Source organism: Salvelinus fontinalis, chromosome 33, assembly GCF_029448725.1.
Source record: "Salvelinus fontinalis isolate EN_2023a chromosome 33, ASM2944872v1, whole genome shotgun sequence".
NCBI lineage: Eukaryota > Metazoa > Chordata > Actinopteri > Salmoniformes > Salmonidae > Salvelinus > Salvelinus fontinalis.
This window is the reverse complement of record NC_074697.1, coordinates 40,202,829-40,273,587: the sequence shown is the minus strand read 5'-3', so window position 1 is coordinate 40,273,587 and position 70,759 is coordinate 40,202,829. Positions and strand designations below refer to the sequence as shown.

The 70,759-nt window shown below is 42.8% G+C and overlaps 4 protein-coding genes and 1 long non-coding RNA gene across 8 annotated transcripts in view; 2 read left to right on the top strand and 3 right to left on the bottom strand.

Annotated features, from left to right (window-relative positions):
• The window catches only part of zgc:162698 (Transmembrane protein 87A-like), an 11,789-nt gene extending 496 nt beyond the window's left edge, over positions 1-11,293 (top strand). The window contains exons 2-21 of one of the 3 annotated variants that reach the window (XM_055896145.1): positions 314-386; positions 709-800; positions 1,061-1,180; positions 1,736-1,792; positions 1,910-1,966; positions 2,140-2,226; positions 4,084-4,222; positions 4,322-4,383; positions 4,562-4,745; positions 5,031-5,130; positions 5,291-5,384; positions 5,635-5,708; positions 6,929-7,035; positions 7,173-7,231; positions 7,685-7,788; positions 8,217-8,290; positions 8,576-8,634; positions 8,756-8,808; positions 9,059-9,089; positions 9,427-11,293. In XM_055896145.1, coding sequence (XP_055752120.1) covers positions 314-386; positions 709-800; positions 1,061-1,180; positions 1,736-1,792; positions 1,910-1,966; positions 2,140-2,226; positions 4,084-4,222; positions 4,322-4,383; positions 4,562-4,745; positions 5,031-5,130; positions 5,291-5,384; positions 5,635-5,708; positions 6,929-7,035; positions 7,173-7,231; positions 7,685-7,788; positions 8,217-8,290; positions 8,576-8,634; positions 8,756-8,808; positions 9,059-9,089; positions 9,427-9,468 — 1,668 coding nt within the window. In that variant the 3' untranslated portion in view covers positions 9,469-11,293. Of the gene's footprint in view, positions 1-313; positions 387-708; positions 801-1,060; positions 1,181-1,735; positions 1,793-1,909; positions 1,967-2,139; positions 2,227-4,080; positions 4,223-4,321; positions 4,384-4,561; positions 4,746-5,030; positions 5,131-5,290; positions 5,385-5,634; positions 5,709-6,090; positions 6,162-6,928; positions 7,036-7,172; positions 7,232-7,684; positions 7,789-8,216; positions 8,291-8,575; positions 8,635-8,755; positions 8,809-9,058; positions 9,090-9,426 lie in introns of all 3 variants that reach the window. The other 2 variants (XM_055896144.1, XM_055896143.1) reach the window with 2 other exon arrangements.
• On the bottom strand, positions 11,106-21,244 carry LOC129832236 (A-kinase anchor protein 12-like). Its single transcript, XM_055896155.1, has 3 exons — positions 21,040-21,244; positions 12,665-14,584; positions 11,106-11,657 (listed from the first exon to the last, which is right to left on the bottom strand). Exons 2-3 carry the CDS (start codon positions 14,391-14,393, stop codon positions 11,635-11,637), a joined length of 1,752 nt encoding a protein of 583 aa, XP_055752130.1. The 5' UTR covers positions 14,394-14,584; positions 21,040-21,244; the 3' UTR covers positions 11,106-11,634.
• An 8,015-nt stretch (positions 21,245-29,259) lies between these two features.
• On the bottom strand, positions 29,260-44,124 carry LOC129832232 (uncharacterized). Its single transcript, XM_055896146.1, has 12 exons — positions 43,867-44,124; positions 36,504-36,814; positions 36,134-36,284; positions 35,746-35,928; positions 35,361-35,498; positions 34,912-35,106; positions 34,342-34,561; positions 34,060-34,160; positions 33,188-33,454; positions 31,751-31,894; positions 31,415-31,473; positions 29,260-30,953 (listed from the first exon to the last, which is right to left on the bottom strand). Exons 2-12 carry the CDS (start codon positions 36,779-36,781, stop codon positions 30,719-30,721), a joined length of 1,971 nt encoding a protein of 656 aa, XP_055752121.1. The 5' UTR covers positions 36,782-36,814; positions 43,867-44,124; the 3' UTR covers positions 29,260-30,718.
• A 1,043-nt stretch (positions 44,125-45,167) lies between these two features.
• On the top strand, positions 45,168-51,145 carry LOC129832258 (uncharacterized). Its single transcript, XR_008755894.1, has 3 exons — positions 45,168-45,570; positions 50,466-50,653; positions 50,753-51,145. It is a non-coding gene; the product is annotated as an uncharacterized LOC129832258 (long non-coding RNA).
• On the bottom strand, positions 51,139-70,156 carry LOC129832237 (CAP-Gly domain-containing linker protein 3-like). Of its 2 annotated transcripts, XM_055896156.1 has the most exons (15): positions 70,028-70,156; positions 66,886-67,038; positions 65,835-65,974; positions 60,682-60,775; positions 60,370-60,531; positions 59,688-59,806; positions 57,276-57,512; positions 56,935-56,994; positions 56,019-56,154; positions 55,682-55,831; positions 55,054-55,188; positions 54,811-54,934; positions 54,511-54,578; positions 54,315-54,387; positions 51,139-54,181 (listed from the first exon to the last, which is right to left on the bottom strand). In XM_055896156.1, exons 2-15 carry the CDS (start codon positions 67,016-67,018, stop codon positions 54,127-54,129), a joined length of 1,686 nt encoding a protein of 561 aa, XP_055752131.1. In that variant the 5' UTR covers positions 67,019-67,038; positions 70,028-70,156; the 3' UTR covers positions 51,139-54,126. The 2 variants fall into 2 exon arrangements, with proteins under 2 accessions (XP_055752131.1, XP_055752132.1); XM_055896157.1 differs by lacking the exon at positions 56,935-56,994 and having other exon boundaries at positions 70,028-70,155.
• Between the last annotated feature and the right edge of the window lie 603 nt (positions 70,157-70,759).

The following is a 70,759-nucleotide window of genomic DNA, read 5'->3' as shown; positions in this document are numbered from 1 at the left end:
CGATTAGGCCGGCCAAATTATCCGTATTATTTTACCTTATCGGTGTTAGTCAATATGGTGTTGTTTAGAACTAGTCAATACAAGTATTAATAAGTGATCCGATCCATTGATTCATAGACTACCTGCCCCTTGGCAAATATTACATATTGGCTCACCATCACGCCTACCTACATATCTTAATAAACTATTCAGCTATTTTGTTCAGATCATTTAAAACCCAACAGTTTTTTAAATCAGAATATTGACTATCTAAATGTTGTCAATCTATTGCAGTACTCAGATGTTTGACATTTTGTCACCGCTTGTGTTACAGGAAACTACAAAGAAGCAGAGCTTTTTCCTTTTCACCAAGACAATGTTTAACAATACTGGCATTCAGCTGAAATGTAAGTAGGCTATAACCTCTCTTATGTTCTGCAAGTTAGGATAAAACTCAGATATTTACTGAACCTTATAGAATATCATATTGCAGGAACATGATAGCCCTTCCTCTGACTAGTATTGTAGGATGGTATTCTGTCAATGCAGGATATTTGTATGATAGCATTACTGTATACAATACGCTACTTTGTTGTGTATACAGTAAGAGCATGGGAAAACCTGTCGGAGGAGGAAGTAATAGCCTCTGGCCATGACTCTGGCCCACAGACAGGAACAGATCTGGAGAGAGCTCCAAGTTGTTTTCATAAGATGTGTCTACTGTTTCAGGGTTGACGGAACACTGTGAACCTCCGGTAAAACTCAACATCTCCTGGTACCTAAGGAGCTCCCGCTGCTTCGACGAGGTGTTCGGTCTCGACGTGAGTTCCTCTCTCATTTAAAACTAACTGCACTCTGAATGGGCTATTTCAAGCTGGACTAACTGTACTTGTTGTATTCCATAAACTCTCCAGCTTTTCCTTTTTTCAGCTAGTTTCATGTTCTCAATTTAACAACCGGCAATAGTGTCTCGATAGGGGGGGCGCGGTGTCATTCATGTTTTATGATTTGTTTTATGACTGCATAGACAGTGTGGTTTGTGAAATACTTATTAAGTTTATCATACCTGTGTGATTTACAGCCTCTGAAGGCAGGTAGCTACTTCAGGACGACAGATGTGAAACAGGAAGGAGGAAGTGGGTTCTATGTGTTCCACCAGTACCCTGCCATTGAGTGCAAACAGACCATGACCCACATTGAGGTACAGTATGTGGCAATGGAGGGTCTCATAAGAAAGCATGGTGGCACTTTATTTTACAGTACCTTACAGAAATATCCTGGCAATTACATGGTAACATTTTATTTACACAGTAAAGGCAGACTCTACAGCAATGCCACATAATGCAATATTCAGAGCTACACGGCTGGTTTTGTGAGATTAATAACACATTCATGACCTATGCATTACTTCTTTGTTTCTAAATAAAATCACTTCGCTAGTAGCTAACTTCCTATTAAATGGCAGGTAGAACCAGTGGAATCAGTACAGTGAAATAAAGTGCGGGAAAAAGCATACTGCAAATACCACAACCTCATTATATGTTCCACCTCACTCTTTCATGTTGTCTTCCTGAGTTTGTTTGTTCACTAAAGTGTGACCTGAATATAGCAGCTTGTAACTGATCATTAGGAAGTGTTTGTAATTCTGAGTAAGTATGTTCGTACACAATGCAGCTCATGGCGAGGCTATATTATGGAGGTGTTCATGGCGTATCATTGTCTAATGGTTGCTACTCTGCTTTGTTTTCTGTAACAGTTCTCTCTCAACAAATTTGAGGAGCCGACTAGGCTTACTGAGCCAGTTCATGAACAGGTCAGTGGGCTAAAGCAAGACAGGTTTCGCATACAAATAGAGCATGCAGGTGCATATAGTAAGACAGTAATTCACCAAGGTGTCATTTGAATGACTCTCTGTATCCCCCTGTTTTAGCCTGTCACTGACAAGGACCAAGCGATGAGGAAAAGGAGCAATGAGGATCCAAAGGAGGTAAATCCACAATTCAAACACGATCTGATATCATAATCAAATAAATACAAAATGTATGAAAATGTACTGTAGATGCATTTGAATAAGGCAAGTGGGTGCTGTGATTCCTCAGCCAAGCAAAAGGCCTCCATATCGGGGAAATCAGGTGAACCACTATATTTGATCTCTTTTAGGCACTTGCTGAGAAAAATGCCCCAGTCAAAGCAGAGGCAACTGTGGCCACAGGGAAAGCCCCAGCCCCCGCTGCAAAGAAAGAAGTGGTGAGTGTTTCCTTGTCCCTTAAGAGCCATGCCAGAATTAAGATCTGTATGGCTTTCATACCTGTTGGCTAAACAAACAGTGTGCCTGGATATTGATACACTAACACACTTTATTTCAATGTCTTTCTTCATTTCTTGTACCGCTGGGAAAACATTTGTTCAGCTAGCCATTTCCTAATGTTCTTTGACTCATCTGCCTGTTTCTCCAAGACATAGAGATCCTATAATGTAACTCTATGCTCCTAAACTCCCCAGCACCACTTTCAGTGATGCAAACTAGTCACCTTTCGGCGAAATTCGCAGTTTTGAATCCAAAATATGTGATTTACGTGGTTCGTGTAGATCCGATGATAACATTTTGGGGGGGTTGGATCACTACTGGCTGTAAGAGAACGAGTGATGCTCGTTTGGAGCAATACTGGCTGTATCCAAGGCTCAGCCAATCGTTCACATAACAACAGAATGCAGCGCAGCACCCGACTGAAGAAAGAAGAGACAGCCAATTTGCTAGTTACAGCATCAGGGCACACTCTGGAAAGTCAGTTTGCAAGTTAGAGCAGCGCGTCCCCTGAACGATAACGAAGAGGTAACTTTAGGTGAGAAGCCTGGCCACGGAGACGGGGGTGAGAAGGTGATGAAGCGTACTTCATGAGCTGTAACTGAAACACAACTGGCATTTGGAAAGTTTGAGGTGAGGGAGAAAGTGTGGTGGAACAAGTATTAACTTTAGCATTGTTAAGTATCTTGCTAGCTGGATCGAATTCTCCGTTAGCTAGCCAGAGAAATGTTGAGCAACATTAGCCAACTTATCTGATCAAAATTGAGTTTATGGTGTGAAAATGTGCTTGCTAATCAAGTCAGACAACTAACGTTAGCTAGTTAACATTACAACATCAGACGAGCTAACATTAGTACCCTAACCAATTCGCTGTAGTATTAACTGGTATACGACTCCTTACCTTTCCTCAAGTTGTAACGCGTTAGTTGCTTACTGGACCCTGGCATATGTGTGAAATGTCAGCTAGTAACTAGCTAACGAACTAACCACTATCTATTAACTAATGTTTTACCTCTACAGAATGTGGATACTTTTCAGAATGAGAAAATTAGGTGTAAATGAGGCGTTGCTTGTTAGACAAGTGGATTCAGGGATCAAGTGTAGCTGGAGCTGGTCCTGGCTTAAGCTGGATGCCACTATATGTGAAAGGAACACCACACTCTTTCTCACTTTTGCTGGCACATTGTAGAACACATGTCCACAGGCAGAAAGTGTACAATGTAATAATATGCAGTGTAGCCCAAATATTTTGTTTTTGTTGTGTTGAACATGACAGTGTGTGTGTGTGTGTGAGTGGGAGGGGGGATTCAACTTTTTTTTTACTCAGTAAATCTCACTTTTGCACACATGTAGCCTTGTGCACTTGATCGATGTCTATAGTGGCCACTATAATAGAGCAAAAATAGAATGCCTGTTTGTTTCATTCTATTTCTACTTTAAGATGTTTTTTCCCCAAGTGTAATATTTAGATGTGTGGTCACAAGCGTTCTATTATAAAGGCTGTCATGGCTAACTGCAATATTAGTGTATTGTTTTTTCTCAAGACTTGAGTGTCATTTGCAGTAAAGTCTAGGCAACAAAATAACATTGGATTGCTTTCTTTACATTTTTTTAGCTGTGAGTTCGGTTCACATTAAAACCACTTAAAAAAAAAAAAATTACACACAGAGACTGATCATGTAGATCATATTCTTTGTTGTTTAATTAGTTAAATCCAGCATTTCCCCCGAGCAGGGATTTTTTTTTTGCATGTTTCAGTGCAAAAAAAAAAAAGTGTCACGTTTTTGGGCCCTCAGCAGTTTGCATCCCAGAACTTTGATGCAGTGGCCCAGACATGGGATGATGGCCCTTATATGTTCATCGTCCACATCCAAGAGATCAAGCAGAAGAGCAGCGCCACCACCGACTCTGTCCCAACACAGAACCGGAACATCCAACGTAAGGATCTCCACCACTCACATGAATCCTGAGTCCAATACATTAAAACTACATTAGCTAATAGGCTAATATTTCTGTTATGTTCTTCACCCCCTGCAGTGCAAGTCAGTATGAAAGGACCCCATGACTACATCTCAGCTTCGGAATGGCCTCTTATGATCGTAAGTCAATTCTGCCACGATAAGTTGTCTACATGGAAAACACTCTACATTACAGCTTCATTACATGTAGTATGATACATACACATAGCATCTAAGCTGTGTGCCTGTAGGACATAGCTTATCAGACAGTACAGACTCTCTAGTTCCTTGCCAGCTCAACTAACTGTCCCTTTTGCAGTTCTACATGGTGATGTGTGTCATCTATGTGTTGCTGGGCCTTCTGTGGTTGGGCCTGTCAGCCTGCTACTGGAGAGAGCTGCTCAGGATCCAGTTCTGGATCGGCGGGGTCATCTTCCTGGGCATGCTGGAGAAGGCCGTGTACTACGCCGAGTTCCAGAGCATCCGCTACGACGGCCTCTCAGGTCAGGAGGCGGAGAGACACACCCGTACAGAAAAACCCATGTGGTTTTTCTGTACGGGTAGAAAAAAAACATTTGTCTGTACTGGGCTTTTTAAGGGAGTCTATGTGTGGTTTAAGTGCACATTTTTCATGGACACACCTAAGCACACATCTATGGTTCTCTAGCTAAATCCTCCTGGTGGGCATGGTTGGAATTGGGTAAGACGCAGTAGATCCTAGTGTGTTGCTAAAAGTGCTGTTGTACTCTGTTAATAAGCATTATTTGTGTTCTGTGTCTTCCCAACAGTCCAGGGGGCAGTAGTGTTTGCGGAGGTCCTATCAGCAGTGAAGAGGACCCTGGCCCGTGTGCTCGTCATCATCGCCAGTCTTGGTTATGGAATTGTCAAGTGAGTCAGTCCCTTCATAACAGGTCAAGAAGACAATGGAGAGTGTTAAACTCTATTGCCAATTCTCTCTCCGTCTCTTTCTCTCTCGCTGTCTATGTCTGTCTGTCTCTCGCTCTCTCTCTCTGTCTGCCTGCCTGTCTCTCTCGTTCTCTCTCCCTAGGCCAAGGCTTGGTGCATTGTTACACAGGGTGGTTGGGGTGGGACTGCTCTACCTTATATTCTCCGTTGTCGAGGGAATCCTGAGGGTCAATTCGGTAAGTCTGGTCTCTCTACTTTCTGATCAATATGCTACCTCAGTATTCCCCCAAAATATATAGTCCACCTGCACTAGCTGTAACTAGACTCTTCAACCATGTTGGTAAGTTTTTGATATGGAGCTAAACCAAACAATGCCATGATTCCCTTTTGTTGAATATCTTCGTCTTTGGTCAAAGGATGCCAGGAATCTTGTGTGTGTAGTAGTATTGTCATTCCACAGTCAGTGTTTGCCTGTCTTTCTCACAGGGTCAAGTGGGCAGTAGCAGACTACTGTGTGACATTGTTCTGGCGTTCACTGACTCGTGCGTTGTGTGGTGGATATCCTTTTGGAGTGGTCAGCCATTACCGGAGGCCGTCAGTCTGCCTGTCTGCCAGTCAGCTAGTTAGTCTAGTAGTCACTGTATGTAGTTAGTCTGTCAGTATTTTAAGAGCTCTTTTTTTCACAGACTATTTTTCCCCCTCCTTTCTCTGGGCATGCTTGTATTGAGGTGTGTTTCTAAAGCTTACTCCGGTATCCGCCTCCCTTTTACCAGTGTCTCTCATAGTTGATCATACCAGTTTTATTCCAACCCTCTTTGAGCGGCAGTTTGGTTCTACACCTTTTGGTGTTTATCTATCTGCATGGCTGCCTGAAGAGTATGTGATGGTGATCCCTCCCTCTGTCACTCCCTCCTTTCCTGCTGCCCCGCTGTGTGTTTTCAGGCTGAAGATGATGTGGTGCTGCTGGCTGCCACTCCTTTGGCTGTGCTCGACACTACCCTCTGCTGGTGGATATCCTGTACTGTACCTCTCTGCACAACTCTCCCCCTCTGCCTTCCTCTCCCAGCACTCTCACTTCTTGTAATCCCTGTGTGTGCCAGTGCCTTGGTGGTAGTTGGTGTTAACCCTTTTCCTATTTTCGTCTGCCTTTTGTATCAAAGAAGGGGATAACCCAGAAGGGAATATTTCCAGAAAATATGCTCCGTCTCACAAAGACTAATTTAGACATCAGAGGGAGCCGTAGTCGCATGGATTAATTACATTTTTAATTACAGGGCCACTTATATCAAGGCTATCAATAACTTCATTTAGAAGAGCTCGGAGGCACTGCTGACTTTTGACAAAATGCATTATTTTATTCTCACCAACGATCATTTTCTCCTGCAGTTTGACAGAACAGTATTTTAGTGGATTCAGTTAGTTAGCCAGAAAACCAGTTAGTATAGTGATGACTAAGACCATACTATGTTTTCCAGCTGTGCTTAACCTGGCTATAGGGGGCAGAGGGGAGCTCAACTCCTCCTGAGTAATGAGATAATGGCTGACTACCCTCAGACACTTACACTCTTACAACCTGATTAGCTTGGGGTTACGTTAGGGTATATCAGCTCAGTTGACATGGTAGGCAAACTCTTCTGTGTTGGTTATGTTGACAGTCAATGGAAGAAGACTGGTATTATTGGGTAAACTGTTTCTGTTGAGAATTGTATTTCAAAGGTGGGCTGTTTGTTAGTGGGGTGTGTCCTGGGGTTATGTTGGAGTCCTTGACAGCCAATCACATCTTTATCAGCCTGGCCCAGACCATGAAGCTCCTTCGCCTTCGAAGAAATGTGGTCAAGCTCTCCTTGTATCGCCACTTTACCAACACCCTCATATTCGCCGTTATTGGTAAGGAGCTGTTTGCGGCTGTGCTACTGCAACCACTTAACAGAGACATTTCATGCATCATGTAATATACACCCTGGTGTGCCCACGATCACAAGCATTCACTAATATATTTGGCCTGTCACTGTTTTACTCTGCAGCCTCAGTCATTTTCATTATCTGGACGACAAAGACCTTCAAGTTTTCAAAGTGCCAGTCGGTGAGTAGTGTTTGTTTACTACGTTACTTAATAAGCCACGGGTGTCCGACCTACGGCCCGCATCCAGCCCGCGTAGTAATCAAACTAAATATACTTAAAAATGGCTAAAACCAAAATCGAAACTGGGTAGAAAGGATAATGACCTACATTCATAAAGTTTCTTGAGTTTGTCCAGCTCGCTAACAATCACTGAAATGAAAGCTAGACAGTCAGGGAGCATCGAAAAGGATATTTTCTCGCACATTTTGACGGCGAGGAAATGGAACCAATTTTCTGTGCGGCCCTCTGGACCTCGTTGGTAGACCAAATCCTGCCCCCTTTAGCGAGTTGATGGCAAATCCGAGAGGCTAGCGTACATACACACAGTTGACCTCTAGTGAACTGGTATTTGGCATTCGGAAGATCATCTTTCTCTTCCTGTCTCTTATTCACTCTCTCTGCTTATCTCTCTAGGACTGGAAGGAGCTGTGGATAGAAGATGCCTTCTGGCGGTTCCTCTTCTCCACCATCCTTCTGGTCATCATGTTCCTGTGGAGGCCTTCGGCCAACAACCAGAGGTTAGAGGTCACAGCTAAACAGTTCAACAAATCAACACACGGCCAAAACCCTCTCAACCCTGTCACAAACCAAAGTCGTGTTTGATTTCGAATCTAAGGATTGAGGCACTGGCTAGGATCCTTCAGTATGTCACCAGAGACATCTGTGGCAAAGTTAGGTTCGATTCAGGACATAAAATTGCACTCGTATGGAGAAATCCGATGTCCAAATCAACTGGAATGAATTGAGATGGAGTTGAGCCCAAGTGGACCATGTTGTCGAACGTTGCCAAATGGAATCCCATGAATAGAGCCAACGTGATTCCTCCTTCTGTATGTCCGAGAAGAATGTTTGTTCTACATAGAAATATGCTATCTGAACGTTCCAACAACGTTGTGTCCTGTTGATCATGCCCCTGATCTGTGATGTCATGTCCTGTTCCCCTTAGATATGCCTTCAGCCCCCTAGTGGACGATGAGAGTGACGACGAGGAAAAGGAACAGCTGATGACCGATACATTTGGTAAGGGTCACTGCTGTATTAGGCTGTTTTGGTATTTCACTCATAGGAACACGAGTTGATACTGCGTAGGGTTCATTGGAGGCGGAAATACAGTATCATACTCTATGGCTTGATACTTAGCTAGAGCTCTTTGGCCTAGTTGAGACACTTCCATAGTGTATTGATAGTCTATGGGATGAATGTACCTTGGTTCTCTCTCCCAGCAGCCATTTTGGATAGAACGCAATGTGACTCAGCAACAGTAATCTGGGATTCTGATCCTGTCCTAATTTTGTGTACTTCCAGAGGGGGTGAAGATGAGGGGTCTGAAGTCCGAGGCAAATGGAACAGCCAAGCCAAAAGTGGTAAGGGCCTTCTCCATACCACAGGGTACCACCCATGCTAAGAATATAGGATATAAACAACATTTTATGGCTCAGAGAAAGTTGTCTTGGTGATAGGAAATGCGTTTTTCCCCTCCCCCAGGATGAGGATCTGAAATGGGTCGAAGAGAATATCCCCTCTTCAATGGCAGATGTGTAAGTGCAAACAAATTGAGGTTGCAGAAATGTTAGTAACATTAACCATTATTGACAGTGATATTATAATCACTTTTGACTAGAAATGTATTACATGGTGGTTATTACATAGTAAGGACATTGGAACTCTCAAGTTCTGAAATCAGTTTACCTTCTATGACGACGTGTGAAACAAGCACCGAAAGGATAGTTGATTATCTGATGAGAAGACGTTGTAAATGAATCGAACGTGTTTTCCTTTCTGTCCCAGTGCACTCCCACCTCTACTGGACTCTGATGAGGTAAGACACAGTGTTATTCCTGGCGTGAACTGCAGGGGGTGCCAGCTCCATGCTTATTAAAGAGCAGTAGCTCGTCATGTTTACATCAGCCTGTTTATACCTCCACCCTGGTTTCTTTCTGGCTTGAACAATGAGAGGTTGCGGAAGGGTGGTGTTTTGGTGGAGCTTTTCCTGTCTTGCTTTTTCTTCACCCCCCACATCAAATAAAGCTAGTATTAGTGTCGATGCAAGGGATATTATCTGATTATTATTATTTCATATTTTAGAGAAGATGACAAGATAACACTCATGTCCCTTTTGGAAAGTCATTCCAACTATGCCGTTATTTCCCCCACAGGAGACCATAACAACCAAATTTGAGATGTCCAAAATGGAATAGACGCAAGGGAGACGATGCGTACTGCAGACAGAGACAGTGCAGCACGTTGGACAACCCTACGTCTGTGTATGAAGGATATTGTTATCCCTTCCTTATGAGCTTTGTAAGCAGCGGTTGTAAATACGATGGGATAAACTATGACGTAATGAGCAGACTACTTTTCTTTTTTTGTATGCCTTTTTATTTATATTTTCATGGATATGTGTTTGAATTATTTTTCCCCCCCCGAGATTCTTTACTACAAATGGTATCTTGCCTTTCACTGTTTACATAGCTAAAGTGCAGAATGTGATTTAAATGTGATTTCCGCAATGTTCTTTCTCCAATATGCAGCACAGTCATACACACACTCCCTTACAACTCTCCCCACACACACTCCTTCTTTTGATCTCTCTGACTGTCTGTCTATCTCTTTCTCTCTCTCTCTCTCACTGTTATACACACTCACTGCACTACAGTCCCCGGTTCACCCTTTTCTTTCGTTCTTCTACAAAAATGGCCAGTAGTGACATCTCACTGTTCTGTTTCTCACACAGCAGCCTTTTAGTGACTGTTATCTAAGCGGGTGTAATTCTCCAGACATAGTCAATACACAGTGACTTGCCTGAGGGCAGAGCAACATCACCGCAGGACTGTTTTATGGTGTCTGTTCCCACTGATAACAACCAACTATCTGGTCAACACATCCAATAATGATGGTGTTTTTCTTACAGCTGCCACTTTGTATTAGTTGTTATATTGCCAAAAATACCTTTAAGTCATATTGTGAGCTTTTGTTTGTTAATAAATGAACCGCTAACACGCATACGAAAACAACAATATCACCTTTATTTGTCCTGATTGATTGATTTGCCATTTGGCAGAACAGGAATGTAATGACTATGTAATGATCCATGTCATGAACACCTTTAGGTGAATGAGGTCTACATTCCTTGGATGGCTGTGGCTTGTGGGTAACATCTCAATGATGCCACCCTGTATTTTGTCTGTCACTGCAGGTTATCATTTTATGCACATTCCGTGTATGTTTAGCTAGCCAATAACGTGACATAACATGTAGCTATTATCTTGGATGAATATCTGTTTATAATATGCTCTGTCTGTCATCTCTCTAATAACTTAATCCCAGAGATGTAGTTTTGCCAGAACAGTATGGTGGTGATTTAAAGGGATAGTGCTGTATCGAGTGCATTTACAGAACGGTAACAGACATGTCCCTCAACTGCCAGGGCAGTGACAGACTATAGCAGACATGACTTTCTGAAACAAGTCATTTACTCTGAGGGAGCACATCACTTGACGCTATTCAATGTGAAATTGAAGTACTCCAGCTAATACATCATGTACAAATCTGCTATTAGGTAAAAGGATGTAGGATTATCATAGAGATGAATGACCAATAGCATTTCCATAATGCCTTCCTAAGTATATATAAGCAGCCATTTATTGTACATCAACATTCTATGCATAAATAGCCTCCACAATTAAGGTTCTTTAGTTGTTCGATTTTCATCTTTATTGTTCTAGTTTTTGACAATTTGCTAGCGAACATGTGACATCATTGATCAACGAAACATATCAATACGGCAGATCAATCTGCGTTACAGTGAGAAGATGTGTTTAGAAAAACAAAACAATATTTTATGGTGGTTTATTCATGTACACAACAGTCTAAAAACATTGACACAGAAAGAGATTAGAACACATTACTTCATTAATCCACATTGGGGGGCAGTCTGTAGGGCAATCATTTCAAATGTGTTCTCGGGTGCACTTTGAAATATCTATTGACAAAACTACAAATAAAATGGCAATTGATATAAAACTAAGTCTTTTTTTATTCTGGAATGAGAGATCATAGAGATTAACATTTGACAAGGATGTAACGTTTTCCTTTTTTTGACAATATAAAATCTCACTAGTAGAGGACAAGCAAAACATTTACATTGATAATGGAATGGTAAGCAAGAACTGCACTGATTGATGACTGAATTATTGCTTTGGAGTATTTTTTCATCTATATGGATAGCATCGCTCTCACCATGGTGAATTGTGGCGTAAACATGTGATTATTCCGGTTTTGGGGGGGGGGAGGGAGGGAGGGGGGGGGAATCAAAGCTCCTCGCTGAACGAATCCCATGCAGATCTAATCCTCTTTGTGTGTCGTCACACGTTTCCCGCCTTTTTTTCTGGTGAATGATAACAGAAAAGATTGAATATATTAAAATATATATTTAAATCATAACATTCAAAGAAAACGTTTAATTAGTAGCAGACAAGGTGCTGACAGATAATCTTAGGTTTTAAGTGTTAGCATTACTCAAGACTATTGGACACAGATTCACAGCATATTCTACTTACTCCATAGGGTAAATAACAATATTGTAGACATGGTCCCTGACTGAAAACTGTGAATCAAACATGTGAGGTAAAAACTACTTTCATTGATAAACTGGTACCTCAGGGAGAAAGGTGCTTAATCTTGTTCCTGGACAGCCCAAGTGACACTTTTTTTTTTACTACTAATCCTTTGATTGACAAAACATTATTGATGTCAGTTGACCCGCTTTCCCTACAATATTGAAGAGGCCTTGTTATACACAGTGACCGTTCTATTGTGTGCTGTGACATGGATACCTATGAGTAATCCTTAAGTTCAGTGGTTCTTTTGCTGACTATTTACATGCTTCATGTTACCTACTGCAGCGTTGAGTGTCCTTAAAGGGATTTCAGCGTGTTGCATCAAAGTAGGTGAATGGATTTCAGTATCACATAACTACACTACGCTTCCACCTAAAGCTTCACCCAGCACCATAACTGGGGGGGAACCCTGCTCAATGAGTAAAAGCTCAATGACGAAATCTGGGGTAATTCCCATTATTGGCAGAATGAGAACACGTTAGACCATTGTCCAGGAAGTTTGTCTCATTTTCTAACTGTTCAGTGGCCGCTGACATAACTGTCTGTATGATGGATGCAGCAGCCTCATAGAGCATCCTCTTCCGCGCTTCCTCTTGGTCATGTGGCTCAGCGTTGGTCTCCCCTGACTGAGAATGGGACCCTCCATTTTGAGAATGTCCCTCCCCCCCGGCCTCTAACTCAAAGCTAGTCCCTAGTTCTAATTTGCCCTCTGTCATCATGTTAGCTCCATTTTGCTGGAGATCATCACCACAGTCTATTTCTGCTGCAAACTCACCGCTTTGGGCTACTGCAATTCCTGTGCCGAGGTTCAGGATCTTGGTGTCCATCGACGAGTTGGTGTTTTCTTGTTTGGCCTCGTCTGTTGGTCCGTCCTTTTTCAGGGTCGTTTCATGATTGTGTGTGGCGTCTTCTTCGGGCGTGCCGTTCGAGCAACCATTCTCACCGTTGGTTTTCACTTCTGCCGCAGGCTCTGCCGGTGCTGCGGGCTCAGCTGAGTTGGCCTTCTCTGGCTCAGGACCAGACGGTGTGCTCGTTGCGGGCTCCTTTGCCTCTTCATCGGCGACTGTGTGCTCATTGGCCACCTGAGCCTCTCCTTTGTCGTTGCTCTCGCCCTGGGCAGCGTCAGCTTCTCCCTGCTGACTGTCAGACGTGCCAGCCGCGTCCTCTGTGTCTTTCGCCTCCCCGTCTGCCGCCTGCTGACTGTCACACGTGCCAGCTGGGGCAGCCGCGTCCTCTGTGTCCTTCGCCTCCCCATCTGCCGCCTCCTTACCCTCCTTCGGAGCGCCGTCTCCCTGGTCCACGCTGGTGCTCTTCCCCTTTCGCATGATGAAGTTTTTCAGCGAAACGGCGCGGTTGAAGTGTGTTCGCTTGGCCTTGGCCGACTTGGCCTGCTCTTTGCCTGCCTCTTCCGTCTGCTCGGCCGGTTCAGATGCGGCAGCACCTTCCTCCTCCCCGCTGGCAGCCACCGTGTCTGCTGACCGCTTGGACTTGGGGATCACACGTTTCTTGAAGGAGGTCCAAATCTCATCTGCGTGTTGGTTCATTGATTTGTGTGGGGCGGCGGTGGCTCCCTTTTCCTCCTCTCCATCTGTGTTTGTCTTTTCCTGTGTTTTTCCGTCTACCTGTGCCTTGGCTTCATCTGTTTCAGGCGCAGCCGCTTCATCGTTCTCTGTGGCATTTTCCTCACCTTCCGCCTTCTCACCCGTAGCGGCTGCTTTGCTGATGCCTACGACTGACGGGTCTCTTTTCAGCCCCTGGAATGTCCATGACCTTTTCAGTTTCCACCGTTTCTGGCCACTGGATTCTGAAGCCTTGGAGTCCAGTGTACTTGTGTCGCCAGGAGTGCCCCCAGACGCACCCTCGCTACCTTCAGCCTCCTTAGACTCTTCTGTGCTCTTCTTGTGACTCTTCTGGGCCATAAGCTTCTTAAAGGAATGCCAGCGTTTAATGTGTTTGGTCGTTGCACTGGAGGCAGGCTTCTCTGACCCTTCTGCTGCCGGGGCATCTTCCAGTTGATCCACTGTGGCATTGAGGGCCTCAGGGTCCTCTAACCTGTCCAAGGATTTGGATCGGACCTTCACCTGGTTCTCCGGAGCTTTCTCAATGGCCTGGTCCTCAGCCGCTGCCTCTGTGCCATTGGCTGCCGGCTCCTCTGCTTGGTCAGAGGCCTTTTTCTGCTCTGTGTTGCCCTCTCCATTAGCCTCCACAGCCTCTGTGCTCTGCTCCTTCTTCTTCTTCCCTCCCATGACTTTTCCCAGTCCACTCTTATTCAGGAAGGAAGAGAAAATATTCTCAGAGGCCTGTTTAGCTTTGCCATCGGCAGGCTGCTCTGTGCTCTGTTTGGTCTCTCCGGCAGGATGTGCCTCTTCGGGTGGAGACGTGACAGCCTCCGTGACAGCCTCCATGACAGTCTCTGAGTTTGTGGGCTCCACCTCTGTTTTAGACTTGGTGGTGGTGGTGCCATCTTCCTGTACAGGCGCTGAACATGCATCTGTCGCCGCCATATCCGCAAAAAGATGTCTGTGTTGTTATATCCCCTCTTTTTCTTCAGTAGTTCAGGTTAGTTCCTTTTGTGATTGAATGGACTGAGTTCATTGATCACGAGCTGACATGTATGGCAGTATTCCCATCCAACTTCCCTTTGGAGAGGAGGGCCTCTGCATCATATTCTGTAGTGAGAATGAGGGCCACGAACCTGGTGTAAATGAAATGAGAAGGGATTAAATGTATAAATCAACAACACAGACAGTCCATTACTAAGTCTTGGATACTCCAGACAGAGCTGATGTAATACACAGTGCATCTCTACAACAGCAAAGGCCTGCTCAAATGGTTTTAAAGCCAATGCATCCAAGCACAAACCAACATAATGTAACGTGACAAATGCTATGTGAGGGGTGATGGCCATTTTGAAGAATGAGGAAATGACATGTGTGGCCCAGTGCAGTCATAGGGAAATAAACACATGGCATAACATGCTCCAGATAATCTCATGTTGCCACAAGGGTCTGACTCCTGTCACCTAGATGCTAGAGAGCATTGCTGTTTAGAAAATAGGATCTGTGGTTATTTGAAGAGTTTATGTCTGGGCTTTAGTATCCAGGAAAAACAAGCGGACATCCTAGTAAGGTTGAACAATAATGTGCAATGACAGCAGAGGTGAGTGAAAAATAGAACATCTAAAGCAAATCTCCATAAAGGACAATGACAAAGAAAAAGAGCTTGGATTTCTTGTATTTTATTTTACAAAAATCTACACAATACTTTTAACATTTATAGACATAAAAAGCCACCGTGATAATGTTTATCAGGGAAATTGTTTATAATTGCATCACAACATCAGTAAAGGTTATAGGCAAAACAGAAAGTAAGAAATGCCCTATTTTCTCTGGCCATGATTTTCTATAGACTTGAGTCCCGTCCCGTCCCCCCTCCCCCCTTTCAACCACAGACAACCCCTTTATCTCCCATCATGTGCTGTGGTGTGCTGACCTTGTTTTCCAGTCGGCAGTGGGTTATTTTGTAACGTAGCTATGTCACCCATGGTTATACTATTTTTATAGATTAGTACAGATTTCTCTAAATCATCCAGCTGAGAATTTGAACGAATCTATTTAGTCTCCAATCTAAAACACCAGAGGGGCACCTTCTGATGTAAACTAGTCACATACTTTGGAATATTCGATTAATAAAACGGACCCTGTGGATGCATGTGACGTAAAATGAGTATAGTAACATACATTGTAATACAACTGTCTTGTATTTTGAGAGGAGCACGATGCCAATAACACATTTTAATCGGATTTCCGAGTTAGGATACTACTGCGTGAAAAAGAACGAGCGTCTGTGGAGGGAGTGGAGACCACGCTTACATGTCCTGCCACAAGGACAATCGCGCGCTTTAGCCTTTTTGTCCCGTTTTCATCTGAGCACTCTTCCCCCTTTGTTACGTTAAACCAGCAGTGAGCGCGAGGGGGTTTAGAAGCTGCGATTGAGTTTAGCTGTGAGCTCCAATCATGCGCTGCCGAAATAGAAGATCATTCTAATGAGGGATGGGGGTGCCACCAGTGTAACGTGAGCAACAATTGTGGCATCGGCGGTTACCATTCAAAATAAAAGTCCCCCATTGAAAATGAAGCAAAGGGATAAAAAAAACGTGGAACCATTCCACAGTTGGACTAGATAATGTTTTTATTTTTTAGGAATGTTGTTATACAAAGTAAACAAAAATGCAATTATTAATTTGCAGCCCCCCCCCCCCCCAAAAAAAAGAATATATATATTGAAATTGCACTGCATAGCCTACTTATAACAGTGGTGTAAAGTACGTAAGAAAAAAAATATTTGAACTACTACTTAAGTAATTTGGGGGGTATTTATACTTTACTTTACTATTTTACGTGTTGTCATCCATACTGCCTCCGATCTGGCGGACACACTAAATACAAATACTGTGATTGTAAATTATGTCTGGGTGTTTAAGCCCTTGTCTGTCCGTTAATTTAAAAAAAAATGTGCCGAATGGTTTCCTTAATATAAGGAATTTTACTCAAGTTTGACAACTGAGTACTTTTTCCACCTTAGAGGAGGAAGGGGAGAACCATCCTTCTCAGTACATTTCATTTTTTTTTTTATTGTGAAAAAAGTTAAGATTTTTAGATAAAACAACACTACATATATTCACGTCACCAAATAATTGACTAAAACACAATTTTACAATGAAGTTCCAAAGTAGAAAAGCAGCACTCTGTAGGGTAGTGCCATTGTGTAGCCGGAGGACAGCTAGCTTCTGTCCTCCACCTGGTACATTGACTTCAATACAAAACCTAGGAGGCTGACGGTTCTCACCCCCTTCCATAGACTTACACAGTAATTATGACAACTTCCGGAGGACGTCCTCTAACCTATCAGAGCTCTTGCAGCATGAACTGACATGTTGTCCACCTAATCAAAGGATCAGAGAATGAATCTAGTATTGGAAGCATAAGCTACAGCTAGCTAGCACTGCAGTGCATAAAATGTGGTGTGTAGTTGACTCAAAGGGAGAGAAAGACAATAATTGAATAGTTTTGAACAAATTAAATGATTCCAAAATTAAGGAGAAGCCAGTGAGAGAGAGAGAGAGAGCAAGAGAGGGAGCTAGCAAGCTACATTTGGTTGTAGTTTTTCAACTTTCACTTAGCTAGTGAATACAGCTAGCAAGTTTAACCTACTCAAAACCTGGCTCAAACAGAGAGGGATGCTATGTTAGCTAGCTGGCCATGGCTATCCAACACTGAAACTCTTCCAAGTCAAGGTAAGCTTTTGGTTTAATTAATTTATTGCCACCAGGCCCGCCGGTGTAACTGCTAAACTGCTTAATGACTGTACACTGTACTGCATGATTGTAGCAGGTTTACAAACACGTTAGTTCTCGTAGCTATGCTGACTACATGTTAGCTAATATGGTGACAACGATGTAGACTGTGTGTAGCGGTTAGCAGTCATGATATGAAGGTTTGGCTTGGAAAGGTTTTCTCGCCTGGTCAAAGACAGCTGATTTGTTGTGCACTGAAGTCTACAATTAAAGGAAAAGGTGAGGAGGAGAGTGTGTAGATAGTTGTCAGAAGGAACTATATACAGTGCATTGGGAAAGTATTCAGACCCCTTGACCTTTTCCACATTTGGTACATTACAGCCTTATTCTAAAATCTATTAAAAACTTTTTTCCCTCATCAATCTACACACAATACCCCATAACGACAAAGCAAAATCAGGCTTTTAGAAATTTTTGCAAATGTATAAAAAAAGAAATAAAAAAAAGAAATATCACATTAGTATTTAGACCCTTTACTCAGTACTTTGTTGAAGTATCTTTGGCAGCAATTACAGCCTTGAGTCTTCTTGGGTATGACGCTACAAGCTTGGCACACCTGTATTTGGGGAGTTTCTCCCATTCCTCTCTGCAGATCCTCTCAAGCTCTGTCAGGTTGGATCGGGATCATTGCTGCACAGCTATTTTCAGGTCTCTCCAGAGATGTTCGATCGGGTTCAAGTCTGGGCCCCTCAAGGACATTCAGACCTGTCCCGAAGCCACTCCTGCTTTGTCTTGGCTATGTGCTTAGGTTTGTTGTCCTGTTGGAAGGTGAACCTTCGCCCCAGTCTGAAGTCCTGAGTGCTCTGGAGCAGGTTTTCATCAAGGATCTCTCCTTACTTTGCTCCATTCATCTTTGACTCGATCCTGACTAGTCTCCCAGTTTCTGCCACTGAAAAACATCCCCACAGCAAGATGCTGCCACCACCATGCTTCACCGTAGGGATGGTGCCTGGTTTCCTCCAGACGTGACGCTTTGCATTCATGCCAAAGAGTTCAATCTCTGTTTCATCAGAGCATAAAATCTTGTTTCTCATGGTCTGAGTCTTTAGGTGCCTTTTGGCAAACTCCAAGTGGGCTGTCATGTACCTTTTACTGAGGAGTGGCTTCCGTCTGGTCACTCTACCATAAAGGCCTGATTGGTGGATTGCTGTAGAGCTCTGTCAGAGTGACCATTGGGTTCTTGGTCACCTTCCTGACCAAGGCCCTTCTCCCCCGATTGCTCAGTTTGGCCGGGCGGCCCGCTCCAGGAAGAGTCTTGGTAGTTCCAAGCTTCTTCCGTTTAAGAACGATGGAGGCCACTGTATTCTTGGGGACCTTCAAAGATGCATACTTTTTTTGGTACCCTTCCCCAGATCTGTGCCTCGACACAATCCTGTCTCGGAGCTCTACGGACAATCCCTTAGACCTCATGGCTTGGTTTTTGCTCTGACATGCACGGTCAACTGTGGGACCTTATATAGACAGGTGTGTGCCTTTCCAAATCATGTCCAATCAATTGAATTTACCACAGGTGGACTCCAATGAAGTTGTAGAAACATCTCAAGGATGATCAATGGAAACAACCTGAGATCAATTTCGAGTCTCATAGCAAAGGGTCTGAATACTTAAGTAAATAACGTATTTGTTTTTTATTTTTAATACATTTCCCAAAAAATCGTGTGTGCAGATTGCTGAAAAAAAATAATATTTAACCAATTTTAGAATAAGGCTGTAATGTAACCAAATGTGTAAAAAGTCAAGGGGTCTAAATACTTTCCGAAGGAACCGTATACAGCGAGCAAAGTAATCATGATGTTTTGATGTCGCTTCTCTGAAAGTGATCTGTGTTTGCGTGTGATCAAGGGTATATTCATTCTGCATTTTCTGTTGAAAAAATTTTCTTCAACAGAAGCAAATGGAAGGAAACCGGGAAAAACATATCTGAATTTGTCCAATAGAAACTAATTTGCAACTGTTGGACTATTGATTACACCCTAGATCAGCTAGATGTGCAACTACATTGTAAACTTTCATTCATAGGCTAGGTTGTAGCAACCTCATGATGGGTACATGGAAAAGTTGATCATGTAGTAGGCTAGACCTATCGATGTTACATTGAGCTAGCTGGGTGAATGGAATATGAATGACAGTTATCCAATATGCTGTAATATAAATAAGGCCATGCTACAAAAAAAAGCATCCTCCTTCATCTTAAATGGCACGACCGCCATATACACTGTACTGTACAACCTATGGATTGTGCATCCATGAAAAGGGGTATCTGCCTACTCAGTGACACCCACAGAACATAACTCTTGTAGAGTTTACATACATATTAGCATATTAGCTCTTATTGCGGGACTTTGACTGTGGAAAATCCCCTACTATTTAAAAAAAAAACGTTATTTAACTAGTTTATTATGCGTATTGAATATTCATAATGCACTCTACAGCCTAACATATGGATTGTGTACCCATGAAATGGGGTATCAGCCTACTCAGTGACACCCATGTAGAGTTCACACAAATATTAGCTCGTATTGCGCATAATAAACTAACTTGGGAGATGACTTTCCAAGTCTACTTCCCACGGCTATGTATGTAGTTGAACTGGAATACGTTTCAATTGGGGGACTTTTATTTTGAAGGCGAACCACCGATTCCACTATTGTTAATCACGCTAATGTTGTTCACGACCAACTGGTGAAAAAGCCAATGCAAATGCTCGAGACAGCAGGTGCCCGTCCTTTTCAAACGCTCATTTGCATTGCTAACGTGATTCACAAATCCCCCCACCCCCCATTTTGTGTAGGCTAGCCTAAAATAAGCGTCTATCGAAATGTTTTTACTGATAGTTTCCTCTCGAAATGTTTGAGCTATATAGCCTATGTAAGGGAATTCAACCTGTTAATTAAACCACAACAACATAAATGGTTTCCAAATTGCTGCCAAGACGCATTCCGAACAATAGATGGGCTTGCCTATTGAGAAAGCTGGGCCGCGTTATAACGCGTAAATCCATCATCATAGGCAAAAGTCATGTCGAGAAAGAAATGATTTATAGCCATCTTTTCGATGAATGAAGCGATATTACAATCAGAGAATTCTTGAAGAAACACAGACGTGATTAATATAATATGAAATCCTCAGAGGAAAACAACTCAAGCGCCAAATTCCCAACAAATGCAGCGCTTGTCTGTTGTGGTGAAGCTGATAGACTAGACTACACATTCTCGAAACCTCCATCCCAAGCGCCAGTTTTTCTCTCTCATGAGAGATTACATTTGTATGTTGGAATTGAGGTCTTACTTGGCCCCGTTTAAATTCACACTTGAATGCGTTTAATTATAATGTGTGAGGGGGCAGTCTGTCTTATAATGTGTGAGGGGGCAGTCTAGCGAATGGCGTGGAAGTTGATTGAATGAGGAGCCTCAGGGACTCAGGCACCAAATTACATTGTTTTTGAACGCACAATTGTCTTCCCAAACAAATGGTTATCGAAACAAAGCAATGCCAGAAAAAAAAACATTTAATTTATGTAGGCTATCGTATGTACCCAGAGTTGATATGCGTAGAGCGAGCACGTATCAGCCATCAACAGCCTGTTCACAGTCCCTTAACGTTGAGATCCTCCAACAAAAACCAAGATGAGCTCCCCATCCAAGAGTTTCATTAACAATAGCCATATTGTATGACTATAAAGGTTAATTAAACGGTAAATGGAAATTACAGGAGTTAATCATTATATGCATTTAATACCGCGTTTAACAAACAATATAATGGATACATGAAAAATACGAATAATATCTACAAACCTTGTTTCGTGTGTCTAAATCCGTTTCTGTGTGCGGGAGAAATGTAATAAACTGCTCCAGACGGTAAAAGACACTGAAACTAAATCCCCGCTCGCATCCTCATGCCTTGAAGCAGCCAACCCAGTGTTGAGAATTGCGCGGGGACGTGAGGGTCGCGTTGGTATTAACAGACGCGCAGCTGCGGCTCCGCAAATGCACACCATCTATCTCACCCCGTTGCCCTTAGCAACCATGGATATCACCCCACCCCCACCACTAAGAGGGTTAGAGTACGGGTCGGAAATTGTTTCCCTCAGTAATTTGCCCAGTCAGAGCTCAGAGCCACTTGCATTTGATTTGTGTAAAACGGTGCGATTTAAAGCCCGTTGCTTTGAATCGTTGTCTTGAACTCATGTGACTTGGCAACAATGACCTTTCAAGCACATGAAGAAGAATTGACACCAGGACTGTCCACCAATTGACTGTCCATTGAAATGCCAATGTATTTAATCTAACACAATGTCCGCCACCAATGAAATACATAGAGGAAAATCCCTTCTATTACAGCATCTTTTATTCTCTCCTGGAAACCACCTCTTGATTCCACACTATATGTGACAGCCTTCATCTCACCAAGCAGCATTATTCAGTGAGTCAGCCATGCTGGAGAGCCGAGTGGCCATGTGCTTGCCATACAGTGAGACTGCAAAACAGAAGACAAATGAAGGTGTATGGAGAGAAATAACCTATCACAAATATTCCATCAGTGGGCCTGGGTCACCAGAGCAGAGGGAGGATGCAGCGGAGCATTATGCTGTGTGCTCAGGCAGTCTGTATTTGTATTTATTATGGATCCCCATCAGCTACTCTTCCTGGGGTCCGGCAAAATTAAGGCAGTTATACAATTTAAAAAAAACATTACAATACATTCATTACAGAATTCACAACACACTAAGTGCGTGCCCTCAGGCCCATACGACATATCTACAATGCAAAATCCATATGTACGTGTGTGTATAATGCGTACGTTATCATGTGTGTATACATGTGTCTGTGCCTATGTTTTTGTTACTTCACAGTCCCCGCTGTTCCAGAAGGTGTATTTTTACCTGCTTTTTTAATCTGATTCTACTGCTTGCATCAGTTACCTGATGTGGAATAGAGTTCCATGTAGTCATGGCTCTATGTAGTACTTTGCGCCTCCCATAGTCTGTTCTGGACTTAGGGACTGTGAAGAGACCTCTGGTGGAATGTCTTGTGGGGTATGCATGGGTGTCCGAGCTGTGTGCTAGTATTTTAAACAGACCTTTCAGCTTATCAACACCTCTTACAAAAACAAGTAATGAGGAAGTCAATCTCTCCTCCACTTTGAGCCATGAGAGATTGACATGCATGTCATTAATGTTAGCTCTCCGTGTGTACTTTTAAGGGCCAGCCGTGCTGCCCTGTTCTGAGCCAACTGCAATTTTCCCAAGTCCATCTTTGTGGCACCTGACCACACGACTGAACAGTGGACCAGGTGCGACAAAACCAGGGCCTGTAGGACCTGCCTTGTTAATAGTGCTGTTCAGAAGGCAGAGCAGCGTTTTATTATGGACAGACTTCTCCCCATCTAAGCTACTGTTGTATCAATATGTTTTGACCATGACAGTTTACAATCCAGGATTACTCCAAGCAGTTTAGTCACATCAACTTGCTCAATTTCCACATTATGAGATGTAGTTGAGGTTTAGGGTTTAGTGAAGGATTTGTCCCAAATACAATGCTTTTCATTTAGGAACTATTTAGGACTAACTTATTCCTTGATACCCATTCCGAAACTAACTGCAGCTCTTTGTTAAGTGTTGCAGTCATTTCAGTCGCTGTAGTAGCTGACATGTATAGTGTTGAGTCATCCGCATACATAGACACACTGGCCTTACTCAAAGCCAGTGGCGTGTCGTTTGTAAAGATTGTTAAAAGCAAGGGGCCTAAACAGCTACCCTAGGGAATTCCTGCTTCTATCTGGATTATGTTTGAGAGGCTTCCATTAAAGAACACCCTCTGTTTTCTGTTAGACAAGTAACTCTATCCACGTTATAGAAGAGGGTGTAAAGCCATAACACATACATTTTTTCCAGCTGCAGACTATGATCGATAACGTCAAAAGCTGCACTGAATTCTAACAAAACAGGCCCCACAATCATATCATCAATTTCTCTCAGCCAATCATCAGTCATTTGTGTAAGTGCCGTGCTTGTTGAGTATCCTTCCCTACATGCGTGCTAAAAGTCTGTTGTCAATTTGTTTACTGTGAAATAGCATTGTATCTGGTCAAACACCATTTTTTCCAGAAGTTTACTAAGGGTTGGTAACAGGTTGATTGGTCGGCTATTTGAGCCAGTAAAGGAGGCTTTACTATTCTTGGGAAGCGGAATGACTTTAGCTTCCCTCCAGGCCTGAGGGAACACACTTTCTAGTAGGCTTAAATTGAAGATGTGGCAAATAGGAGTGGCTATATCGTCGACTATTATCCTCAGTAATCTTCCATCCAGATTGTCAGACCCCGGTGGCTTGTCATTGTTGTTAGACAACAATAATTTTTTCACCTCTTCCACACTGACTTCACGGAATTCAAAAGTACAATTCTTGTCTTTCATAATTTGGTCAGATATACTTGGATGTGTAGTGTCAGCGTTTGTTGCTGGCATGTTACCTAGCCAATGAAAAGTAAGTAAAGTAGTTGGCAATATCAGTGGGTTTTGTGATAAATGAACCATCTGATTCAATGAATGATGGAGCCGAGTTGGCTTTTTTCCCTAAAATTTAATTTAAGGTACCCCAAAGCTTTTTACCATCATTCTTTATATCATTTATCTTTGTTTCATAGTATATTACATTTTTATTTATCTTAGTCACACGATTTCTTAATTTGCAGTACGTTTGCCAATCAGATGGGCTGCCAGACTTATTTGCCATACCTTTTGTCTCATCCCTCTCAACCATACCATTTTTCACTTCCTCATCAATCCAAGGGGATTTAACTGTTTTTACAGTCATTTTCTTAATGTTTGTGTACTTATTAGTAACTGGAATAAGCAATTTCATAAATGTGTCAAGTGCAGTGTCTGGTTGCTCCTCATTACACACCACAGACCAGCAAATATTCTTTACATCCTCAACATATGGATGCCAACATCATATTTGTCTGTGCCTCTCAGTTTTAATATTGGACTAAGTGTGTCCCCTGGATAGAGTAAATTGTGTGCTGCACTGGAAAAGCATTGCTGCGTGATTAATATTTCATAAGACAGTGCATCTGCAAGGACTTGGTCTCTTTCGCTCCCTGAGCCTTCATTTCCTTGTGGAGGATGCCAGCGTGTCTGTCTGAGCAGGTTAGGCTACACTGCTGGCTTTGATTCAGCTAGGCATCCGTTTTATGGTTAAGGCCACAGTGCAGCTATGTCATGCATGGCTCCATGTGAAATCATCTCCTTATATGGAGGGGGAGGGTGTTGCATGGTGCATTAAGGGGTTTAAGAAAGGTGCATACATTAACTGAAGCAGGAATTCAGAAAGTCACCAAAGTTCTGCTCAATAAATCATTTGGTGGGCTTAGCTTGGGGGGGTGGATGGATGGCTCCTCTGTTACACTAGGTGGAGTTTCTACACTCTAATCTACCCAGACCATCCATGCTTCCTCAACAACAACACAGTAGGCTCTCCCCAGTAACCCTAAGTTAGCTGTTCTTTTGGGGTTGGCCAATTAACCTCAGAGTGGGGTGTTTGTATTTTGTGTGGGATCACCAGCTAGAACGGCTGGCTTTGCCATGCCTCTGACCAGTTTAGGCAGGCTGGAGCCAACGTGCCTGAAATATTTCATAATTCCTTCCCCTCCACCACTGGCTGATCCAATCAGAGAATACATTATTTTCACCTGCTATCTGAGTGAGTGAAGCCCAATGTCATTTGGATGTCACAGACAGGTAGAGGGAAAGCTGTCTGTGCCTGGAGAGGCTCTCTCCACCTCTGATGAAGTGTGTGTAGGGTAATGATATATTTGCCATTCAAGGGCTTGATCATAAATAACACCCATTCAGATACACCATTACATTTCAGTAATTTAGCAGACACTCTTATCCAGAATGACTTACAGGAGCAATAAGGGTTAAGTGCCTTGCTCAAGGGCCACATCGACAAATGTTTCATCTAGTCGGCTCAGGGATTCGAACCATTGACCTTTTGGTTACCGGCCCACCGCTATTAACCGCTAGGCTACCTGCCACCATCACAGACAGTTCGAATGAAGTGCCAACCTACAAGGGATGGGAGCTTTGAACAGTGTCATATTAATGGCTTTAGTTTTTGACATTCTGCATTGGATGTCTCTCTGCTCTCAGACCCAGACATCCCACAGCCAGCAGGCAGCAGAGTCCCTCTACAGGGACTGAAACATAAAATGGAATGTACCCCAAGCAGTGGAGGGATTTCAGTGTCAACACATTTAAGTGAAGCTGCGAAGGCGTTGTGAATGGCATAGGCAGAGCTCACAAGGTGTTTGTCTCTGCCTCCCTAACGCCTGGCAACAGCGTGTGCGTGTGTGTATTTGAGCATGCACGCCTGCTGTGCGCGTCAGGAAGCAAGTGTGTGTGTGGGGGTGTTGGGTTCCTCAGCTCTGGCAGGCTCAGCTGAAGGCCGTGTCTGGCTCACGACACTACCTGTCAACTCCAGTTCCCGCTTTCTTGTCCAGCGCGACAAGGTCTTATTTTAAGAAGCAGGTTTCTGCAGCCTGATGACCAGCACGTGCTCTGACACGCAGCCGTAAACACAGGCGCTGGCAACCAATCGAATTGCATCTGCAGCCACTTCATTTACTGCACATAGATTTACAATAGGCAGACGCTGTCTATAAATGTGTGGGGTTACAGAAGGATTAAGCCTTCCATTTAATCAATGTGGACTGCAGAAACAATGACGAAGAATAGGAAGACCATGGAGGAGGAGTCAGGGTTAAAGAGAGAGGGGGTGAGAGGGGGAGGAGGGGTACTTTTCAATGCATGCCTCAGCCAGCCCCCAAATATTTCTCAATACGAATTAAAACAGAGTGGAGGCTATAGGGAGGGGGAAGTCATCTGGGCTTACAGTCATTGTCAACTGAGGTAGCCTGTGCACTGGAATTAAAGAGTGCTCGAAAATCTTATCTGACTCAGGAGAGAGCAAGGCACCGTAAAGATATATCTGTGTATTTTAATCTGTCTGATTTGAGACATCCATTAGCATTTAGACCGAAAATGTTGGGGTTTTGATGTGCGCAGTCTCACTCTTTTTTGGAGTCCATTTAGGTAATGTCACTTTCCACGGGACATTAATCTGTGTAATTAGGTTTGAGCCACACTCTCCTCTGAAGCAGATCGTGACTGGCTAGGGTACCTTGCTTTTTTTTTGCACTTTCTGCCCTGGAGGAAAATAGGTGGAATGCATTATTTTCTCCTGTCTACTTTCTTTCTTATCATCTGAATTCAGTGCTCATCGAGAGCAGGGAGGAAGCACTGGAGTACATGAATGTTTGACAATGGTGACTCTCTGATGGACTCGCTGATGTACTATGATTCACTGCTGAGGCAAATATGGAACACGCCTCTGGTTAGCTATGCAAATGAGGGAGGTGGTTTGCTTCCTGTGTGTTGTCAGACCATCCCAATCAACCTTCCTATAACCAAACAAACCAACGATTGGGTAAACCATAGACTATCATCCCCATACCTAAACCAACTGCCAGTTCAAAGTTCATCCGCCCCAAAATGGATGCCATGACTGTCTTCACATGTCCATCCATCCCCACCTGTAGGTGATTTATGGTCACTTTCCCCAAATCTGTGTTCACAATGCATTTAGATACTTCCACACACAGCACAGCACGTTGACCTTTCTAGACGTGCTCATTAGTTAATGTGTTGCTCACGGCGGAGGCCACGTCGACGCCAACGCCTCTGCTCATGCATGGGAGACCTATGAGTTGCAGCTGTTGTAGCCACCCAATACTGCAACACTCCTGTCCTGAAGTGATGCCTTCCCAGGGATTTCTCTATAATCTGGTTATGTGTGCCCAACCTGTCAATCTCAATCACGGTTGTTGTTGTGCCAGCCTCCCGCTGGGCCAATGGTGATCCATTCTGTCGATTAGCTGCATGCTATCTCATTATCATCTCCCCCCACCAGTGCTAGGCAGAGGGCATAGATAGGATAGGGACCGGCCATGGGTTTCTCCATTGTGACACAGGGGAGGGGACCTGTCACAGAATATCTAGGGAACGCCAGAGTTACACAACTGTGAAACACACCATTTTGTTTGTCAGTCCCTCTGCCAACCCTAGTGGATGTGAAAAACCTCTTTCCACAGGTGGGGAAAATGTAAACCCTATGCTCTAAATCTGAGGAGGTAAACAAGTGCATATTCCTCCAACGCTGGGCATTTTCATTAGCTTAGCTGTAACCCACTTGGTGTAGTACAGAAAGCAGGCTTAAGGAGTTACTCTCACTAAGTATCATAACGACTAGCCAAGTGAGCCAGCATGACAACACTCACTCACTACCCTCCATATCAGGTCACAGTCCTGATATATAGGGAGATTTTCTGGATTCATACTACAAAAAATGTACATGTAGATGTATAAATATTTTCTATGATGAATACACAAATATTAAATATGTGATATTAGAAAGTTAATATGCTACTTTTATTGCTGATAATTCATCAGCCATAAAATTCAAGGCAAAGTATTCAAGGCAAAGGACGCAGTAAAGTAAAGGATTAAAATCAGAAAGCCCAAGGGCTTTTGTGGTTTGGTTTGTGTTGTAATTCAATTAACTTGTTTTTCTTATTTACAGCACTAACAAGGCCTCCTTGTTAGAGCGTTGTTGGCTACCTAGTTCAAGAGGGCAGTAAGAGATCAGCTTCACAATAACTTATACATTTTTTTTGCTTCTCTTAAATTGAGGTAGGATTTAACTTCTGATAAAAACAATCTCAAAGTATTTGGTGATGGCGGTGTGTGATTTCTAGTGGGAAAACTTCAGGCAAGGCCCCTATTGAGCGCTGAGATATGTGGTACGGTCGGTATCAATACACTCGCTCCTTCTGCAGACTGTTGCTCCTTCTGGAGTCCAAACCTCGATAGTCAGCCTGATCATAGCAGTCCTCCTGAACTCAGTTAGCGATGGTAACTAATGTGAGTCAGGCTAGTTTTATACATTTTATTGGCTCCGAGCCTGTGAAATGAACTGCGGGTGCTTTAGCAGGAATATAGCAAAACAAATCACTTTGCTTCAGAGAAACATATCCACACTGAAACACAAAAACAGTCCCTTTCAATCTCAGGTTTTACTAGATTGGCCAGTACTGTACAGTTAGAGAAGGATTCTGGCTTAAATCCAGAATACAGGGGAATAGAGCAGACATTCTTCACACTGGTTCTTACAGTATGCACACTTGCTGTGCAAGAGGTACATCAGCGTGTCAGTGCCTCAGCTGGAAAGGTCTTTACTCAGAATGTCTCGGGGGACAAGTCTCATTTACTCAGCCGCCTGAGCAGACACCCGTTACTCCCCTGGGCCCGCAATGCTTGTCCTTCAAAGGAAAATGGCAGCATTTATTTGTTCTGTTAAAAAAATGTAAAATACAATTATACAGTCATTTGGCTGGTGGCACAGATACCCAGCAGTATATCACTGTCCAGAGTCCAATCTAGTGCTCCATGCCCCTCAGTCTCTATGCAGGTCCTAAAATGTATTGTTAACAGTTGTGCCAAACGCACACAAACAGGCAATTCGCGCTCTATAAATCGACTCCCCCTCTACGAGTCACTGGGAAAACAGGACAAACAGATTAAATACACTGCAATGCGCCTTATTAGCATGGGTGAACTGAGTGGCCCTGTTAGTCAAGGCCTATCAGACTATGGTCTCCTCTTTAGCCATACAACCCTGAATCTCTGACCCTATGCATCAGAATCCACTTCCACTGGCAAGCCATGGTGTTGAAAGACCATCCGCAAATTCTTCCAACATGAACTTATTTGCGTACTAATTGAATTTGAAACATTCTTGGGTGCGTTTTTTTGTTGTTGCATGCGCCAGTACAAAACCCCCTTTCAGTTAACCCACTAGCCCAGATACTTGCAAGCCATCGCGAAATCAGAATCACACGACATACCATTCTACACACATTCCAGAGAAGAAGATCTACACCCCTCTGTTCTCACACTGTTCCTTTATTTCATGATGCATGTACAGATCTGAAACTCCACATAAAAAAACAGACATCCTCTCTACTGTATAAAGCAGAAGATTAAAAATCCTCCATTAATGCAAGAAGCTGAGGCATCTGACTTGTTACATTTCGCAACATTTCCACGCTGATACACACTGGACGGACAAGAATCAAAACTCTGTGCAATCACTCCCCCACAAACAAGGCAGACATATTTCAACATTTTCAGATGAGGTGCATGTACCTCATAATATTACGGAGTAGAAATGTATTTTCCATTTTTTTTTTTTCCATTCACTTCTCAGACTTTGACATTACATTTGTGACGTTGTATAGATGAGATCCAGGATTGCATACCCATGTGTCAAAATAGAAGCACTGACCATAAACCATTACATAACACATACATTATGTTTAGAGGCTTACACTGTCTTCACTGGCCACAGATGCATTGGCTTTTGGCTGATTGTTTTCCAGCTGGACCCCTTTGGCATCGCAGCAGATGTAAAATACATTTATTGAGTATATACTAACAACCCTCACACATGCAAACAAGATCGCACACATGCAGCAGTACAAAATGACTGCTAATTTATCCTGCTGTAAGTGCATTAGCCAGGTCACCTATCCCATTGACCTACAAATTACTTACACATGGGGTATTTCCGCACGTCTCCCTAGTAAATCCGAACTCGGGCATTCAGTATCATTCATTTGCAGAAATCCCATGAGAAATCGAGAGCTTGGGACTATAACAATCTATTTGCAAAAATTCATTCTGAGATAATTGGATTTAAAGTTCCGAACCTGCATTGGTTTGAATGGCGTCAGCAATATTATCTTGCACTCTTTTGAACTTTACATAAATTGGGGTATTTAAAGTACTATATAGGTAGAGAACATTGAACAGAACAAGGCTATGTCAATAACTCAATTTTGACAAAAATGCAGATAGAACCGGATAAATCGAAAGCTCTCTTTAGGTTTGACATAGTAAATATTGATATGCAGATAAATTTGTACTTTGTCTCATCAAATGCCCAAAGAGAAATGCGCAAAGCATTTGCCATTATTAAGTCTTCCAAATAGATTCTAAATCACCCACATAAATAAGTTACAAAACCATCATGACAGACCAATCAACAAAAGTGCTACCCTGGCATATTAAGACACATTATGAATTCCATTAGAGATCGTTACAAATCAGGCCCATTAAGTCATGGGCCACTTCTGCCAGCAGTTTGGTGGAGGGATTCAGATAAATACCAAGCCCACATTTTGATTGGGCCCAACAGTTTTTAATTTCTCGCTTTTCTCATATGGCCTCCTTGTTAATGCATTACGCAAGGCTCTGAAATGCAAAGGCATTCTGGAACTGTCCGACCCCTGGTGTCAGGTGTGTTCCAGGCTCACCAGGGGTGTGTTGTGCCCCATCTGTGACACTTTTGTCCCTCAGGTTGGCGGGGGCCCATCGACGTAGCTCAGGGCCAGTTGGAAGGAGCGGGCCAGGGAGTTGGAGCGGTGGCACTCTGGGTCCATGAGGAGTGTTATGGGCCAGACCAGCAGGGCTAGGAACACAGCCAGCAGGACGACCAGGAACACTGGGCTCCTCAGAGTCTTTAGTACCCACACGGCCCCCAGGGGCCACATGCGGAACTTGGTTTGTCTGTTAGGGCACTCATCTGGCCTACAGGAGGAGCATGGATAGAAGGAGCGTGATTGTAATTCTAAGTCTCAGCATTGTTTAAGTCAGGAGTTGTTATTGACCTTGGGGACTGGGAGTGTGTGCTGTTTTTAAATCACATGGAGGAGTAAGATTTGCTATCACTGTCTAATTGGTATTGATTGGAATATCAAAGGTGAAATGTCACGACAGGTATTTGCAGTGTTGTCGTTATGCAAGTTATTATATATAGATACACTCAAATACGCTTATAAGTAAAAACTATGATAGTACAGTAATATAAATTGAACCAAAGCATTGAATATTTAAACATATAGGCTGTGTTTACTTTAATTCTGATCTTTTGCCCAATTTATTTGCAAAAGATCTGATTGGTCAAAATATAAATAATTGGGCAAAAGATCAGAATTGGTCTGCCTGTTTAAAGGTAGCCATAGTTTCCACGTGAATAAGACTTTACTCACCGTTGCTCACTATGGACCACCTCCCATGAGGCATTGCAGTGTGGCTCTTCCTCTGGAGACTGGCAGAGAAAGAGGAATCAACAGAGAGAGGGATTGTGTACACATACACAGCTAATCCGACAGGGGATGCATTCATTTTGGTCTCTGCACTGTAGCTTTACAACCTTTTACAAGGCAGCTGGCAAAGATATTATTATATATAAATTTTTTACTTTTAGTGTGATCTGCATACAACCTGTCATCTTCAGTACATTTTGAAGACAACAGATGAATTAACTTGATCTTACAAGCTGCCATTAACAGTTAGAGCAATAATAAATAACGTGATACTGTTACCTGTGGGTTTAATTGAGCCATCCTATCAGACTTGAGCTGGAGGTCACATGACTGTAAGGTGTAGGGGGTCAAACACAGCTCCTGGGGGCGTGTCTGAACAGGGATGTACCTGAGACTGTGGCTTCCCTCAGAGCAACCAGCACACTGTCACACATACACAAAGCAGTTTGGGTTATGGCACAGGCTAGACATTCTACATGACAGTGTTTCTATGCAACAAAGGCCAATTGTAAATCAAAAGAGACTTGTAGATGCGGTCCAATAAGGTTGCCACACACACACACCCTCACCCCCTTGTCCGCCGCTCTTTCTCTATCCCCTCACTGGGTTTTGACTAACGCTCGCTGCCTATGGTGTGTCTGGTCTTTATGCGCTCGCCTGCAATTACGACAGACATTAAAAAGCCAGTTAACGCCAGAGCTCTCCGCCGTCCCTGTAAAGCAGCCAATTAAGCCTCGAGCGCAGAGACATTAAAGGAGCCCCTTTGAAATGGAAATGGTTCCTCCGCAAGGTTTGATGCTTTGCAGTGAAATCAGGCTTTCCATCAGCACAGCGATTCACTTTCTTACGGACGTGTTCCCCTCTGACAAACAGAATGCTTTAATCAGGCTGGGCTTCAGACAGCTTGATTAGAAAGAAAAAAGCCACCTCTCCCAAAAAACAGAAGGGAAAATATTCCTGGGCTGTTTCTGTTTTGGTGACACTTAAAACATAGCCTCTGCTACACGATGCATTTATAAATCACCATCTTATTGATTTGTTTACGAGAAAGACGAGGTATAAAATAGACACTTTGTAGGCGATGTGACACACCCAAAATAGGGAGCAATGAATTTAAAGCTGCATGCAATAACACAAAACACAGTTGTCGATTCACATGATTCTATGAATATTTACTTTTTCGTGATTTCACCAGCGTTAAATTCTTCATGCATTTTTGCAAATAATGCATGGGAAAGTCGATTCCTAGAGCTTCTCGCAGTAAAAGTGAGCCTTTTCTAACAAACAGGTCTGCATATAACCAAACACATTTGTGTGCATGTCCCACTGTACAGTACACGCTCCTCTCTGGACCACAAGCAGAACCTAATCAGTGTGGAAGGTCAGGAGTCTTGTGGAGGCTCCAGGGCACATTTCTCTGCCATTCCAGAAAGCTAGAGGACGCTCATGGGATGCAGTATGCTGCTCAATGAAAGGTACTGTTGCTAGCATCTCATTCCTCCAACTTTACTCGTTTCAGACAGCGCCGGCTGTTCGTTTTGGATGTGGGCCAAGTTGAATTTCGTCAAAGGATCAGAGGGTTTATGTCTAAGACAGTGTTTTCACCATTTAACTGAGACTATGATTCATTCTAATTTGGAGGATATATTATGGTTCAGGGGGGGACACTGGATCAGTCTTAAAAGGCAGAGGAGTTTTACTGGGTTTAAGGTGTACCTTCCAAGTACTGTCGGTCTGGACAACCTTGGAGCAGGCTCTGTGCTGTTGGACCGAGGGGGCTATAGAGGGGACGGTGTGTCCGTGCGTCTGTCCCAGCCAGGCGCTGATGCGATCAGGGTCAAAGTTCACAGGCTCCTGGGAGGGTCCGTCGGGCATGGAGGTCGTCCAGTGGCCAGAGAGTAGAGGTTTGCCATCTCTGACACTCTGGATCGTGGAAGGTGAGAACACCACTGGGCCTGCATACTCAAACCTCCTCTCCGGCCTCTGGAAACACCAGCCACAAGTGAGGATAGATTGTGTCCATTTTACCTGAAATGAACTAACACATTTCATTTAAGGTTTTGGTTTTAATATGCAAAAACCCTGGAGGAGTCTTTGAAGTCTTTATATTTCTGGCTTAAATCAGTCCTACATTTCTGCATCTTCCACTATTAAATCCAATGGGTTTGGTTTGGAGTTCAACACAATCAGTATTATTAGTCACACCAGCAAAACAAAACTTCTCTGTACTGACACCGATGATAATGGAGGTACTGGCTTTAGGCTTAACTAAAAAAAAAGAGCTAAGATAGTTTTTTTCCTCACACACACACACGTACTCTACCCCTCTTGCACACACACAATAACTCCTTGTTAATCGAAGTGAAGAACAACATTGTGTGTCATTTCAATGGATCATGTGTTTCACACATACTTCAGTATACACTGTCCAATGCATTACTCAAATTCCTTTGCCGGTTGAACACAAGTTTACATTCCTGATAATATTGCAGAAACATGTTGACCTGCGTGTGCCTCTGAGCCTAAGGGAACAGTGGTCGAGCGAAGAGCCAGAATACAGATCAGTAGGAGGAGCTCGGTCTACTCACCATTTCCTCTGCTGCTCTGTAATTTATATCAGACAGAGAGCCTATGGAGCTGAGGTAACTCTCCCTCTTTACACCATCTCTGGCCAGTGGCTTTTCTCGATCTGTTTGAATGAAACAAGCACACCTCAAATCTGGTGCCAAGCCTCATCGAAAACAATGACAGCGTTAATCATTTAAAAATGTTCTCATGGCACCCCAATGGAGGAGGATAGAACAAGTGGATTATTCCATCGGCGTCATTAACCTTTCTTTAATCCTTAGTCAATTATTTAAATCTCCTACCTGTGTTGGCACTGAAATATGACAAGTCGGCGTCGGATTGGGAGACTGGGCCCCCGATGTCGACGGAGGGGTCCCACTCCAGCACCATGTGATCCAGGTTGGGGGGGTTCTGCTGGTTTGGGGCGCTGCTCTTCTCAAAAGCACCATCCTGCTCCAACAGGACATCAGACGGACAGCCGGAGTCAGAGGCTTGAGTCAGTACACAGTCATCCTCAAACACCTGACATAGGAAAGATGGGGAGGAAAGATGGGGAGGAAAGATGGGGAGGAAAGATGGGCAGAGGGAGGAAAGGAGGACGTATAAATGGAAGAAAACTACTACAGGATGCTATAAAACACACTAATGGTAGAGTTGTTCTCAGTTTGGCATGGAACAGCTGATCAGAGCCAAAAGAGAACATGGGCATATTCCACAACTCCAAATCCCCTCTCCTTCCTTCACTAGCTTCCTTTAACCCATATAGGCCTTTCAGAACAGTGGACAGAAGCTTAGAAGAGAAGAAATCGTGCAGAAAAGTAGGGCCTTAGAGTGGCTGGTGCACTTAAAGATACAGGTTTAGCGGAGCCTACCAGTCTCATGCTGAGTAGGCGTGTGTGCAGACGGCCCACTCCCTCAAATACGTGGGCACAGTAGAGCAGCAGCTTCTGCAGCCCCGCCTCGATGTCTTGGGCGTCCTCTGGCTCGCTCTTCTGGATCAGCGCCTCGCCCCGCTCCAGGAGACCGTTCAGACACCCCGCAGTCTTCCCCACCGCCTCCTGGAAGCTCTGAGGCCAAACACACACACAGCACAGCCAATCAGGGAGGAGACATTTACTAGGGGAAGGGCCGTAAGAATGGGTACTGGAATCAGGTAGAAGCATTTCAGGCAAGTCAGAGACAGTTAATGGGAATTACAGATTAATGACCAGGTAAAGCAGGTGCAAAATTATGTTAGGCAAAAGTGAGGACCACTGATTGCGTGGTCAGATTACTTGGCTGGTCAGTCCTGTCCAGTACAGTCCTAGGCCATGTCCTTTACCTGCAGCTCCCGCATCTTGTCACAAGTGTCCCTTCCAGAGAAGTGTTCCACCTCAGTCAGCCTAAAGTCCATGTCAGCAAGCCACACAGCCATCTCTTCCCTCTGGCCCTCAAACTCCTCCCGCTGGGACACACGGTGCTAGGGGAGGGGCCGGAGGAGACGGGGTAGGAAAGAGAGCACGTGAAGCGAGGGGAGGGGAAATAAAACATTGTAGGCCAAGAGAAGTGGAGCTATAGCGATATAGATACAGAATAATAGTCTAGTCCTCCGAGCAATGCTGGCATCTGAATACATTTGGGAGGAATCAGATGTAGCTCAAAAAAGAAAATGTCCCCCTGCCTTAGACATTTGTGTGATGGAGGAAGGCGTATCTTGCACCTCTTACCTTGAGTCTGCGGCAAACACTCTCAATGGTCCCATGTAGGCGGTCCCAGCGCTGACCACAGTCCCTGGCCATGCTCAGCAGGCGTGACCACATGGCCCCATCAAAGAGCCTGGTCAGGGTCCTGTTCCTAAGAGTCAGACTGTCCAGCTGCACCAGCCGAGCCCCAGCCTGGATCCTCAGGCTCTGGGAGGGGAGAGCACAACAACTGGGGGTTTAGATCGAACAGTAGAGAGATACTTGTTCTATTATACAGGTGAACGAAACAGTTCTGTAATAACATCTCTATTAAATCTGTAATAACAATGACAGTGTCTCTACGCAATGACAGGACATAAACACCAACATGGGGCTTTAGATGGCCATTAGATGGTCTGATCTGGTCTCCTACCTCAAACTTCTCGAGCTCCTCCTTGACAGTGACAAAGAGCACATGGGCAGATCTGGGGGAGTCGGCAGCCTTCTCAGCCAATCGGAGCCAATCGCTGAGAGAGGAGTACTCCTTCATGAACTCATGCCATAGAACCCATTTTCTTTCCACCCTTTGCGAGATACATAAACAAACAAAGGCCAGACTGGTAAATGGAAAAGCACATTAATTAGGGTAGTATGGTTCACTGCAGTTGATCAATATAATCTACTATCCATTAATTAACTGTCCACATTAATTAGGTCTTAATCCTTCCATCAGCAAATACACTTGAGAAAACCCCATTGGAGTCAGAAGAGAAGACAAATGTGTTGAGTTGGGAAACACTCACTGGACAAATCCATCCAGAGATGGGCTTCCATCTTGGATCAAGCAGGTTCCCAGTGGCAGACAGTCTTGGGGCTCCTCATTGATCTCTTGTAGAGGCAGGAAGTGGTATTCGGAAAGTAGGGGCTCAGTGTGTTCTAGGAGCAGGTCCAATCCCAAGGGGCTCTTCACAGACTTGGTAGCGGCTTGACATTCATCCTCTTCCGACTTTATGTCACTTCTTGTGGTGCAGGGACAATAGTATCCATGACTACCGGCTGGGAGTGGCACCTTCACAGGCATCTTGGGCTCCACCTGTCACCTGGGTGGCTCCACCTGTTTGGCGTGTGCAAGTGTCACCGCATTACAACACTCCGAAATGAGGTGACAATTAACACATACTTCCAAATGAATTGCGTTGAGTGCATTTTTCACAGTAACATAATGTCTATAGTATATTATTTTATCAGATGGAACCTACATGCTTTCAATGCACTCAGTAAAGGTAAATCTTTGAAAAAACGATCATAAAAGGGGGTGGGGGATATCTTTGAGTACACTCAGTGTTGGGTGAGTACCTGAGTTCACCCTGATGGGTTATTCATATAAGTCATTACAAATAGAGTTCTGAATGACTGCCCAGGAATTGAGAGAGACAGCACAGATGGCGAGTAGCTGAATGCCTCTCCCAGAGTGAGGCAACTACCCGAATGGCCAAGCGGTTATTTTCTGGGCCATCTAATCGTTTTGCAGTAGCAATCCCTCTTATGAATTATGACTCAACAGTTCCACACTTCAGACCATTCTACAGGGGGTTAGGAGCTGAAAACAGATTTTCACATTACGGACTGTTGAATAGGAAATTATAACAGTAGAGTAGTCTTTTGGTCCCATCGATATTGACATTATCCATTACTGCCTGCCTTTAGAAAAATCCTACAACAAAAGATGAGGGTGTGTAATTAAACTCGTCTGAAACATGCACTTGTCTGATCCCGTCTGTTTAATCCTGGTTGTTTGTCTGTCATCTCTACAGTATAGTTTCTCTTTCCTCCTTTCTCTCGTTTTTATTCAGTGATTGACAGCACACTGGGCAGCAGCCTGTCAGATAACGTTTCAGAGTGGGCACAGGTTTCTGAGGCGGTCAGATCTTTGATAAGATCAGCAAAAAGACTAATGTTTATCTAAATACCATTTAGATCAGTGGTATTCAATTTTGGGCTGTTGACCCCTAGTAGGGTCAGGAAGGGGGGGGGGGGGGGCTAAACAAAGACTTAAGAGTACATTTTGTATAGGACAATATACATTATACAAAGATAATATACAAAGATAATATACAAAGATAATATTTGTATTTATTGGTTTCTTTTCATTTTGATGTAATGAATTGAAGGTTATTTGTCGATGTGAAAATGTAAATTTCCAGATTTAAGTCCCTGGTAAAAATTTTTTTTTGAATAGCACTGATTTAGAGAGAGAGATGTTCCATTCATTAGCTCCCGAGGATTCTTTTTGATGCAGTCTTCTCATTGTCATTCATTAAAAAGTAATTCCATGTTGCCATGCTTCAGGACGGAAGGCACGTCGATATGTGAAAAGGAATGACAGCTCCTTCCTGGGTAAGTAGAACAGTGTGGAGGATGTTTCCAATACACATCACTGGCAATCTACAATCCCACCTGTGAGAGACCATCGACCCAACTATCTATACTTAATATTCCTTTCATATCCCTCCTGAGGAACATTCAGGATTGCAGAAGTTCTTTAGTCAACGCACAGATTTCACAATCAAGTTGGAACTCTTGGCAAACTGCTTATGTAGTTCTCGGTTGGGTCATTTGTGTGGCACAAAGCCGTGAGATACTTTCCATTTCAGCCAATCTCAGAGTGACATGCCCACAGCTCTAATGACTAAACTCAAGTCCATAGGTCACAGAGACTGCCAAGATAAACGTTATGCAGGGCAGATGTGAGGCCAGGCTGTCGGTGGAGTCTGATAACTGCCATCATCATGTGTGATACAGTTAAGGATCACATCAAAAAAAAGGTATGATTTTATCACCCCAATGTAATTAGTGCTTATCTCACATAGACAGCAAACAGGGGGCACAAGGTTCACATGGTTATTACCATGGCATTATGCCAACCCAATCTGCTCACATTACTAGTTTTGTCAATCAAAAGTCCCGTAAACAACTTAATTGAGATGCCCTGGAGACTCAAAACTTCACAACAAGTTAACACAGGAGTGTTCTTTTCTATGGCAGTTATATTTGTTTAATGTAGAGTTAAATACAAATCCAGACAATGGAAGTAGCCTGTAGGCTTTTAAAGAATTCCCTCAGCCTTGGAGGCCGATAAATCACTTCACACTTGTGCCCAGAAGAGTTATGAGGGCACCACTCTGGCCCTGGCAGAAGAAAATGCCAAATAGATTTCCCCTGGTCCCTTACCTGCTGAATGCGCCATGGAAGGTCGGCTACTCTGCTACTGGGGGCCTATTGTTAATCATCTGCAAGTCAACGAACCCCTCTGGGCTAATGTCACACTTGATAATCCAGCACAGCAGACTGACTGCTGCAGCACCGACCGGCCTGAGATTGACCTCTGCCCTTAGACTAATGAGACGGCGAATAACAATACCAACAAAACACAGATTTATCAACAGCCATCTTCTCCTCTTCATATTCAGATAGAAGAGAAAGCAGGGATTTCAAAATGGCTGCTAGCCAGCCATTAGTTAAATATGAATAACATGAAACTTCCTTTTCACTCATGAGAGCGCAGCGTCAGTCAGATCTCAACATTCATAAGCGTGTGTGGCTGACTGCTCCATCACAAGAGGGCACGGAGTCATTGGATTGGACCTCGATGCGGTGGAGTTGAAAATCGAAAGCAGTTTTATTACTGTTAGGGGAGCTCACCCAATAATGGAACCTGCAGATGTCACAGCTTCGAAAGGGCACTCAGGTAATTTCTGCAGACTGGGACGGAGAGAGAGAGAGGGTTGGGTCGGTTTCAGTCCCCCTCTAGACAGCACAAAGGACAGGGGGCTTCACTGACTGCAGGTGATGATACTGTCCCAATAGACTACTTCTCAATGACAGTACATTTACTCTGTTAAACCTTGCTCTTTAGAGTATGGCAAAGGCCAGCAGTGTATATAGTTTAGTGCAGTCCCAAGAGACTGGATATCAAGTCACCATTTCAGCAAAGATTAGAGCAACTATTTGCTCATGAATACATGAATAGGGATATGACAAGTAAACTAATGCCAGCTTACGCCCACAATGTGCATGCGTCATTTTGCTGTCGGGGTAGGGGTGGAGCAAAGCAGGTGCATCTTGGTAGTTTTCCATAACAATACCCGCATTTGAATAAGTGAGACGGAGCTGAATGAACCCAAACAGTGAAACTGCTTGTCTGGTATGGAAGAAAAAACAAAAACTCTCCGGCTCAGACAAAAGGTGAGCTGCTAACGTCATCAGCCAATTTTGGCCCAGACGAGCCTTGCTGCTGTACGAGACAAACGAAAAATAATGACATCGTCAACACAGCCATTAAAGTGTGATTGGCCAGTTGACATTTCCTTGCCTTGGTGGACGCTTCGTCAGCTGACACCGGTAGCATCCTGGATCACCTGACGGACAGGCTGGGAGCGGGAACATTACCAGGGAAAAAAGAGGATTGTTAACCTATGGAGTCAGTCTGCTATTCAGTCCTTGACAGAACGTATTAACAGTCATTTGCCTAACATTGACTCAACCTTCAGCTCACGTACTCCTGGCTACATGCTCTAGCAGGCCTGGGCAATTACAGTCCTTGCATGCCTGATTGGTGTCACTTTTCCTCCATCCCTTGCAAACACACCTGATTTTAACTAATTGCATTTTTAACTGAAGATCATGATTAGTTGATTATTGGAGTCAGGTGTGTTAGCTGGGGCAAAAGTGTGACACCAATCAGACCCCCGAGGACTGGAGTTGCCCAGGCCTGTGTCTAATGGGACAGTGTCCGGGGACAACAATTGGCAATTGCATCCCTTTAGCCGTCTAATTTGCGGTGGACACTAAACATTTATAGCCAGCTGGGACAAGTCATTCTTTGTCTGGGTGTGGGCAGGCAGCTCCTCTTCTAATGGTGAAAAAAAATAACAGCTATTGGTATGCAGGTCCAATACCTGGAGCAGAGGCTCAGGAACAGACCGAGGTACCACACCGCTGCATGAATCACATTTATCTGACTGGATAGTATTAGATGGGCTCTACAGCACCACCAGTGACCACGTAGGTAGTCTTGCTCAACAAACCTAAACTTCAGCATTTTTTTAGGCCATGCCAACTAGTTCAGTATTTCGACAACTCTGAGGGCAAATGCAATCCAATCAAAGGGACCAAGCACAGTATGCAAAATTAAACAAATAGCAAGCACACAGAGCCATTGGAAACATAACTAATTGTGAAGTGACAACCGTGCATGTCACCATAGCTGAAATAATGACATCTTTACAAAACACCTACATCTTTTCTCATCCCAACATTTAGCGTGCCTATTGACACGTCCACAGTGCCCGTCTATGTTTTGCAGCGTGCCCGCCCACTCATTTCTGTGCCACAACGCGGGCATAGTCAGGAGCAGCAGCCGTGGGGGACATCTGTGTTTCCAGTGACAGGTTGGCGGGACAGCCAGCGAGGAGGAGAGAAAAATGGAGCGTGGCTTCACGTCTTCTGCTGCTCCCTACCCATCCCCCTCAAGCTCTCCCCCCTCACCCCCCATGGACCAGAGACTGTGGCCATTGTCTCGGGAGCACAAAAGACTCAAAGTGAACAAATGTGCCTTTCTGCTGTCCGGATGGAGTGCGAAAGACAGGCCTGGGACACCTGATATATCCCACTATCTGCACAGAGATAGAGGCAGCCAGGGAGAGAATCTCCCCCATCAGTCACCCTGAACTGATCCAAGATCAGAACACGGTCAGTTGTGGGGGAGAAACGGAGCAGGTCCGGGCCGGGAGAGATCTGGTGACCCTGGATGGAAACTTTCTTTCACCATTAACTAGGCTGTGCCTAAATTCAGGGAGACAGAGAAAGAAATGGCAGAGACAAAATGGAGGGCGAAGCAGAAGTGAGAGAAGAGAAACAGATTGAAAGACCGAGAAGGACAGATAGGAGAAATCATGATAGAGTGAGTGAGTGAGTTGTGTACTGTAGTATCGAGACAACACTCTGGCAAGATGTGTGCCGCAAGTCCCTGGGACAATGCACTCAGTGACTGAAAGACAAATATTACTTTGTACCACTACTGCACTCTAATAAAAACATGGGTAAACATCAAATACACTACAAAAGCGCTCATATTTCATAGGCTGCTAGAATTACCAAGCATTTCTCACTAATATTAACTAAAAGGTTTGGAATACAATGCTACGTTGGTGAAATCCGACGAGATGTTTCCAACAGCAATACCTCAGTCTGTAGATTTCAAGTGTCTGTATAGTGTATACAGGCCTAAAGTAGGTGATGAGCACAAGACAACAAGGACAGAAAACAGAGAAATGATGTGAACACAAAAGGAACAAGAGGCTGGGCTGGGAACAGGCAGAGATTGTGTGGCCAGGTACACTTTAGGTTACACAGATCATCCTTGGTGTCAGATACACCCCTTATTAAAAGAGATTTTTATCTAAAATGTAGTGCTTGACCAGGCATGGGAAACTGGTGCTCTGGATATCGTGGCTATACAATTGCTAAGAGAGAGAGAGAGAAAAAAAACAATCACAAGGAGAGCCCAGCACTGTAGAGTACAATGGCTTTGTGGGGATCATCTTTGTCCAAATGCAGAACACATTCCTGCATTAGTGACCGCACCTCTCGTTAGGGTGAGCATCATGCATCCACACACAACGCAGTATATATAGGACATGGGAATGGAACTCAATTCTTAGAGGGTTGGAGCACTCACTCAATTAGACTCAGTGGCTTACAATGTTCCCTGTGTTCTACAATTCCATGTTATCAGGGGAAATGACCAGAATTAAATGTGTTTGGCTAAATAACTAAGAGAGCAAGCTAATGAATACAACGGAAATTGACTGAAATGAAAGCCAACAAACACACAAACAACCTTTTGGGAAACAATTTAGAGGCCCGCGATAGAAGTCTGCAAGCGGGGCATAGATGGACAGATAGACAGACTTAGTCAAAATGGATGTCCGGATGGAATCAAAAATAATCACAACATTGAAAAGTTCCTGTTATACAATAAATGTTGCTTAGAGGAGACCATCAGGTAAATAAATCTGACCCTTAATCCAGTTCAGAAATCCTTTTCCTGTCTATTTTCCCTCTCAGCTCTTCATAGTGGGCATGGAGAGATACTCTACTGCCAGATGCTAATCTCGAGGGCCTGAGCCCCTGAAGAGGGGGCATTGTGTGACTACGATTTGTAATCTTGAATGATGAGAGGGTATCATATCAATACCGACATGAGAAAGGCCTGCAATTCTCATTCGGATTATTGTCCGTACACCCTTTATCTCTGGTCAGGGATAGTAAATTAGATAGTTATCCAAGATATCCTGATTCATGACTGCTCACAAACTCATGAGTTGTGTTTCACAGCCTGTTGTCAGCCTTCTGATCCAAGGCCTGGCACTTGTCCAAGGGATGTTGCTGACTGATTCAGTAGTTAATTAGCTGACACCAAGTTCTTCTGGTCAAGCACTGCTCAAAAGAGCAGAATCATTTTATCTAATTACTGGTCACTGGTGAAAAAATGACTGTCAAAGGGCTGTGAAGATACACTGTCATTCCCATTAGACCTATACAAACTTGGTTCATTCATTGGCATTACAAGGTTTTTAGACATTGGCCGTCAAAAGTGAAGTGCATTTTGTTGTGGTAAAGTGCTTTCTACCTTGTGAAAAGAACACCATTTTTCAGTGAAAACTTAGATGGCTGAGGAGCATTTGGTTCCACTAGGAGTTATAGGTCTAACCGTAAGATTATTGATGCCACATCCTTAAAGAGATAACCTCAAGGCATGACAGGGAATCCACCTGTAACAATGAGTCATGCATTCTGTATAACACAGCTGCCAGACATACAGTAACCGGTTCCTGTTGAAAACAATTTACGTGGAAATTGCACTTTAGGCCTTCAACTTGGTACTTCCGGAGAGAAACACCACCCATGTTCTTGGATATAGTAATAACATTGACGAAATGTTGAATGTTTTGTTAATGACCCACTTTGTCCTCTCTCGACAAACAAAACTTGAATGAAATAACATGTACTTCTATATTTCAATAGGCCTACTCGAAAGTTTAAACTATGTTGACGTCAAAATCATCAATAGCATTGAGACAGGGAAACAAACAGGTAACTTACGATTCTGCTTCGTCTGGATTCACAGGCAGGATTCATGCAGCTGGGAGGTCTTGAGACCTGGAAGCCCCATTTCGCTCGATGCCTAAATATGATAAACACCTACTCGAAATTCGGAGGGAATATGTGCACGTTTAAATCATCAACCATATGATGTCATTTGTGAGGTTTATCTGCTTTCTCTGGTTAAAAGTAATCATTATCGGAAGAGCACGCCGTTATTTAGAACGTACCCGGTAACTTGACCTGTCACAGGTAGTTTGAAACCACACCCCTCAAACGAATACAGTACTCACCTGCATTAAACTTCCGTCTACCTAAATGTGTCACGTACTGACAATTCTCAAATAAAAATCCGTTCTTAAATAACTTAAAAATGTAGTGGACAATTAAATTGAAGAATTATTTTAATAAAAAACTATAATATCTTCATCAAAAGTTATTTCGAGACTGTAATAAAAAATGAGATGTCTGGATCATTTGAAATAAATGCAAATGTTTACATGTATTATACAGGCTGTGTGCATGGCTCATCTACCCCCTATATGTTATTATTCAAATGAAGGCATGTTGTAGGCCAGTTACATAAGGATGGCATAAAAAGAGGTTGAAGTGAATTGCATAAGATGTTCATTCTAAACTGCAGTCATCTTATACTCATATGAGTATACTATCATTTTCACTCCAGTTGTCTTGAACACAGAGAATATCAGGCCTCCAGAAATAGTGGATTGACTAATATAAAGATGTGACTCATAAACCCCATGGTTTAGAGTAGACCCTGTGGCTTTAGGGGACAGTGAAAGAAGATGAGATCTATACAGATTCAGGGTGCATTGTAATTGTATTTGTGTCATAATAGAAGGCACAGCAGATTAACTCACACTGTACTAATAGGCAGCCCCTTCCCCCTCCCCAAGGAGACCCTTTGTTGTTGATTACAGCGAAACAAAGAAGAGGCATCAGCAAGGCAAACTAATTAATTTTTTGATTTAACTAGGCAACTCAGTTAAGAACAAATTCTTATCGGCCCACACCAGCCGCACCCGGACGACGCTGGGCCAATTGTGCGCCTCCCTATGGGACTCCCAATCACAACCGGTTGTGATACAGCCTGGATTCAAACCAGGGTGTCTGTAGTGACGCCACTAGCACCGAGGCACTCGGGAGCCCTTCACCCCACTGTAGTCACATATACAGGCTTCAGAGCCTCAGTGTGGAACGAGACACAGCACGACAGAGAGAGAGAGAGAGAGAGAGAGAGAGAGAGAGAGAGAGAGAGATTCAGGCTTGCACATCAGAATCTGAGATGATGGCTTCACTCTCTCAGCTCATGTCTTAGAGGGGGCTCAGTCAGACGATTTTCATCTGTACTTCAGCAGGAACAGGGGGAGTGAGTGAGAGAGATTATATGCTTACCGCGTTCCCGCTCTCCAACCGAAGCTAACGTCAAATCTCTTTTTAAAAAGGGGAGGGGGGAGATGGTGAAAGGGACGAGGCGTGCGAGATAACTCAGTGAGCACGTCTGAATGGATTACCCACTCTGCTAATTATGAACAGAAAACACTGTAATTATGCATCAGAGTGGTTTTACTCTCCGTCCTCTCTCTCTCTGTTTTAATTATGCTTTGGAGTGGGAAGGGAAGTGGGCTCTCCAATTGGCCTTTCCGGAGTAGCAAAAAAGCACAGAGCCACTGAGGCGGAAAGGTGAGGCTTCATTTCATTTCGACAGGGTGCAGGGATGAGGTTCGTCATCAGAGCTCCACAGACAGAAGGACATGGCATCGCAGTAGTCAATAGAGAGGAAGGTTACAGCCCTGACTGGACCATTTTTCTACCTGATTTGAGACAGAAGGAAGAAACCTAGTCTTCTGTGGTCAACTTAATTAATTCCATTGAGATATGTAGTGTACAGATATTATCAGGAACTGGACACTGCGTTGCCTCGGGTGACATGGCATACAATATATAGGGTGGGAGCAAAGCAGCCAATGGCAGAGTAGATGGGACACTCATATCCCTTCCATTTACGGAGAGCCCTCCCAGGAGGGCACAACATGTCCGTCCCTGGTCTGGCCTATTAACCTAGCATGAAATGGCGCCCCTATTTTGTTGATGTTTATGCTAATTGGGCTCTCCAATGTAAGTCACAGCCTTATCTTTGTGACTGCCATTGTCTGGTGCCTTTGTTAGACTTAGCACATCTATAGGAGTTCTCTAAAGCATGGAATGTTATGTAATGTCTGTGGAAGTATTATAATTTTGGGGCATGTGTATTGCCTCCTACTGCCCATAGCTTGCACTACACAAGACAGATAGTAGGTAGGCACATTGAATCTTTGATAAGTCAAATCATTATGTAAGTGGTCTGGCAAATTGAGCTGCTTTTCAATGCATACTTGATGCGATACTCATATAATATTCACATTCCTTGTATGGTGACGAATTGAAGATAAATCATGATTAAGTCATCGGCATTGATTTGTAGATCTCAAAACATGAGACAAAGACTGTCATTACTGAGCCATTACGTATATATTACTAGTGTGAGACACAATTGACAGAATGTAAGCTATTCTTCAGGCATTAAGATTGTTTTCAAGGTCCAGGTTTAACAAGTCACATCATCTCAATAACCCCAAATGGCTATAATTTCCACAAATTAAACCCAATTGTAAACACAAAAAATATCTCTGTTACATGAACCCTCCCTCCGTATTGTAGTTTCTTACTCCCATTGGGAAAAGCTGCAGTTGTCAGCTCCAGTCTTCATCTCAGACAAGAGTAAATATTTTAGCATGACACTTAGCGGGAGCAGGGCAGGTAGAAGAAGACTTGGTTAACCTAGCTGAATGAATCTTAGAGGAGTCAATGATTTAAAAGAAAAACATGTCAATGCTGATCTTTGTCATGGAGGAATACTGATGCTGACCAGTGATGTTTCTCAATTTGCCACACAATCAGACTATGTATGACTGATAGATTGGTGCAGAGGCATCTCATCGGGAAAAAAGACTCCCTGTATTTTGATTATTCAGTTTAACGAGAGTGACCCTGATGGTAGCATATTGCACAATATGCACATTTTATTTCTGTATTTCATGTAGGTCGTCTTTATGAGAATTAGGTAATTTCTGGGTTAAAGCCCCACAACTCTAGATTAGTAAACTTTCAGTGCATGCAGACAGAGAAGCTGAGTGATGACGTGAGTCTTGTTAAGGGAATGTTTGTCCAAATCATTCACAGCCGGGCAGAGGAAGTCAGGTGAAGTAAATTGACATTGAAGAGTAATATTTTTCTCAGAGGTTGAGCCTTGAAACTACAGTATTCGGTAGTAATAATGAATCCTTGTAACACAGGCCTGACATTCTTTCTCCTGTCTGACTGTGTTTGTGTAATGATGTCAGGTTTCACATGCAAGGATGTCATATGCTTTTCTTTCACAGTATGTAAAATGTTACATTGTAGGATACTGCAATTGGCAAGACAATGTAAACACATAAATTACTATGTTAACCATATAATCCCATTCATTAAACCATTAAACTGCCACTGGGAGACAGATCAATTCATTCAAGTTTTTGTTTTTTATACATACTCTTCCATTTAGAGCTCATTGTTACATATAGTTAATCCAGAGTTAACATCAAAGAGCCAGCTATGGTCTGGTTTCTAATCTCCCTCATTGATGTCCAATTGAGTTTCTTTATATTGATGTTGGATCACAGAGAGTAGGATGATTGATCTGTACACTAGTCCCTTTTGAGTCCTGTCAGCATTTGCAAGTCTAACATGCCTGAGATGACACCTCTTTTATCTAAAACATGGATTTACATATAACCTACACAGATCATGTGCCATCTAAATATCATATGGATACTTGTGTCATAACTATTATTCAGGGTCACAGTTATTGGTCATTATTGGCCAGGTCCCAGTTGTAAATGAGAACTTGTTCTCAACTGGCCTACCTAGTTAAATAAATAAAGGTGAAATAAAAATTCTAGTTCCAACATCTTTCTTTGAACATGAAACCCCCTTTGGTCAAAGGTCTAAATGGCCATACATAATGTATTCCTAAAGGTACAGTATGATATATTTATATTTTTTTAATTCCAAATATTATTGATACTAATATATAGTATGCCCTCATGATTATGGGGATGCACTGCCTTCTATGGACAAAAATAATCATATGTTAGTCTATTGGACAGATATGAACAGCGTACATAAAAAAACTCAAGAAATATTAACCTATATTCGGTTATTTACGTAGGGATTTACAAAGCATCTCTGATTGGCTCCGGTAATTGACTGGAATGGAGTAGGTTAGGCGCATTACTCTTGATCCGTTCAGTGCGTAAACAGTGACATGTGCCGTCTCACACCACGGATCAAAAAGGTTTTAAACACGACAATTGTGACATTAAATATTCCACAAACGTTGTTCGTGAATAGGATTCGGGTGCTAGTATCAGTCGTTGATGGTTTCGTTGTCTCGTTGGGAAGTATTTTCGCTTTGTTCAATAAATTGTGCTCGTGCCCTACTTACGCCTCTAATGATCAAAGTAAACGTAAATATTTTGAGTCTTTAGGAAAAGGGCTCCACCAGCTGGTTACAAAGACAATAGCAGCATATATCAGACAAAGATCTTACATAACTGAGTTATTTATTTTATTTTTTATTTCATTTCACCTTTATTTAACCAGGTAGGCCAGTTGAGAACAAGTTCTCATTTACAACTGCGACCTGGCCAAGATAAAGCAAAGCAGTGCGACAAACAACAACACAGAGTTACACATAAACAAACGCACAGTCAATAACACAATAGAAACATCTATGTACAGTGTGTGCAAATGTAGAAGAGTAGGGAGGTAAGGCAATAAATAGGCCATTGATGCGAAATAATTACAATTTAGCATTAACACTGGAGTGATAGATGTGCAGATGATGATGTGCAAGTAGAGATACTGGGGTGCAAAAGAGCAAGAGGATAAGTAACAATATGGGGATGAGGTAGTTGGGTGTTCTATTTACAGACTGTGTACAGTTATTGGCTGACTGTGTACAGTTATGAATAACTATGCCTACACAAGGCTGCTGTGAATGCTCACAAAATAATTTTGACGTTGAAAATGGACGTCTGTGTAGCCCACATATACGAAAGATCATAAAACGCACTCGTGCAAATGTCTTGTGTAAAATCTTAATTTGAGCCAGTTTGCTACAGCAGGAAAATAATCCTGCAGAAACAGGAAATGTGAGTTATTATGTGGACTATAATTAATAGACATTGTTGTTGGAGTTGATTCAATTTTCGAAAGGGAAAATCAAGTATGACATTTCAAAGTGAAAATTACAAACTTCAGAAGCCTTTTAAACCTCAAATACACTACAAGTTAAACATGTCCTGCATTGCAGGAAAGTTCTCTTGCAACAGGATGATACAATTAAGATCCTATTGAATCCCAGAGCGCGTAAAACCCATAAATCTATGCGTTAAATAAACAGTAAAGGCCTTTCTTTCTCTGAATTCTCTGTAGTGCGTAGTGACACCTAAACGCACTGTAAATAACGTAGCCTATGATTTAATTTGATAGCACATCTGTCATTATAGTCTGACACCATTTTAACAGAAATGCTTGACATGTTTGTCCACTTATAATCCCAGAAGCACCATAAAGTTAGTATCACCCGTTTCGACCGTACTATCTAATCAGTCAAAAAACGAATTACAATCAATCACTGCGTATATTCCTTTGATTCAAGGACATCAAAGTCATTATCCTTTGAACCAAATATGTATATGTTATTTTTTTTGATGAATCTGCATGGACCGTTTGAGATGGACATCATCAAAAAAGGTAAAGCGATTATGGGCCATTAGGCATTTTCTTTAGTACAATAGGAATGTAAATTGCATAATAATGAGGGGTTACATTTGACAATTTATCTTATTTTTGTACTGTCAATGGATGAGTATATAATCTGGGGTTGATCATAGGACTGGACATTTGAAGGAGGACAGTGTCCTTGGTTGGAGAGGTGAGACAAAAAGTAGCCCTGAGCACGTACCTAACTATTTTAGAGGGGAATTTACCTCTGAGCATGGATGCGAACAAAATCTCAAACTTCAGCATTGAACGCATTTTAGGCACTGAAGTGGGACCTTCGTATACAACTGAAGCCGAATCTTCACAATATTTTGGATGTTTGTCTGGCACCTTCCTCCATGGACACTCAAATCCACATCATGAAAACTGGAAATATGGTATGCCTAGGGATTTGACAACGGCCCACATGCTGCAGGTTCCGACCACATCACACACTATTGATTATAGTAGCAGTTACCTCAGCTATGGATCATTTCATTGTCATCATGCAGATATAAATCGGTGTCCTACTGCAACTCAAAACAGAGTTTTCAACGACGAAAGAGGTGAAATAGTGTTATATTTGATTATGTCACTACATAGACTGTATGTTGAGGCCACAAAGTATTGAACTGTAGTGCTACATTGTTACAAAATATTAGGCCTACCGTTTTTTCTTATTCTCTTTGCTTGCTTTCGACTGCTTAATCATGTTTTTTTTATCTCAGGGTCTCAGCCTCTGTGCACTTACTTGGACCAAGGTGGAAACCAAATAAGTCGGGGCAGAATGCGTACAGTGTTCACAGACAGCCAGACCAAACAACTGGATCAGCTGTTCGAACAAACGAATTACCCCGGCGTCGAGGGACGGGCTGACCTAGCCAGGGACACGGGCCTCACGGAGGAAATTGTTAGGGTAAGAGAAGGATACGTTTGCTTTTAGAAAAGTGGTTGTGTAACTATTTAAATTACAAGTTATTGTCTGGACTTGACATAATTTGTTCTATTTCTCTAGGTATGGTTCAAAAACCGTCGTGCGCGCCGAAAGAGGCAGAAAAGCAGCACCAAGGCCGAATCCCCAAACCTGGCTACTTCGAAAAGAGACTGGCCAACAGTCTACAACAAGCGCAGCTTCCAGGGAAACAGCTTCTCATGATTCCTCTGATGATAGCAAGAACATATGATTTCTTTACACTAATTTATGTTCACTTGAGTTCATAAGCTTTTAGGCCCAGTCAACACGCGTAAATATCCCCAGATAGCAATTCATTGGTGGGCATTTAATGTAAAAACTAAATTCAATTGTTAGACCTGCAATAAATGCACATTTGAGCAATTACAGTAAGTGTCTGAGTGTATTATCTCTAAAGTTGTTTGAACAAAAGCAAGCAACAGCAAATGTAGAAAACAACATCAACTTTTATTAGATTCATAGTCAGAGTTGTAATTATAAGCATTTTCATGCTGAGATACACCATCGTAAAAAGAAACTTTCAGCAAATAAAGAGCATGCAATGAATATTATTCATGACACTATAATACATCCAACAGTACACCCCCCCAGTTAACTATTTTTGGACACAGACACCAACACACTATAAAACTGGAAAATAAAAGTACACTTTGTGAAATTATGAAAATATATTTTTTAACAAACTGCAACGACATGTCTATGAAGAAAATGAACCATTGTTGAGATAGAGTTTTAGAATAAGATGTTTTTTTTATATAATGACAGTACACCACTTAATAAGATTATATACATGTTCATAGTGTCCTCGAATAAACATAACATTTGAAGAGAGGACTCATCAAAGTAGATTCTTGTCAAGTTGTTAGTTGTAGATGATAACAAAGTGACACATTAGTGACATCTACTGGCATATTATGGTACACATTATGCTACCAGAGTGTAACAACTACACCATTTTGGTCAATCTTGGCATCAAACAACTTTTCTTGAGCATAAAATCTGCCAGTCAACCAACTATTGAACTCAACCATGTAGTAAGTATGAACAATGTTGCACGCTATACTTATTTCTAATGAACTTTTCCCAGCATAAGTAGTACAGACAAGACATTCTGATGTATTCGTACTCATTATCAAGCACTTCAGTATGGGGCGAGGATTTGTTTGGTATCTACTAGTAAAGAAACTCACAGTCCTTCTTGACACAGTAAAATTTTAGCCTTTCTTGGCTAACAGAGGGTTTTAACAAAGCGAGCTGTCCTGATAAAGTTTGCAACATTGTGTTGAGATAGTCATTAAATTAAATAAAAAAGGTTCCAAATGCCACAGGTTCTTAAGTATCCCATTAAATGACTTTGAGGTTTAATGGATGAGTTTCTCTCAAACTGGATATACTAATCTCCCTTATTCCGATCAAATGAAGCTGAAGCTGATTCCCTCATAGTATCCTTGTTGTTCAGCGGCTCTCTTACAGACCTAGTCATAACCTTACACTAGCAATATCAAAAACAACCACACATTGTTGCGTTCAGTTCCACATTGCTCAGTGCCACATTTTACAAGGTTGCGATTTCGGAAAACGACATGGTGCAAGAGTATTTAGACACTTCCTGATAATGAGTATTTTTGTTGTTGTTCCGCGGTGCTGTTCACACAGGATGTTCACAACGGTGTTCAGAGAGGGCAGGAGGAAGTTCAGGGGTTTTCTCTCCTCCTCATGGTGTTCTTACATAGTGTTGAGTAGACAAAGACACTATCCATATCCACATTGCAAAGTACACAGTTAAATATTGCTGTTTTTCTGCACATACTCATAGATTTTGACATTAAGCGCACACAAGTTTAGACGGTCAGATTTTTTCCCTAATGCTCACACCCACAAACTTACCAAAGCCTAACTTTGAGAGAGAAGGAGAGAGAAGCATGAGAGGATAGCCAACAGAGGGTGTAAACTGTGGTAGCACTGAGCTAGCAGGTGTTCCGTCTGTGCAGATTTAGCCTGAGATGAACACTTTTGGTGCAACAAAGAACCTACAGATTGGAAGGAGGGTACTAGTTTATCAAGAAACATATCTTTAACAAGTATATTTTGGTACCCTTGTAGATTTCCTATTTCTATAAACAAAACTTAAAATGTGGGCAAATAAAGCTTTTTTTTAACATTACGTTTAAATTAAAGTTAAGCAAAAGACATTGCTACTTCATGCTAAACAATAAAGAAAACAGCTTTAACAATATTAACCTAAGTGGTTTACCCTTATATTACATTTTGGGGTGAGCAGCTATTTTGGTTAACGTAACTTGGATCTGAGACCAACTGGTTCAAAAGTGCAATAAACACCTAAAACCAAGTTATGAAAGTCTTATTTGACCCAGTTATGGACAAATAAAGGTGTCTATAATACTACGATTTAAACCATTGCTAGAAAATTGTCTTTCAAGGGTACAGAAGCTATCTGTGCAGATAAAGATGTCCTTCAGTAATTAACTTGGGACATTATGATTGACATACATACGTGCTGGCATTACATTTCCTAAAACGTGTAACTAGTATTTAACAGGGATCTCTCAAAGAATTTAGTTCCGGAGACCGGGAACGTCATTTTCGAACCATGTGTGAGCATATTACAATTACACAAGCCCATTAACAAGCAAATCAATATTATATACACATTTCCAATTGCACATTTGGGAAAATTCTCAGAGTGCAAGTGGAGAAATAGTAGATGTAGGAATCCTGAATAATATTAAACCCTGTTTTCTTTTGGACATACGACATTAGAAGAACATGACCATGTATTCATGTCACATCTTTTCACAATAAAAAGGCATGTTTATGGGAAAATAAATGAGTAACACGATTTGACTCACACATGCACATTTTGGATCCATCCCTTTAGTACGACAGACAATGTGTTGGTCTCCTCTGAAATACTGGGAATTAGGATGAAGCGGCAGCAAATCAAAGTATATCAGTATGTACTTAGTCATTTGAAAGGTTCCCTAGTAGAAGCTACATGGCATGAGAAGTTGGCTGACTGGTCTAAGGGCTTTGGCAACTTCTGACAGGGTAACAACAAGCAATCAACACCAAAATAGAGAAACTTACAAAAACTAAATGAATATATCTATTAGATCGTTGCTTTTGTAGAGTTTGTGTCCCAGATTTCGAGTTACAATTATTTTGTCTCATTACTAGTGTTACAAACGGAATGCAGGATGTTAGTTAACATACAAGGCACTAGGTTTTGCTATAGGACTGACTGCAATCAAGGGGAATGGAGAGTGGATGGGGGCAGTGGTTCACTACTGTAATTCTGACAGCAACAACCAGAGAAAAGCACAAATGAAAGATGGACACTAAGAGGAGAGCAGTAGATCTTTTGAGGAGGAAGAGGAGGAGGAAGGAGAGTGTCGTTAGGACTGCATCTCAGCACGCAGCATCCAGGGGAACCAGCAGCAGAACAGCAACCTGAGGAAGAGGATGAGCAGGAGGAAGAGGAGAGGGATTCACGTCACTGGACACATTCATCAACAGGAGCTTATTTCTAAGCTGCTATTTGTTGACTCAGAGACAACACAGAGAGGAAAAGAAGAGACTCTACCTGGATATTGAACTCTCAGACGTGATGTCCTTAGGTGACCTCACCGCGTTGAATTTACGCTTTGGCTGGTTCACTAGAAGAAACAAAGAACATCTTTGGATAGAATGCAGACGTGGGAGTAGAAGGTACATCATAGCATGGGGTGGCGTGGCACGCTGGCTAACATGACTGGGCGGATTTGACCGTAGATACTTACTAGACACCTGGTGGACTTTTTTCACCATCGTGCCGTCGCCGCTCTGACCGTCCTTTGATCCGCAGATTCTGAGAGATCATTAACAGCCGTGCTTAGTATTGTACAAGACGGTCAGTCTGTTCAGAATGAACCTTTACAATCACAACAGAGAACGTTTTATATTGTCTAGCTCTTCGTCTTAGAATAAATGATAAGCATAGTTACACAAGGTAACTGTAAAATGCTTTCTTATCAATAAAGTCGTTTACGTTATCTTAGGGTCATTTTTTGAACCAGGTGTTAAAATAGGTGTTATGTTACCTCTGTACCCGAGATGGGGGTGCAAAGACCCCGTACTTGGGCAGGCAGGTGAAGTAGCGGACACCAAAAACAGACCCGTCATGCTTTCCTGTGGGCTGCTCCAGCTCCACACCAAACCAGTAACCTGGACACACACACATCATCAATAGTTCAACTTGATTAAACATTTCTAAGCATTTGTCAAACATTTCTTGAAAAGATCACCACCAGTGTTGCAGTGACTTGATTTCACAGCAGACCTACCTGGGGCAAAGTCTGTCTTTCCGTAATAGCGTATGATTCCCTGCTTCACACCAGCAACCAGCACCTGGTCTCCAAGTTCCACCTTCACCCCATCTGGGTCCAAACTGGCCACGGACATAGACTTCTTCCTCAGAGCTGATGGAGGAAATCAAATGTTAGTTAACATGTTATTTTTAAGCAATAAGGCACGGGGGGGGGGTGGGGGGGGGGGGGTGGTATATGGCCAATATACCATGGCTAAAGGCTGTTCTTAAACACGACGCAGCGCTGAGTGCCTGGACACAGCCCTTAACCGTGGTATATTGACCACCACCAACCCCCGAGGTGCCTTATTGCTATTATAAACTGGTTACCAACGTAATTAGAGCAGTAAAAATATATAGTTTGTCATACCCGTGGTATACGGCTGTCAGCTAATCAGCATTCAAGGCTCGAACCACCCAGTTTATAATGTGTTATAAGTCTATGAGTCATGTGTAATTTATGTGTTATAAAGTCTGTGAATCAACAGATGGCTTGTTGTGCTCCTATGAGAATGAATGCCATGGCCCTTGATGGGGAAACTCTTTTGTGGAAGCAGCATTTCAGTTGTACAACTGACTAGGTATCCCCTTTCCCTTTCTTGTACCTTTCTCTCTCTCCATTATTTCCTTCTTTTCTTTCTTGTTCTTTCCTGTGACACGGGAGAAGTCCATGCGGGGCGTCTTGGGTGTGGAGGTGACAGAGGAGGGGGCCAGCTCAACAGCTTTGGCGATTTTCGACACTGGAGCAAAGATACCTTCAGGACAATAGAAGTGATTAGAGAAAACCCTGAAAAACCTGCATTACATAAAACCTGCATAAAATTGACAAAAAAGTTATGAAATCAAGTCTTCTCTTTGCTCTTTTCTCACGGGGAATCTTAGCGCATTTCAATAGATTTAAGTAAGAATTCCCAAAATGTGAGTGAAATAACAGGTGGTTACCCAATTTGGGGGGGCAGATGAAGTAACGCACCCCCCCCACACTTCCGTCGTTCTTGCCCTCTGGCTCGTCCAGCTCCACCCCTACCCATTGGCCGCTGGCGAACTCCGTGGTCCCACAGAAGCGCAGCGTGCCCGTCTGTGGAGGAGAGACTGTGTGAGGTCTGACATTTATATTGGATTTTGACTATCAAATTGAATTAACCGTATTGATCCCCACATCGAACAAAACACGTGATTTTTATTCTTGTATTATTGAAGGTGATACCAGGCAGGATTAAATAGTTAACAACACTTCTCCACAGCACCGAGGTAGGACTAGTCTCAGAGACATCTCTGACCAGGGCAGCATGCTAATCTGCTCTTTTTCTGTCATTCATTACTACTGAGATACTAGGTCCCAGGCCTGGCCAACCATGTTCCTGGAGAGCTACAGCCCTGAAGGTTTTTGCTCCAACTCTAATCTAGCACACCTGATTCTAATAATTAGCTGGTTGATCATCTGAGTCAGGTTAGTTACTACTGGGGTTGGAGCGAAAAACTTCAGGAGGGTAGCTCTCCAGGAACAGGGTTGGGCAGCTCTGTAACTAGGCTATGGTTAGTAGTCTACCCATCTCAACACAATAACATGTTTTAAGTGATTATGTTGTGGTCAGTAGGACATACACTATATATACAAAAGTATGTGGACAACATCTCAAATTAGTGGATTCCAGTTGCTGACATACAGTAGGCCACACATAGGTTTCCAATGCATTTCAAGTGCAGTTAGTGATGCATGGTAAAAACCAAATGAATGCACCAAGGGAGACTACGTCGTTTAGTGCAGTCAGTAATGCGGTCAGTCATGGAAATACACCTGAAAACACGATTAAATGTGTTCAGTTATGCAAGTAGACACAGGTCGAGGGCTACCCACCTGCTTCAGGTGATGCAGAGCTGAGATGTCAATTTCATCACTGCTCGATTTTTTGGGGAGCTATATGTGTTAACACAAGTGGGAATAAATGTTTGCTAGAATTCACGTTCTCTTCTCACACAGTACAACAAGCAGCAGGGCTCCACCATATAGGATGAATGATACCTCATACTGGCCACTATAAAAAAGATATAAAGATAATTGAAAGCCATTTAAATGGTCTTAGGCACATAAACGCGCTCACAAAATTCAGCAGTTTATTTTAATTCACTGTTTTCAGTCTTTGAGGCTCCCATTTCTTACCCTTTGCCTCCCAATCCTGACAAACCGCACACACACACCTTCATGTCGTCCAGCACCACACGGTCGCCCAGTTTCAGGCCGATGGAGGTAAGCATGAGGTTGCCAGGGATGTTGTCGTAGTTGAGCAGGGTGGCGCGGGGCAGGTTGCAGCTGAGGGGCACAGAGTCCAGCAGCAGCTGCTTCAGCTCCTTGGCCACCATGGCCGCCTCCGCTTTGTCCAGAGTCATGTCCATTGGGTCAGGGACCACCTCGGCCGGCCCCTGGCCCTTATCATTCTGTCAGAGAGCGAGACAGAGAAGGAGGGAGGGAGAGAAAAAGGGAGAGAGAAAGGGACATCAGAAATAAATTGGCATATTTGTGTCGAAGTCATCCCCACATAAAAACAGAAACAGAATCTGTTTTATCTGAAACAGTGTTTTTAAAGAGCGACTGCCCCTAAAAAGCAACATCTCATTTTGAAAATGGTCTATGAGGTATTGATATGAGCCATAAAACATTTATTCTACTGTCAAAATTGACTACAAAGTCTAAATAGGATAGTTTTGGTCATAAAATCAGTCTGAGATTTGTGAGATGATAGAAATAAAGTGTATGTCACGGAATAAAAGGGTACTGTAACAGTTTAGCTTTGATTGGGTTTATTTCAAGCCTGCCCACATGCCTACAGCTGGCAGCACCCAAGTAATCATCAATTCAGCGCACAGCTGCATGAGACCTGATCATAATGTCCATGGTCAATTTGGTTTGACATTCGATAGCCCTATGGGGCTAGTTAGGGACCATCAATAAATTACACAATGTACATGGGACAATATTTTTAAATGCCAATAGATCCAAATTTCAATGACCTAACAACCTCAAACCAACTATAAATTGTAGAAATTCAAATACAAATATTGAAATAATTTAATGAGACAACTAAAAGGTGGGCAACAAAAAAATATTGCGCCATTTACATTGTGTAAATTATTTATGGTCCCTAACAAGCCTCAGCGCTATCAAATGTCAAACCAACTTGCCACGGTCGCACACCAGCTGGCTAAAGCTAATTGGTGAAAGAAGTTGGCTAGCAATAGCTTTCTTAGGCGACTTCAAGACCTGTTAGACTGTTTCACGTTATCTAGAAGGGTGAGTGACTGTAACCGTGTACTGTTTTGAGAGAGTGAATGTACAAACCAAAGACTGCTTGCCACGTGCAAACACACACAAAAGAGACACACACATTAAACCACCTCCCCAGACAACTCTCGTTTGGCTTCAGTTATTTCTTAATGACCAAGCTGAAAAACGAGGCTAAATCAGGAAGTTCAGCTCCCTTTTAAGTTGCCAAGAAATCATATCAAACAGACGTGAAACCTCAGATGCACACCCATTCTATTAGGTCCACCTATCTACTGTGGTACCGGGTCAGACCCCCTTTTGCCTTCAGAACACAAGGTGTCGGAAAAGTTCCACAGGGATGTTGGTTCATGCTGACGCGATGGCATCACGCAGTTGCTGCAGAATGGACAGCGGTACATTCATGCTGCGAACAGCCCGTTCCATCTCAACCCAAAGATGCTCTATTGGGTTGAGGACTGCGCAGGCCACTCAAATAAATTGAGCTCGCTGTCATGTTCCAGGCGATGTCCACTCCTCAAGTGTACAGTGTTGGTGATCGCGTGCCCACTGGAGCCGCTTCTTCTTGTTTTTAGCTGATTCGAGTGGAACCCGGTGTGGTCGTCTGCTGCAATAGCCCATCCATGACAAGGATAGACGAGTTGTGTATTCCGGGATGCTGTTCTGCACACCACTGTTGTACTGTGGCGTTATTTCTGTGTTTGCTGCCCACCTGTTACACTCTTAGAAGAAAAGGTGCTATCTAGAAAATTAAAGGGTTCCAGGTAGAACCCTTTCTACAGAGGGTTCAACATGGAACCCAAAAGGGTTCTACCTGGAGCCAAAAAGGGTTCTCCTATGGGGACAGCCGAAGAACACTTTTGGAACCCTTTTTTCTAAGAGTGTAGCTTGCACGATTCTTGCTATTCTCCTTCGACATCTCTCATCAACAAGCTGTTTTCGCCCACAGGACAGCTGCTGACTGGATGTTTTTTGATTGTCACACCATTCTTGGCAAACCCTAGACACTGTTGTGTGTGAAAAGCCCAGGAGGGCAGCCGTTTCTAAGATACTGGATCCGGCGCGCCTGACACCGACAATCATACCACACTCAAAGTTGTTTAGGTCACTGGTTCTGCCCATTCTAACGTTCAATCCAACAGTTACTTAATGCCTCGATGCCTGTCTGCCTTTATATAGCAGGCCATAAGACTCACTGTCTGTAGGAGTGATCAAGCACCTAATAAACTGTCCAGTGAGTGTATATGCCATATTCAATTTCAGCATTTCTGTTTGTAGTTAGTTACCATGAGAGACGTACAAAAGAGAGGTCTAGTCAATAGTGCTCTTACCCTGACAGAGGGGTTGGCTCCATGCTCTAGCAGACACTGGACTGATCCCAGACACAGGTTGGAGGCAGCGATGTGCAGGGCTGTGCCATGGTGGAAGTCACTGCAGGTGGAATTCAGCACTACAGAGACAGATACAACCAGGTTCAGATCAAATCAATCTGAATTGTAAAGCCAATGTCAGCTATAATCTTAGTTTTATTCTAAAAGCGTAAACCAATTCCTTCTCCTAGGGGTCTCTGAAAGCATTACCAATTTAATCTCTTAGGAGTCTCGTGTTGTGTTTGAGCCCCATGGTCCGTAGACAGGAGAATAACAATGAGACAAAACGGCCACAATCAATGGTCAGTGTGGTGGAGCGATGATAAATCAATGTAGGAGTTAATGAAATGGCTTTGGGTCAATGCTGGTAGGGGCTGGATGCAGTGTTAGTTCTGATTGGAAGTCCAGGGATGGGAGGGAGGAGACATACAGGACATACACCAGGAGCATGCTAGAACTGACAGGACATGCCCAAGCAGTAGCTTTGGAGTGTGAGTGTGTGTGTATACAGTATATGAGTGAGTGTGCGAACAGGGTGAGGAAAGTCATTTGGGGAGGTTTATTAGTCTCCAACAGCTCCTGAGGACTGACTATGTTGTTAGTTGGCTAGGTAGGCTACATGGGTTGTGTTGACGCTACTCACCTCTGGGTTTGGAGGCCTTGAGGAGAATGCGAATCAGCTCTGGCACGTCGAAGTAGGCTGCGTAGTGCAGGGCGTTCATGTTAGTCCAGCGGCTGCGGAGACTTACGTCTGCCCCCAGGGAAATTAGCTGATTGGACAGCCTGAGGGCAGCGGCAGGGTCACCTGGTCGGGGTCACAAGATGGACAAAATTTGTAGGAAACTACAGTAAAACTGCATTGAATCTTAAACTAAAAACACTTTATTTTATGAAAGTTTTATTGAGGATTCAGACATTTGAAATGAACAATCAGTTGAGGGTTTGAGAGTCTCACCGACTCCATGGGCCCCGGCTTTGCAACTGTAGTGGAGCAAGGTCATGTCTGTCAGTCCGTCACGGTCGTTGACATGGCAACCACGCTTCAAGATCTGAGAGGAGACAAGGACTGTTCAGTGAAGAGAGAGAGAGAGAGAGAGAGCGAGAGAGAGAGAGAGAGAGAGAGAGAGAGAGAGAGAGAGAGAGAGAGAGAGAGAGAGAGAGAGAGAGAGAGAGAGAGAGAGAGAGAGAGAGGGGGGGGGGGCTAGGGGAAAGGCAGAGAGAGCAGAACTATCAGATGCCTTTAAAACACTATGAAACACTAAGGCCAGTCATCACTCACACATACAGCCCACCCCACCCCAGGGCCATAGCCTCTCATCTCTCTGAGTGATGCTCCCTGTGCTTAGCGTAGCCATATTAGCAGGATGAGCCATTCACACCCAAATAGCACAGACGACACGTGTTAATGAACTCTAACGATGGGGAAGGTGGGATGGCTTCCTGCTGTGTCATGACTTCCTGCTGTGTCATGAATTTAAGCGCCACGTTCATTGCCACTGCATTACAACTTCATCAGAGGCTGTCCTTGCTGAGTTGCATCCATCTACATGAGGAACCGGCAGCCATTTTGGATAGGTAAAACATTTGAGGGACACAAATATTGAAATGACGGCAGTCGTTACTGGAAGTGACATTCATTTACTATGCTGTTTCAACTGAATATCTAAGCTTGTACTCGGTACATTGGAAACAGTACCAATAGGAGATAACAGCAAACTATTCATGGCGTCCTTTACAACGTCGAATAACCTCCGTCAATGTCTTGCTGAGTGTCAGATGTGCTATGGAAAGCCATATTCCCAACGGTGAAGATTTGAAGAAGCAGTGAAACTCCAGTTAATTAGCTCTCTCCTCTAGTGCCAGCACACAGCAGTGACGGGTGTCGAGTGACAGGTGAAAAAGGACCCATCCTGATTCCTGAACTGGACTAGCAACTATCCCGGGACAGTTCAATATCCACCAGTGTCAATCAAGAGAGACGAAATTAGCACACTCTCCTCAAGCCCTGAGATTATGCCATTTCATACAGAGACATGTAGTCCAACTGAACGAACATGATATTATCAGACAGGTCCTCTCCCGAGGCTTAACGAGGACACCACCATGCACACTTTCATGATTCAACATGAATTCAACATGGATTCAACATGAATTCAACATGGATTCTATAAGATGGATCCCTGTAGCTGCAATGCTAGCACGAGGCTAACATTGTCGAAAAGGAATTTGGGGCTAGTAACTGATATTGGTGGAAATTCTTACTGTCCAAGTAGCTTGTAAAGAAGCGGTGGCCAATCTGTATGCGCCAAAGCCATACACTTCTGATTCGACTTCATTTAGGACTATGTTAGGTTGAATCAGGTGCGTTACTGATTTGAATGGAGCAAAAGCCTACATCCACATAAGCCTTTTGCAGATAAGCCAATGCATCTCTGTTAATGAAAATACTCTCAAATACTGTCAAAAAGACATTGACTATTTGCCAGAGGGCTGAGGTTGTTTACTGAAAGTGCAGCAGAGTGGTTCTTTGCCCATATCTGACATCCTAGTCTGATTTAGAGTCTGTCTTAGTGCAGAGCCTGTTTGGGTAATGGAAAGACCCTATTATCTCAGCCATCAATCACAGCCATCATGGCGTCCCGGGGGACACCCAGGAACTGAGGCTGACTTTACGATCAATCCTAACACTAAAGCTGCATGGCTAAGAGGAAACCGAGTTAACTAAGAGTGTATATTTGCTTGGTGTGTGTACATGTGTTTTTATGGGGCATATCTTCCCTCTCTCCAAGACAGTAGGGCGGGATTAGGAAATTAGTCTGAAACTTGAAGTATGCATATGTCATGACGTTGGCCTGAGTGGGGGAGGTTTATACCTTTCCCCTTTTTCCTCTCTCTACTCTACCGATGTGACTATTGAAAATCCCTTTGTTAACATAGAGAGTCTGGTGACATCAAAAGATGGGTAACGGAACCATATTACGGTAATCCAACCAGTTGAAAATATGCGTTGGGACTTAATGAATATGATGTCAGTTCAGTTGGCGTCTGAGACATGATTACTGATGATAGGACGACATAAACTGTATCTTGGAAAGTCTACACATTATAGTTATCAGATTCACATGGAATTGTTGTGCAATTTAAATGTTTAAATATGAACCTATTTGTGAAAAGATTAAATGTAATTTTTTAGCTTCTTAATGAGAAAACGGTTTGTCAGAAGAACACCACTGTGCTCACTCAGAAGCCCCGCCAAAGTGAACAGACATGGGTTGTAAACTATGAAACAGAGCCCTCTCTCCCAATCCTAAATAAGCCTCTTGACGAAAATGTAACTTTCTGTTCCGAGGACGTTAGGGCGACGGTCCTACGTTAAAAGGGCTCAGATAACCTAACGAAATCAGCATCTAATTTCAACGTGAAGATGACGGTCAACACGCCGAATGGATGAATTTCGACTATACCAGCCAGAATATAGCATGAGCTTAAAAGTATGGCAACTTGGTATGAACTTTGAACTCTTATTCACTCCCGAAGTGATACCTCCTAGCCGTTGAGTTAGCAGCAGTCGCTGTAAACGTGGGCTAGGAGAGGATGGACAGAGTATCCATTCTACCATGCTCCAGTTCACCAAGAGACACTCTTCAAAAGACAAACCGGCCTTCCATCGACGACCAATCTACCGAAGCGCAGCTCAGAGTAAATATTTATTGCATTCTCCTTTTTCAAATGTGCGGTAATTTAGAATGCATAAGATAGTGTATTTACGATAGCATAGCTTCTCCCTTTGTTCCTCAGTCTTCCCGCTCTTTCACTCAAACCCCCCCTTTTCTTTGTGTAACCAGCCGCTATATCGGCTCCATTCACCAGGTCCATCAATGTATGATTAATTCTGTGTATATGTAATTCTGTGTGATTAGTTAGGTATTTAGTAAATAAATAATTAAAACAAATTTTGTATTGCTGATTCAACTTGTTAGCCAGGGTTCGTGAAGATAAGAATTTACAACTTTCAGATGAGACTGAAATAAGGCGAGGATTAAATATTGACTGCTATTGATGTAAAAGATTACTAGGTCTTTAAGAGTTTATTCGGAAGATAACAGCTCTATAAACATTATTTCGTGGTGCCCCGACTTTCTAGTTAATTACATTCACCCGATTAGCTTAATCAGGTCATATTAATTGCAGAGAAATTATTTTATAGAATAGCATGTCATATCACTTAATCCGGCATAGCCAAAGACACAACACATACTTTTTGTTGATTTACATTCCACCCTCATCACTCTTCCTCTTCAGGGTTATGAGAGTTCCTACTCCCATGGTCACAATAACACTACCGGTACTCAAACTGCAGTAATGGTTAGTCCTGAGCTAAAGCTGTGCACTTTCATCTGAGCAACAGCAATATAAAAGGCAATCGACTGAAACATAAACCACACCTTACATGACAACATCCTTAGTAAGAAGGTGTTTTGTGAAAAGTTCACTAGTAGAGCTTCAACTTTGCTAAAGTGCCCCAAGGGGTTGTTTGTCATGCCTCCAACTGAAGCCAAAGCCACCAAGCCTCCCACAATACAGATCCCATTATAAGACAACCCATTAAGGCACAAGACAAACATAAGATGAGTATTTCCCAATCCCATGCCATACACATACACATGCTTATTCAACACCACATACTGTGTATGGGCATGGGACTGGGAAATACTCATCTTATGCTTGCCTTGTGCCTTAATGGCTTCTCTTTGTGGTGCCTTACCAACGTGGAGGCTCAACTAGTGGGTTTGTCAAAAAACACTCTTACTAGGTTAGTGTGATAACGAGTCTGTAATCTTCTAGCAGGACCTTGGACAACAACAACCGCTGCTGACCGGCTCAGAGTTGCAGGAGTTCACCACAAAGAGCGGTCGAACAACACAATTACTAGGCCTGCATCGACTGCATTCCTCCAGGGATCAAGGAACTTGATGCGTCTGCCCTGTTGGCAGCTCTTAAGAGCACGAGAGCAGAGTAGCAAGCTGAGCACAGACCAATGGACTTCTCTCCTTACTGCTAATGCAGCATGTGGTGATGGTGACCAACTCTAGAAGGTTGCATGCAGCTGAAAGGCCACTGCTCTTTAGATAGTAAGGGATTTAATACATTGATATTGTTCATGAGATTTCAATGAATTTGAGCTAAAAGGTGTGCATTGTTGTGTGTTACAGTATGTTGATGAGCGTTTCCATGTTCTCTTCAACTAATGACTGCATGGTGAATTTTGTTTCCTGTGTGTATTGTATTTTGGTTGGAGACCTGTATCTTTGGTGCACTATGCAGTAATATACTGTATCTGTCTGTTATGTACAGTAGAAATAAAGAAAAGAATGATATGGGTCCAAGCACAGAGCCTTGTGAAACGCCAAATTCAACTTTGTAGGCCAGGGATGGCGTCCCGCCTCTTTTGTAGGCTTGCGGATAAATTTCCATAAAAGGAACTCAGTCGGGATCTCAACTTATTGTTGCGAGTTACAATATTAGAATATACAAGGTGCAAATTTGGTTGTGCATCAGCAATTTTTCTCCTGATATGTCAGTCGGACAGTCTCTCAACTAGCCCATGTCAGCTATCATTTTTTAGATCAGTAAATTAGTCTAACCAGCTATCTAAACTTGTATTAATCATACCCGAATGAGTTATACAATTGCTAAATCTTCTCTCCGCCCCTTGGCAAATCCTGTAGAATAGCAGCAAACGTGCTTTATAACTGTAATATTTTTTCTACGTTCAATGGTAAAATGTGTAGAATTGGAGGAAATGTACTTTAAAACGTCAATTGTTCCTTTCCGCTGTCAAGAGCAGCAAAATGTTTTTCTCGCAAGTTAGGCCCCCCCCAACAAAAGGCTAGGGCCGGCTCTGACGGCATGTGTGGGTATGAATGTGGTGCAGATCCATGAGCCACTGAGTTCAGATTTTTTGTGGCCTCCACCCACATCAAAGATGACCATCCCTGCTCTAGGCCTGCAGCTTTCTACATATATCTGTATGTTTCTGCCAGTGTTGTGTCTGAGCTGTATATTCAGGCCTGTAGTCTGCTGAAAATCCGACCGGCAGTAACTCACCTCGTTTCCGATGAGGTCGATTTTGTGCTGGACCTGTGGGACCCACTGACGGATGATGGCAAACAGCTCTGGGATGGTGGTGCGTGGATCCAGCAGGATCTCCAGACACGCAGGATCATTTGGGTCAAAGAATGTGAAGACTGGAATGGTAGGGAATGCCAACAAGATAATTACCCTCCTCATCAAATCAGTATTACATGTGCCTCTCTTGCTATTTTTTGTTCTTTGTCAGACAGCATATTGACTCATTCTGAATATGTGATATTAAATATCATATTGTTTTATTATTACAAAATATACATATATTTTGGGTTGTATTTTTCAGCATGCCTGTTAGTGCACTCTATTTAATTACTTATGGAGTTTTATGTGGGACATCCAATATTTCTGTCCTGTTTAAAAGAACCGTTTCTAAAAGCAGCATTTGGTAGATTGAAGCCCTACCGAAGTGGGAACACAATTGATCTTACTTTGTTTTTATAATACACCATCAAAATAAATGCATTAAAGCTTGTGGGCAAACTGAAATAAATAGCTTCACATCATTTTAGCCTGCAGAAACCACTTACATTCATTGGCATAGTGTCCAGCAATACCATACTATTTGCATATAACAGCCCCAAAGTCAAGATCCATCTACTAAAAGGATCAATAACATGCCATAAAAGGCCTTGTTCACTTATTTATAGATCATATACATTTTATTACATCTTTTCATTATGTTTCTATGAATCTGCAGAGGTTGTTTTGACCAGGCAGTGGTCTGTGCTTGGTGAAAGGCTCTTTGTGGACCGAGGCTACAGCAGCACATGGCCCAGAGCCCAAAATCCACTGTTACATATAAAGTAGTGTTGAGTAGGGAGCATGATAACAAAGGGACTTGGCCTGTATTCACAAAACGTCCCAACGTGTTGATTTGGCGTCAGGTCACTCCTGTCCATATAATCTTATTCATTATGACCTAAAAAGCAAAACTGATCCTAGATCAGCACTCCTACTATGAGACACTTCTTGTGAATGCGGGCCCTGGAGCCTGAGGCCTAGGACCCACCATAGTCTTTGGGGAGGGGGGCCTGGGCAGATGGGTGGACCATGGGCCTCTTCCGGGGCTCGTGAACTGGGCTCTGGTACTCAGAGGCAGGCTGGGCCTCCTCCTCCACCTCGGCAGTCTGCTCTTTAGTCATTCTGCTAGACGTTGGCGGGCCTGGAAAACAAGATGGATGACAAACATTCCTTGAGTGGCACTACAAAGCAAACAGCTCCATCGCAGGTTTTTCTGAACAGTTCTCATACGTCTGTTACTCAGCCAAGAGTCACATGAAGTAGTTGCTTACAAGAGTCTTGTTCCCATGGCAGCCTATCTACTCTGGCAAGTCTATACCCTCACAGGCTCTAGGGCCTGTGAGGATCGGTCAGTAGTGACTCACTGATAACTGCACTTACTGACAAGAGATGAGGAGGCTCAGAGAGCAGACAGGCTAACAGGCAGTCTAATTTATTGTACCATGTCAGTGCATGCTAATACTAAGCCTTAATGTCCATCATTGCTCTGGACATTGCTAAAGGGCTGAGCTATATTTTACAAATAGTATATGCAGCAGCAGATTTCGCACATCCGTCCTGACTATGGGAAATCAAGGATGCATGTACTGTACAGTATGTGTTGGACATTGCAGCACTCATTTCTGAGGTGCTGCTGAACAAACAGTAAAACATCTATGTAAAAGCCTTATAGTATCAGGATGTCAATGCTAATGCAATTTATATACAACTGTCACGTTCCTGACCTATTTCTGTTAGTTTGTTGTATGTGTTAGTTGGTCAGGACGTGAGTTTGGGTGGGCATTCTATGTTGTCTGTTTCTATGTTGGTTTAAGGGTTGCCTGGTGTGGCTCTTAATTAGAGGCAGGTGTTTGGCGTTCCTCTAATTGAGAGTCATATTTAGGTAGGTTGTTTCACAGTGTTCGTTGTGGGTGGTTGTCTCCTGTGTCAGTGTTTGTCGCACCATACGGGACTGTTCGGTTTGTTTGTTCATCGTCATTTATGTGTAGGCTATTTTCCCTGTTCGTGCGTTCTTCGTGTTTTATTGTAAGTTCGTATGTCCAGGTCTGTCTACTCCGTTTGTTATTTTGTTTATTAGTCAAGTGTATTTCGTTTTCGTGTTTTCCGTCTTTACTTTAATAAATATCATGTCTTCACAATCCGCTGCATTTTGGTTCAATCCCTGCTCCTCCTCTTCGGATGAAGAGGAGGAGGACAACCGTTACAACAACACAATGGACCCTTTAGCCTATTATGTTGATATGGCCTGACTGGATTTACATCGTGAAATAAATGTTCAATCTAGGGTCAGAGAATAAGCTATATGTATGTATTATAAATACCTCCTTAGAACAGAACCATTAACACAACTGAGAAACGGTTTATCCCAACATTGAAATGGGAACAGTCTATGATAGCGTAAATTATTCACTGGGTCTTTTTTGTCACATCCAAGGGCTGCTTCCTCCAAAGTCTGACTGCACGGTGAGCACACCACATGTATCTAAATCAGATCCATCCGGCCTGAAAATTATTACGCTGCCAAGTAATCTAATACACAGACTATATTGTCCATCCATGCCTCTGCTAATCCTTTAGGATTTTTAAATAAATCCAGAGAGAGAGAGAGAGAAGAAAGAGAGGCAGAGAGAGAGAGAGAGCTCATCACACAATCAGTAAAAGCCTTATCGTATTGCGCAGCTGTGCTACTGTATCAGTCTACCAACTCAAGCATTATCGGGTCAAACAGTGAGGCAAAAACAGAGGCCATACAGTGGTCTGTGCTGTATTCGTTATGCTTAGGGTAGCTACATTAACAGAGACCGATTCTGCTGTGATACAGACTCAAAGCCAAATGAACAACCCCCCCCAGGCAGATACCATCCTCCTGAAACTCTACGAGTTGCCCGTTTCCTTCAGTTGCATCATATTGGGGGGGTTCCTAGTCGTGTTTGGATATGGATACATACCATGGATACATAGTCAAGAGAAATCATAGCCTGGATGATTTGGGAGCAACTGTCCCTGCGCAGTGAGTCACCTTACCTACAAGCTCCTACATTTTACTTTGATTTCTTCCTTTAGTTATAGACATTCTTAAGTGCTTCCCATGATTTGCCACTGAATCAATAGCCACTGCAGAATGGGTGATACAACAAGTTGCCTGACATCCCAAAAGGATTATGTTGAAACAAAGGGTATCCAAGATATAGGGTCCGATGACTGGTAGATAACTATACCCGTGCTGTGCAATACCTGTCACCAATTATGACTATTTAACTAACAGAGTCCAGTAATGGCAGCCACCATCTTCTCTTCTGAGTTGCCCTGCTCCTCCTAGTTCCTACCCCTGATCTGACAGTAGTGTGTTTGATAAATGAAGTCTCAGTCACAGACAGCATTTTCACTGGAATAAATGTGGTGTATAATTAGCAAGAGCATATTACTTGTTTAATTAAATCGAGTACCTTATATGACTAAGTCTTATGCAACAGTGCTCATATGAGTCAACAAGATGTATAAAACCTGGAGGCAAATACATTCAGATAGCAAAATATGAGGAAAAACAGGTGCAACCAACCTTACAGATGTTAATCTTCTATTCAATACCTATTGTAATGGAATGAATAGTATTTTACCATTTGGCTGGGTCACACTAATGCCATCCTACTGAATTTGACAAAAACAATAGGCCAGAGCTTGTATGTTTGAGTAATTGACAATAAATAAAAACAATATATTAGTGTTGCAATGAGCAATAACGCAAAATGTGCATATTGCATTGCTCTACAACCTGCATAATACAAGGGGAAAAAAATAGAAAAAACGCCCCGTTGACAAACAATGAGAAAGATGCTGGAGGAGGTATATACAGATCACATGTGCAACTATTTATTTAAGCCAATAACAATGAGAAGACGCATAATCTCTGCGCTGATTTTTTATATTTGCGCTTATATGATAAAATGGGCGAAAAAAAAACATCCGCCAGTGAGATTTCATGGAACAGTGTTTTCAGAGCATCCATCTTTCTAGGCTCGGTATCAAGACAAACACACACGCTGTGAAAAACACAGGAAGCAAATACATTTTATCAAACAAAATATATCCAATAATTTGAATCTTATATGCATGCATAATATTCATCTTACCTCAAAACAATCCTTTTTGATTATCTCAAGCTTTTCCTCGCGGCTCAGCCAGATGAGAACAGCAATGGTGCTGAGGCTGCTGCTAAAATGCTGCGAAGGTCTTTCTCTGTGCGTCACGGGCGTGAACACGCACGGACCACAACCATACACAACGTAGGCTACGAGCACAATTGTGAGTGTCCTTCCTTGGCACAGGAATTCACCTAGTTACCACAGCCACAAAATTGGCTATAACTTAAAAATTAATGAGGTAAAAAATTGCTTTTTGATCTTAATTTAAGATTAGGGTTAGGTATAAGTGTGGTTAAGGTTAGGGTTAAATTTAAAATTGCATTTTAAGAAAATAAATTGTAGAAATGGGCGAGGTTTTTGACTTTGTGGCAGTGGTAACTAGTGACGATCATATATATATATATATATATATATATATATATTTAAAAAACATATTCTTCACATTTTCTAACAGTACATATTTTAAAATATATATTCTTCACATTTTCACATTTTCCAACAGTCAAAAAAAGATATATATATATATACATATTTTAAAAAGATATATATTCTTCACATTTTCTAACAGTCCATTTATATTTTCTAACGGGAATATACATTTGGGTGAGTTTTTTCTCTCGCCTGAGTAGCCTCGTTTCACTGCCAAAAATAAAATGAAACCATCTAATTCGTTTTCAGCGAAATAACAACACCATGTCAAATAATTAACATCCAATCACA

Bases quoted from the DNA above. Each gene is read 5' to 3' on its own strand.
- LOC129832236 (XM_055896155.1), bottom strand. From the start codon at position 14,393: ATGGCGGCGACAGATGCATGTTCAGCGCCTGTACAGGAAGATGGCACC. The intron at 11,658-12,664 runs GTGAGTTTGCAG...ATCATTCACCAG, and splicing joins AATTGCAGTAGCCCAAAGCG to AAAAAAAGGCGGGAAACGTG.
- LOC129832232 (XM_055896146.1), bottom strand. From the start codon at position 36,781: ATGCCTGTGAAGGTGCCACTCCCAGCCGGTAGTCATGGATACTATTGT. The intron at 36,285-36,503 runs GTGAGTGTTTCC...TATCTCGCAAAG, and splicing joins TCTCTGGATGGATTTGTCCA to GGTGGAAAGAAAATGGGTTC. The intron at 33,455-34,059 runs GTGAGTAGACCG...TGGTGTTTCCAG, and splicing joins ACAGAGCAGCAGAGGAAATG to AGGCCGGAGAGGAGGTTTGA.
- LOC129832237 (XM_055896156.1), bottom strand. From the start codon at position 67,018: ATGACTAAAGAGCAGACTGCCGAGGTGGAGGAGGAGGCCCAGCCTGCC. The intron at 55,189-55,681 runs GTACAAGAAAGG...TTCCTCCATCAG, and splicing joins AATAATGGAGAGAGAGAAAG to CTCTGAGGAAGAAGTCTATG. The intron at 54,579-54,810 runs GTAACATAACAC...ATGATCTCTCAG, and splicing joins CCCCCATCTCGGGTACAGAG to AATCTGCGGATCAAAGGACG.